We start from the raw sequence: 60948 nt of genomic DNA on the forward strand, positions 1-60948 counted from the left end.
AAAGGGCAATATCATAATTTTCACAATTTCACAGTATTCCAACCTCATAGTGTGGAAATATATATGAAACACAGGAAAATCACGTTTTTGACTGCACTGGGCCTTTAAGGAGTGCAGGTGAGGCTACCAAGGCTACCATTGTTATCTTCAGAGGTAGACTCGCTCTGGCAGCCAAAACAGCCAAAAACTCAATCTAAACGTGAATCGATTCTCAATTGGAATACGGTTCTAGAAACAGCGTCGGGGGCTCTTAACAAAAGTCCCCTGGGAAAAGATACCTTCATCAACAGGCGCTAAAGGCAGGTAGCTTCTATGAATGGGGTATAGGGCTGTGTGCAACCAGCTACAGTCTATTCCATCTATGCAATGATGAGGAATCCTGGAAAGTTACAGTAATGAAACTGAAGTATGTGTTTGGTTTTGTTACTAGTATTATGCACTTTTATTCTCCAGTAAGAACAGTGGTCCCACTCTTTCTTCTCTAGTTAGTATGGTTGAACACACAAGCTCTCAAAAGGATACAGAGAAAAATGAATTTGATGGCCATGTTACTGCAGATGATTCTCTCTGTGTGATGGAAGTGAATAAGACCAATCATTGAAATGATCGATAGCTCTAGAGGCTTAATTCCCCTCTCTCATTAAGAATTGATTGGCTATAGAGAGTCACTCATCAGCTGGAAAACACTCAGGGGGAGACATGTAGAGGCCTCACTGCTTAAGCACTGTTTCTGAGTGGGCAATTATCTGGCTGGTGGGGGGTGGGCAATGTTAGATACGTTTATGAAATAATATCCCACCTCTGTTCTCAGACAGGTGTCTTCTCAGTATGCTGTGAATCTCACTGCTGCTGCAAGTTCCACTCTCTCCCACAGGGAGGCAGCATAGGTCCAGATACAGAGCCATCCATTCATACTGCTGTGTCATGCAAAATAGGTTTGATTTTTTCCCCACATACTACCTACATAATACATTATCCCCCTATCTTGTAATTATAAAGGATTGTCCAACTGTCAAATAGGTCCCTGAAAGGGAAGTCTTAACAGGATCACTGTCTGCCACCGTGTGCCAACATTTTGTCAGGGCCAACTAATGTCCTTTTAATGTCCACTAACACAAATGCATGTGAGATAAAAGCTCCTTCTCACCCAAGGTGTAATTCCATTTCATCCCTGATCAATAGATATTGACTGTAAGACAGTGTATTAGGCTTCATTGCATCCCTCACCTCCCTAACATTAATCCTATCCTGTTGCAAAGCCATTTGGGCCTATCAGTAACAGAGACAGGACAGACACATATGACAGATAAGCACTTTAGCAGAGGATCATATTACAGGTGTGCTGGATGATGATGTTTGAATAGACATTCATATGTCCTCTCTGACTTTCAGCATGGAATTTGGGCCTGCCATTGTGTTTGTTTTATCAAAATATTGTGTATGTTCAACACCTCTGTTGGCAAAGGGCATCTTCAGTCATCTTATATTACTAATGCACTTGAGAAAATCGACTGGAGTCTTTTGAGGTGTCTGTCATAGGCTGCAAATTGCACAAACATCTATAAAAATCGTGTTGTGATCCCACTGAGTTACAACAAGAAGATACAAAGCAAATAGAGATAAAGCCGTTTGCTTTACACGTGAGCACACAATGCATTTCAACACCAGTAGATGCCTTAAGAGCATTTCTGATGGAAACACAAAGCATGCTCCAGAAACATTGCTCTGGCCCTCAATGTTATAATTCTTAACAATTTTGTGAGTGCAAAACTTGTTTCCATGTATGGCTGCCACTTGCTTTGTTCCACATTGTTTCCACTTCACCCACCAACAACATACTGTGTCCACAGTACCACAGTGGTTATTGCCTCTGCCATGTGATGTAATATATATGTTTTGTACTGAAGCTTTTGAAATTATATTTCCTTGATGGTTTTAAGTCTGTTTGTTCTCGATATGTCTTTAAATTATACACCCATAATCAGCTCACCTCCCATCCAGTAACTCAAAAGTGTTCTGTAGTCTCTCACTCAGTTGGTATCACTTCTCATGACAGTCACAATGTGTGGTTTTAGCAGGCTTCTGCTTTCTTTGCACTGGAATTCATTCACATTTTACAACTCAAACAAATACCCAATGTTACTGTTACTATTACTCCATAACCATACTCACAAAATAGGAGTCTTGGTGGATCTCTCTCTCTCTCTCTCTCTCTCTCTCTCTGAGGCTTAGATCTCAACAAGGTTAAAACCAGGTCCAGCTACAGGGTCATTAGGTCAGGGTTGAGATTGAGTAATCAGACACGGCTCTGACAGACACTGTCCTTTATTTTTACTCAGTCACATCGATCATTCCATGCAAGCTTAATTAATTAAGCAATAATGTATAGATTCTGCTATACATTCTACGTAAGGAGGAGGCTCTGTGGATGGCCAAACAGTGACCTGTGTAACCATTTGCAGTAGGAAGTGGTCATACAGGGTTTGCGCTCTAATTAGAGTGGAATGTGAGGCCATCCAAGTCGCCTCTGCCACCCTGTCAAGTCTCTGAGGCAACACAGTTCTCATCGCATAAATCAATTTACCAGTAATTGAATTGCCTACTCTAATTGTGTGTTCATTATGTGTCCCTCCCTGGTAGTGCAGCATGGTGGCCCAGAAAAGAACAGGCTCTTTTTATGGTTATTTAGGAGAGAAGAGAGAGAGATGGTTTAGGAACTGCATGTCCCACTCACAAATTGGAAAATACTTAATGGAGGGAAATAGTGGGAGCGAGGTATGAGATTAGAATTAGTGGCATAAGTACTTCATCAGCCGCAGTGTCTGGAATGATATGTGGAAACTTTTCTCATGTGAATCTGAAACATAGCAGCATGTATTTCCCTGCATACTCCCACCCTACCCATTACCATCACCCAAAAACACATTCTCTGCACAACCAGGATTTGCATAATTCATTTTATTTGTTATTGTTCTTTTTATAGTTCTTCTAAATTGGTTGTTTTTTGTTGAAGTGGACATCCTGTAAAGTCAAGCCTGAAGCCCTTAGCTGAGTTTGCATATCATCCTCTTCGCTGAAATGTTGAGGGTTGGAGGAGAGTAGAGCGGGGTTTTCCTCCCTCTCTCTCTCTTTCACATTCTCTCTCTCTCCCTCTCTCTCTGTATTCCAACTCAACCTTTTATTGATCGTTTGTTTTAACAGAGTGAACCTTACAGTATATTTACACATCAAACCCACTGTATAACAATGTCCACATAGATAATGCAAGGAGGATTAAACTGAAACGTTAGTTTTTTCTAATTAATATTTTTTGCAGTCTTCAATTATTTATTTTTTATCCTCCCCCCACCCACTTTATGTTCTCATGCTGGGTTTGTAATGAGCTTGTCATTGGTGTCATCATCACCATCATCATCATCATCTCAATTTATATAACTCTTTTCAATAAATTCCTCTTAGACAACAGCTGTACAATCTTACACAGTGTTTGACTTTTATATATATTTTTGGGGAATATATTAGTTAAATCTAAAATAACAGAACACAAATCCAAAAGAAAAATGTATCAATATCCCAAAGTAACAAAATCATGCATGTTTTAAAATGTATGCACACATGACTGTAAGTCGCTTTGGATAAAAGCGTCTGCTAAATGGCATATTATTATTATTATTAATGTTTCTGTCAATAAAAACCCAAAAGGTAATATTATTGATGGGATCTGTTTTTATTTACACTAAAATTGGCACTGTTTTTTTAAGTCTTTGTTGCTGGAAACTGGAATGATCTTAGAGAACACTCTACGACTCTATGGCGTGTAACACTCTCCTGGTAAGTCAGAGACCTGCTCTAAAAGGCAGGTTTGACAAAAAGAATGAAGAATTATAGAAAGACAAACAGAATAACCTTGAAGAGCCATTCAGCCCTCAAAAAATGAGATACAATGTGTGTAGATAAATACCCTTTACTTTACTTTACAGCTTTAGACTGTGGCAGTTTTCTCCTATGGACGGAAACCCTGTAAGTCATGTCATCCTATGATTTTCCCAGGACACCTGTGACTCATCATCTCCCCATACCTTGCCTGGTGAACCCAACTCGTAAAGCAGCATTCATTGACAACCTAAAAAGACAAAGGTTACTTTGAAACTGACAGTAAAGACCTCGGACTGCTCAATCCCAGGTTTGGCACGCAGAGGGCAGGGGAAGCGGTCTTCAGTTTCCAGTGTTTCCATGTCAAACAAGTGCTTGACAGTTGATCCCAAGTCCTTGTGTGTGAGAAAAAATAAGGATGTGTGTGTACATGTGTGTGTGTGTGTCTCTACATACTCATATATTCAGTGCAAACACATTTATGCTGAACTTGGGTAAATCCCATCTTGACCTTTGACCCTCAACTCTAACATTTCAAGCAGGTCGGTTGAACCTGTAGCCCGTCCCTGACAATCCCAACCCCCTTGCAGGTTCTTTCCTTCTTTCACTTCCTCAAAGAGATGGACAGACAGGCAGATCTTGTGTGTACCGTGCCTGGTAGCGAGTGGGCCTACTGCTGCCAAGCAGCCCGCTCTCCCCCCACCCTATCCCCAGTCCTAGCACAGCCCAATGTACTTGAGATTGTTCTGGATGATCACGTCCGTGACTGCGTCGAACACAAACTGGATGTTGCTGGTGTCTGTGGCACAGGTGAAGTGCGAGTAGATCTCCTTGGTCTCCTTGTTGCGGTTGAGGTCCTCAAACTGCCGCTGCACGTAGACCGCTGCTTCCTCGTAGGTGTTCTGACCTCTGTAGTCGGCGAAGCACACGGTCAGAGGGATGCGCTTGATCTTCTCGGCCAACAGGTCCTTCTTGTTGAGGAAGAGGATGAGCGAGGTGTTAGTGAACCAGTTGTTGTTGCAGATGGAGTCAAACAGACGCAGGCTCTCTGCCATACGACTCTGTAGAGAGGAGGGAGGGAGGGAGTAAGGGAGGGAGGGAGGGAGAAGAAGCAATAATGAAAAAATGTGTTTGTGTACTGACATGAGACACAGCCTATTGATATGTAAAAGAAAGAGGCTGCTGAACAAACAATGAACCAGCTATCTCACAGGATCCTTTGAATGCTATTTTACATACAGGCTGTATGTAGCTTTGATTGCATTAAATTAATTACAATGTATTTAATCTGTCATTTATATTGATTGTGAATATGATTTGCTTCAACTGTTAAATCTGCCAAAAAATAAAATACAATGTTGCCAATAACTCATTGAAAATGAGAACAGGTTTTGAGCCTGTAGTGTAGATAAATAAATATTTGTGGCTGTTGCTCTGCACGTCACATATTTCCACTCGAGCAGCCAAAGGTGTGGTTTCTATGTTGTGTAAACATGGACTGGAGACTCAGTCAGACAAAGACCTGCACTTAAAACTCTCATCCCCCAGGAAAACAGAGCACATGTCTTCTCTCTATCACTTCAACCTTAGCATGAGTAGAGAACTGTTACTGCCCACATCAGCACTAACTGAGTTACTGGAACTATGCACAGTAAAAGAACACATCAAAGACTTGTTTTTTAGGTCAGATGAGTATGAAATGTATCTCAAATCAAAGGTATTACGTTTCATGGAATCTCCACAGTGTGTTACGTTGAACTGAACCATGTACGGGAACAATTGCCAGTGTGTACAAGTGGACTATGCGACAGAATAGACTTGATAGGTTGAGTACATCTCTTAAGCCCAACATATACTCAGTGATGACATATTTACTCAACCCTTGCGCTTTAGCCATGGAAGCATAAGCATAGCCTGCCTGACATTGGCTTTGCCCAAAACACAACTTCACTGTCTCTTCTCGTTCTATGATTGCTAGATTGTATTTTTGGAGGCATATTAAATTACGCAATATGCAATCTTGTGGATCTTAGTTTTTTACCACCAGACTAAGACCCATTTGTTTTGTGCTGCCTCAGAGATGTCAGCTGTGCATTATCTAAACCCCTAGGATAAGTTGTATTTTCCTCCTAAAATGTTTTCCAAATTCCTGAAAGGGAGCCAGTTCTTTTAGCAAAAAATTCTATTTTTGGTGAATGTTTGTGTTTCAAACCTCTAAAACACATTACATGTAAAAACAAAAATGACTTTTACAGCTCCCTAAAATAATTATTCATCATTTAGCAGATGCTCTTATCCAGAGCAATTAGGGTTAAGTGCCTTGCTCAAGGGCACATAGACATATTTTTCACCTAGTTGGCTCGGGGATTAGAACCAGCAACCTTTCGGTTACTGGCACAACGCTCTTAACCACTAAACTACCTGGCGTACTGAAAACTATTTGCACATATTCCTGGGTAGAGTAGTTGTCATAGATGGAAGAACAACAAGGAAACAGTTGTTGATCATGCTGGGCAGTTGGTGCAGCCAAATGTGAAATGATTACAGTTTTTTACAATCACTTTGGCACTAATTTCAGAACCTTGATGTCATTTTTCAAAACTCTAGACACAAAACTCACACTAACACTTTTTTCAATTGCTTGGATACAATAAACATAAAACTAAGATCATTTGTTCATTTAACAAAAGTCACCTGTTCAATATGACACAACTTAACATCAAAGTACTACTATTTCAAAAGGCAATTCACACATTACATTTCAGATGAGTGTCTATTCATTTCATTACAATTATCCAACTATCAATTGATACAATTGCTCAAAATGGTAAGTAACTGTTGCATTGCTCTTAATGCATAGTTGTATGGAAACAGACAAACAATATTCCATGTTTAGATCATGAAAGTTTCAAAGTAATGAGATTCATTGTCACCAATTAGCGTGGAGCATGAACCAATTAGACTACATTATCTATGGATGTAATATTTCATCATCATTCTTTATCAGACACAGTTTCTATGGTCCCCTTGTAACCTTCCTTGATGAGCTCAATCAGGCCTGTAGAGCTGGTGGCGTGACCTATGTCATTGTGTGGGATAATGTCAGGTTCCACCATGCTCATATGGTGCAAGCATGGTTTCAGGCCCATGCACAATTTACCACCCTGTATTTACCCCCATACTCTCCTTTCCCTAACCCGATTGAGGAATTTTTCTCCACATGGAGATGGAAGGTTTATGATAGGCGCCCTCATGAACAAGTCACTCTTCTCCAGGCCATGGATGACGCATGCAATGACATCACGGCAGACCAGTGTCAGGCCTGAATTCGCCATGGCCAAAGGTTTTTTCCAAGATGTTTGGCTAATGAAAACATCCATTGTGATGTAGATGAGAACCTGTGGCCAAAACCACAAGACAGAGTTGATGAAAATGTAGAAGTACAGTAATCACTCCTATGTTTTGCTTTTTACAGTACAAGCAAGCAAGTTGAGGAACACTGCATTTGATGTTTTACAGTACTGTATTGTTTTAAATCAATATATTTCAGATTTTGTTCAATGATTCCACTGTGTCTGTAGTATTCTCTCTACTACTGCAGTACTTTTACAGGGATGTATTTACATGTAGTACCATAATGAAACATGTATCACCTATTTTGTACTACAATATTTAATGATCTTACGAACAATGACACAGTGAAACTATCGGTTGCTTGTGTGTGGGTGATCTAAATTAACGTTTCATTGGTATTTCACAATAAATTTGTTTTTTGAACCAATGATTGTGCAAGTGCAAGATTTCTTTAAAGATATGAATGCACAATGCAATGTTTTGAACATTGGACAGCCTGTGTTACAAGTGATGACCGTTTTGAGTTTTGTGTCTAGAGTTTTGAAAAATGACGTCAAGGTTCTGAAATTAGTGCCAAAGTGATTGTAAAAAACTGTAACAATCTGACTGACGTCATCAGTACAGATGCAGCAAGTAGAGCTCGGTCATGCATTATGCTTTTCCCAAGATGTACAATATCTATGTGATAAACAAAAACCTTAGGCCTGATAGATTTGATATTACAGTAAAGCCCCCCGGTGTTAAAATTATTAACAGTAGACGTACTGCAAAAATGTGCCTTTGTGTGTGTGTGTGTGTGTGTGTGTGTGTGTGTGTGTGTGTGTGTGTGTGTGAGAGAGAGAGAGAGAGAGAGAGAGAGAGAGAGAGAGAGAGAGAGAGAGAGAGAGAGAGAGAGAGAGAGAGAGAGAGAGAGAGAGAGAGAGAGAGAGAGAGAGAGAGAGAGAGAGAGAGAGAGAGAGAGAGAGAGAGAGAGAGAGAGAGAGAGAGAGAGAGAGAGAGAGAGAGAGAGAGAGAGAGAGAGAGAGAGAGAGAGAGAGAGAGAGAGAGAGAGAGAGAGAGAGAGATGTATGTATGGGGCTGGGGAGGCTGCAGGCATGTGGTGTGTATCCAGTAGCTTGTGACTGAGGGAGGAGCTCATTTCGAAGACTGGGCTGCTGTTTAAAAGGTTACACAAAACATCTTGGTGCTCTGAGCAAATCACAAGATCAAGAAAGAGAGAGAGAGAGAGAGAGAGAGAGATGTGCAATGTTAAACAAGGGACTAGGCAAATAAACTCAGATGCCTTTATACTATAAATTCTATGAACCAATCATCTGAATATACAGACTTGTTATGGATCTAAAGTAGCTCTTGGTGGAGCTTAGGGATTCTCCAAACAGGAACCGGTGCAGTGGCGTGAGACGCAGGCTCTTTTCTCTGGCATAAGTAGGCATCCTTGGTGTCCACATCACCAACAAACTATCATGGTCCAAATACACCAAGAAAGTCGTGAAGAGGGCACGCCATGCCTTTTCCCCCTCAGGAGACTGAAAAGATTTGGCATGGGTCCCCAGATCCTCAAAAAGTTATACAGCTGCACCATCGAGAGCATCCTGACCAGCTGCATCACCGCCTGGTATGGCAACTGCTCGGCATCCGACCGTAAGGCGCTTTCTGCCATCCAGGACCTATATACTAGGCGGTGTCAGAGGAAGGCCCAAAAAATGGTCAAAGACTCCAGTCACCCAAGTCATAGACTGTTCTCCCTGCTACCACATGTCAAGTGGTACCGGAGCGCCAAGTCTAGGTCCAAAAGGCTCCTTAACAGCTTCTACCCCCAAGCCATAAAACTGCTGAACAATTAATCAAATGGCCACCCAGACTATTTGCATTGACACTGCTGCTACTCGCTGTTTATTTTCTATTCATAGTCACTTTACCCCTACCTGTTCAAATTACCTCGACTAACCTGTACCCCGCACATTGATTCTGTACCAGTATCCCCTGTATATAGCCTCATTATTGTTATTTTATTGTGTTACTTGTTTATTATTTATATGTTTTATTTTAGTTTATTTAGTAAATATTTTCTTAACTCAATTCTCTTAAAACTACATTGTTGGTTAAGGGCTTCTAAGTAAGCATTTCACTATATTTTTGTATTTTTTATTTTTTTATTTAACCTTTATTTAACTAGGCAAGTCAGTTAATAACAAATCCTTATTTACAATGACGGCCTACACCTGTTGTATTCGGCGCATGTGACAAATAAAAAGTGATTTGATTTTAGGGACTGAGCTCAGGGCCCGGAGCAGTGTACACTAAATAAGGTCAGAGCCAGTGGCTCCTGCCCTCCACGTGTTCTCAGAGGTTATACGCCAGAGCCCTGCTGCGTGAAGAGGAAGGCAGCAGCCCACTCACTGTGCTTTGGGACCCTCTATACTCCGTACCTGCCCACTCCATCATAGTAAGAGTTACAGCTTCACTGAGGGAGAGGGAGAAAGGGGAGTGGATACCAGGGTAGCAGCACACAGCATGAAGCTCCCCCCTCCCATAGCCCCTACACACACCATCACCCTCCCTCTCCATGGCCTCCTGGAACTGCCCCTTCTCCCTGAGCACTCTAGACACACAAGCCTAAGCTTAAGTATTAATGAGGAGGTTCAACCCTGTGTTAATGCTTTGTTTCCAGTAAATATATATCGCTGGAGTGAGTGAACAGCCACCCCTCCATAATTCAATTAATGAAGGTTAGCTTCATATGGCACTACCATATAATTGCCAGAGCCTCAAAGAAAAGGGCTCTCTATACACATACACTATTATTCATCAAGGTAATATATCACTCTCTCTCACTCTCTTTGTTTTGTAATGCTACCTTCTCTCTCTCCTTTCACCCGATCCTCTTTAGCTGTCTCTAGCTCTCTTTCCTCCACCCCATCCCTCTCTCTTGTCGCTGAGTTCCCTCTCCTCTCGCTGGCTGTACACTGTGCTGCTGCTCTTTGCAACATCCAATCAAAAGCCTTGGGTTCTGCAAGATTCAACTAAATGTGCAGCCTATAAACAACATTTAATTAGAGGATGATTTGAATTCAAGAAGGTTCCACAAGTAATTTGTAAGTTTCAATGTTTCATTATCATTGATGTCCCCCATACATTCCCCATACCATAATTAATTGTGATTTACAATGTATACATTCATCAAGGACTCTAAAGAATAACTCACATGGCTACTACTGCTTGCTAGACACCCCTATTGTTTACAGGCAAAAGTGTTGGGTTACAACACAGTGCACTTTATTGTGTGTTGGTTTACGTCACGTGTCGAACTCATTCCACGGAGGGCCGAGTGTCTGCAGGTTTTCGCTCCTCCCTTGTACTTGATTGATTAATTAAGGTCACTGATTAGTAACATACTCCCCTCACCTGGTTGTCTAGGTCTTAATTGAAAGGGGAAAAAACAACAACCTGCAGACACTAGGCCCTCTGTGGAATGAGTTTGACGCTCCTGGTTTACAAGCATGGGTGGGAGAAAACAACACAGGTGGCTTTGTAGAAATGCTCTATGTGGATTATGAGAGGCAAGGACTGACTGAGTTTGAGATCATAAATTGTGTTTAAATCTTGACTACACTTTCTTGCATAGTTGGTGAGTGTTTCAAGAGCTAAGCCAAGAGTGGAATGACTCTATGTCTCTCAAACTCAACTCTGGACCTTGAAGCCTGTTCCACTTCATCCTTCCCCTCTAATCAGGGACTGATTTAGACCTGGGACACCAGGTGGGTGCAATTCATTATTAGGTAGAACTGAAAACCAGCAGGCTCCGGACCTCGTAGGGTAAGAGTTGAATACCCCTGCTCTATGTCATCCTATCTGCTGTGAAACCCAGTTTCCAATTAGACACAATTCCCCAATCATTAACATAAAATGGTATTACCTTAACTCGTTTAATTAGGACTTTTTATATTAACTTGTTAAATTGAAGCGTGAGAAAGTATGCCTACGCTCCTTAGGAGATTTTAAACCTGTTGATAAGTATGGTCCTATTCTGGATCCTCTCTGGAGTCACTGGACACTTTAATTTAACATCTCTACTATGTCTATGGGGCTTAGAGCGCAATCACAGGTCACTGTAACAGCTCTTTGAAATGTATGTCCACTGTACATCACTCCAACCAACAAGCCCTTGTACTTTGTTCTCACCTCACATACACACAGTATGCAACCCAGTTGTTGAGCCCTCCCTACCGCATACAAACATGAATTTACTTACAGTACACGCACCCATGCAGGCAGAACACGCGTACGTGCACACACCTCATATCTATTCACTCCAGTGCTGCTGTATGTTGTACGGTCCTCCTCCCCCCTAGTCACAGCTCACTGTCAACAGCCCAGGATTAGGAGCGTTTGACTGGTCTGTTGCTAGGCAACTGAAGCCATGGCAACCAATTCATTATGAAGACAGGGATGGGACAGGGAAAATGCATCAGGGAATATGGGTTGGTGGGAAAATAATTGCAAGACTGTCATTTTTTCTCATAAAGACAGACATCCTCTCTAAAATCCCTGTGTAGCGTGCCCTACCAGTGATCCAGTACTACACTACATGTGATGGAATAAGAGAGAGTCGAGATCTAATTCCTATTCCTATGGTTACAGTATTCATGATTCTGCCAATTCATTTCCTGCTGGTTTCTCAGCTGATGCTGCACTCCCCTCTTTGCTGTCATTCAGCCTTCTATTACATGTTAGCGTATCATAGTAAAAGGTCATCATGTGTTCCCCTAGCCTCCTGTATCCAAACTGTTCCCCAAATTACCTCTGGACCTGTCCTGTCCTTTCCCTGCAGATAAAATCTCCAGGCAGACACACACCCTACCCACTCTCTCTTATCTTCTCTCCTCTCCCCTTCTCACCTCTCCCCTAGATCAAGCACTAGGCAAGCACTATAAGTCATTACAGCTCACAGAAACCAATACTCCAAAGCTGAACAATTAGCTATGCTCTTGTTACATCATTTTGTTCATCATTTGGTCTTGTCTGTCAATGGCAGAGAAACATCACATGGGCTATCTAATCCAATCAGGTACCAGCGTGCCTTGGCAAAAAATTTAATATAATCCATGTTTTACATTCAACATCAGCCAATTGCGCAAAGGATGTTAAAACAGCTGTGAAATATGGCAGTTTAAGGTAACCATTGCAACTGGGTCCATTTTGTTATAGGGCATGGTTGAATGATGACTGTTGTTAGTGAATTGAGTAGGTTATACTATAGTGCCATACCCGCTCCATTACTCATGTAATTGTAGATCCAGCGCTTTTTCTTTGTGGAGAAACCTCAGCACTCAGTCACTCTTCTCCCAGTTCTGCTATGGCTCTCTAGGTAGCTTTATCTTGATCATTTGTTTCCCGCTCTCTCCCTATCTCTAACCTAAAGACTCCTCTATCCTTAGCAGTCCCATTCCCCCTCTGTTTCACAATGTCTTTCAACCTCAACCCATCCAACACCGTCCCTTTTGATTAATAACAGTTGAACGTAGACCATCAAACATACACATACAATGACAAAAACCAATGGCATCAGTAAACTGCCTAGAAATAATGCCAGGCGTTCCTTCTTGTCTCACAGTCCATCAAAGAAAGATTTCTGCACCCAAAAAAAAATTAATACCTCAAAATATATTCCTGTCTAAGACCGAGTCATTCCTTCTTGAGAGTGGGAAGAGAGAGAGATTGCTATTTGAGAATGAGCGGTGTCAACTCCCTCAGAGGAGGTATAGGGGGATCTTGGGGAGATAGGCTGCAGGCCAGCCACTGAGAATCTGGGCCAGCCCTAATGCTGTCTCTCTCCCTGACTCCCTCCATGTCTCCCTGCTAGTCTCCTTGCCAATCCCTGCCTGTCTTCAGACGCATTCTAATCTGGCTTCAAAGGTTTATGAGACACATTGAGACATAATGCTACCAGAGGATTTGTGTCCATTGTGTGTGAGGATTTGATGTTACGGTTTCAAGATACACTACATGACCAGAAGTATGTTGACACCTGTTCGTCGAACATCTCATTCCAAAATGATGGGGATTAATATGGAGTTGGTCCCTCCTTTGCTGCTATAACAGCCTCCACTCTTCTGGGAAAGCTTTCCACTAGACGTTATAACATTGCTGCGGGGACTTGCTTCGATTCAGCCACGAGCATTAGTGAGGTCGGGCACTGATGTTGGGCGATTAGGCCTGGCTCGCAGTCAGCGTTCCAATTCATCCCAAAGGTGCTCAATGGGGTTGAGGTCAGGGCTATGTGCAGGCCAGTCAAGTTCTTCCACACCGATCTCGACAAACCATTTCTGTATGGACCTCACTTTGTGCATGGGGGCATTGTGATGCTGAAACAGGAAAGGGCCTAGCCCGAACCATGAAAAACAGCCCCAGGCCATTATTCCTCCTCCACCAAACTTTACAGTTGGCACTATGGATTCGGGCAAGTAGCGTTCTCCTGGCATCCGCCAAACCCAGATTAGTCCGTCGGACTGCCAGATGGTGAAGCGTGACATCACTCCAGAGAACGCGTTTCCACTGCTCCAGAGTCCAACGGCGGCAAGCTTTACACCACTCCAGCCGACGCTTGCCATTCCGCATGGTGATCTTAGGCTTGTGTGCGGCTGTCGGCCATGGAAATCCATTTCATGAAGCTCCCAACGAACAGTTCTTGTGCTGACGTTGCTTCCAGGGGCAGTTTGGAACTTGGTAGTGAGTGTTGCAACCGAGGACAGACGATTTTTACGCGCTACACGCTTCAGCACTCGACAGTCCCGTTCTGTAAGCTCGTGTGGCCTACCACTTCGCGGCTGAGCCGTTGTTGCTCCTTGACATTTCCACTTCACAATAACAGCACTTACAGTTGACCGGGGTAGCTCTAGCAGGGCAGAAATTTGACCAACTGACTTGTTGGAAAGGTGGCATCCTATGACGGTGCCGCGTTGAAAGTCACTGAGCTCTTCACTAAGGCCATTCTACTGCCAATGTTTGTATATGGAGATTGCATGGCTGTGTGCTCGATTTCATACACCTGTCAGCAACGGGTGTGGCTGAAATAGCCGAATCCACTAATTTGAAGGGGTGTCCACCTACTTTTGGCCATGTTGTGTATTAACAGAAAAACATGCGTCAGAGTCAGACACCAATACTGCTGGAGCTGTTTTCGTCATTCCTAACATCATACATCATATGATGTGCTTGAAGGCTTGAAATTCACCAGAACTTAGTTTGCACCAGAACAAAATGTTTCTCTAAACACAACTCTTCATATGACGTTGATTGGAATACTAACCACTGTGTAGGTCTATCAACATTACACAGGATCTAATTAACAATTAAAATAGTATTCATATTATTCATGCCCATCTCTCAAACCTTCAAAACACATTGGGTTGAAAAAGCCTCTTGCAATAATGGGGAAAGCTGTGTAAACTGTTCCAACATACATTTGACTGATAAGGCCCCAAATCAGCTATGGCTGTCAACCACAACCAGAGTTCGTAAATAATGTCCACTGGCTGAGGTCTCAGAGACGGGGGAGGGGAGGGGAGGAGTGGGGCTCTGATTTCCTAACAATCCCTTTTTTCCTTCTCCATTCCTGACTTCCTCTCCTTCTCTCTCTTCATTTCCCCCCATCTCATCCAGGAAGTCAATTGTTCCTGCACCTGCAACGTCCCACAGCTGAACAGTGCCCTCGTGAGCTGCTAATTCTCACAGGTACACCCTCACACCTTACACTGTGAACTCAATTAACACCTAACTGCATTTTCCTCTGAATAATGTATTTATAACTCACTAAAACTAATTGATTTCATGTACTAACTCAGCCAGGACCTAGTACATCTTGTCTTATTTATGTTACACGTGAATTTCCAGGCCACAATTGCCACAGGAAGGTAGAGTATAGCTAAAGGTTACAAACAAGAACGCGATGCACTGTTGTTATCTGTCACAGCAGCAACTTTCCCTTCCTTTCTCTAACAGCTAAGATCCAAACCTCTCTGTAACTAACATGTTTTCCGGGAAATATATTGTAGATAAGGAAACTTCCTGTAGACCATGACGGAAGCATTCTATATTGTTTTATGAGAAGTAGGATTCAGGGAAATGCAGAAGGTTGTATAGAAGTAGCAATGCCGCAGCAGAGATAACATCAGACTCATGTGCTCTTGCGTTATCTGCTCTCAATGCTTCTCACAACAGTTAGCCCTCTATCTATGAATACAGTCTTCCCTTTTCATGCTTTCACTCGGTATAAATATCATATCTACACAGAATGTCAGATATATGTTCCTCTTTGAATGGTTAGATAGGGGTTGTTACTTGATAATTTACCTCCAACATTCTGAGGACACATGCCAGAGGTCAACTTGGGCCAGTATATTAAATTCTGCGGAAATAAGTAGTGTGGTAAGAAGTGACCTTGTAATCCACCCTGAGAAGTGTGAAGAGGAGAACACCACAGTGCCATAGATAACAACACGCCCCAAGGGTGTGATGACAGAGTGTGAACAGGAACTGACTGGTTGTGTAATGGCTAATGTTGCATGTGTTGCCCCATGGCTTCCCTTACCGTCTGGTTGTCTTCATAGAGCTTGAGGTCATAGCCACTTAGCTCCACACAGAAAATGATGGCGGTTACGCCCTCGAAGCAGTGGATCCACTTCTTCCTCTCTGAGCGCTGCCCCCCCACGTCCACCATCTTGAAGGTGAGCTCCTTGAAGGTGAACTTGTTTTCCACGATGCCCGTGGTCATGTCGCGGGAGCGCAGAATGTCCTCCACTGTGGGGATGAACTCGTTGGAGGAGATGCGGTCCAGGTCGTTCAGGTAGTAGGCAGTGTTATCCTCCAGGTGGTACTCGTTGGAGCGGCAGAAGCACTCCTGCACCCCTGAGTCGTCCCACAGGCGCTTCATTACCCCTTGCAGCTCCGCTGTGATCTCCCCTTTGCTCTCGGCCGGCCCGGTCAGGGCGAAGAGCTGCACGGCGTCGTAGGCGCGGTCAGGGTTGTGGAAGTCGATCTTGAGCGTGGCGAGGGCGCGGATGATCCGTGTGAGCGAGTCAATGGCATTGTAGAGGATGAGGGGCTTGTATTCCTTGCAGGCGTCCAGATTGAAGCCTCCACTGTGGATGATCTTCATCTGCTTGACAATAGTGCTCTTGCCAGAGTTGCTGGTGCCCAGCAGAAGGAGCTTGATCTCACGCCGCTGCCGCTGGCTCTCCGAGCGCAGGTGACGGTCGATCCGCCGGGAGCGCCGCGCCGCCTCCTTCTCCTCCGAACTCTGCCGGCAACCCATGGTCGTCTGCCACGCGGTGAACACTGAGGAAAACGTGGTGATCGCAGAGGAGAACGTGCCGGGTGGCAAAAGTGGCGTGACTGGGATCAAACCGAAATAATCAGAAATATCAAAAGGAGCAGAGGTGAGAGACTAGGCAAAGGAAGAAAGGAATGTATGTCAGAGCAGGGATAGGATTATGTTTGAATCCTTAATGCTGCAGGGGCTTGATGGGAAGACAGAGAGAGACACTTTCCTTCAAACCTGCCACTCAGAGCACACAGAGAGAAATGAGAACCACAGAGCAGGAATGACTCAGGAATATTTAATTATCCTCGTGGTCTAGGGGCTGTCCGTTGGCCTTCTGTGGGTTTATCCCAGGCTTTGGGACTAGAGTTGGCATAGAGCTCTACCAGGACATGGTGGGAGGACTACCTGATGCCACGGGGGCTGGGGGTCATATCAGGGGTTACCCCCCTTAGGAAGCTTGTGGAGCAGGAAGGGGGAGGGAGGTGTTAGTAGAAACAGTGTTCAGGGAATGATGTGTAGATGCAACAAAAACCCCTCGCTCTCCTCCCTCATGGCTCTCACGTCGCCATTCCCTATCTTTGTGAATGCAGTAATCCACGTCAGTCCTTCGTGCGTTGTCTGCCTCCTTCTCTCTGGGCGATATTCTGTTCTGTTTCCTCGACTCAGGCAACTGAAGGCCCCTGTTTCTGCCAACAAAAGAAGGAGAGGAGAGACATGAGCAATGAGCACAGAGTCATGATGAATTAGAGCATAAGAGCTGAGAGGTGGAGCTGAGCTGCTTCATAAACGTCTCAACACAAACACACAAAATACCCTTAGTCAAATACACACTCACAAACATGTAGATAGTGACACACACAAAGTACACAAAAGATCATACCCCCAAAGCTGTGTGTCCACTAAAAGGCATGTTGAGGACACAGCACACGTTCTCTTGGTCAAAGCCCTGACCTGTATCTCGGAACCCCAGCTGTGTTGCCATACTGTCCCTCTCTGTGCTCACTTCCTCTTTGCTGTTTCTAACAGGCCTTTCTCCCATCTATCTCCCCATGCAGCCCTGTGTTACAATAGACCCATTCAGAGCTGAGTCACACGCAAGCAATCACACACACAAACACATGCATACACACGCATGCACACACATACATACATGGATACACACACGTGCATACACACACACACATCCACACACACACGCATTCACACACACAAAAGCAAACACAAATGGTATCCAGGGTGTGAAACGGAAACAGATGCAAGATTAATGTCTCTCCCCCAAGCCACTCTCCTCTCCCCTCCCTTCTCCCCTGGCCTCTACCCTCCCTTCTCCCCTGGCCTCTTCCCTCCCATCTCCCCTGGCCTCTCCCCTCCCATCTCCCCTGGCCTCTACCCTCCCTTCTCTGTCTACCTAAGGCTTGGTAAACTGATATCAGGTGTACTGTTTATTTACTATCACAGTGGTAAATAACTGACTCAAGTCGACAGGTGCCCCTCACTCTTTCATTCCACTTCAAAGCCTGATCTCTGCCTCAACCTCCAGTTTGTGATCCTACAGGTGCACGGTTCATAAAAACAGTCAATTCTCTCAGCTTTGGACATCTAGCCTACAACAGAAAACAAACAGATTGCCTTCAAAAATACTGTCTACAAAAATGCTGAAAACATTTGCACCATTTTTATGGATTATTAACATTTGCTTACATCATGTAGTTATTGTGTGAATACACTGCATGTAATGTGTTGAAATACTGCACATATATTACAGTGAATGCGCTGTATTCAGCGCTCGGACAAGTTGAGAGTGCGCTAACGCCCGTGGGACTCTGTGATAAATAGATGCACATTGTGACAGGACAGGCTGTATGCTATTGGCTGTGTAACAAATGTGAAATCACGCTGTGGCCTAGTTTTGTTGGCCAGACTATACTCCTCGGACGTGTCACAGAGCGAGAGAGAAAGAGAGACCGCATTTCCCAAAGCTGTCAGTCAGTGAGGTCCACTCTTGGAAGACTGTCTGACACAGCAGAACAAAGACACAACAAAGCATCACACAACGCAAACAGAAAGGATAGTATTGTTCTTCTGCTTCAGGCACCTGATTGCCCCAGCTCTCAAAATGGCAGAGCCAGCCAAACCGGTTAGAAAGCTGCACATCACTGATTTTTCAGAGGCCATAAAAGGAGTTATTACAACAAATGGTGCAAGAGCTCATTTCAACGTGCAATTTCAGCGTTCTAGTTGCCGTACTGCATTGTCTGAGGTAATGCCTCTTTAGATAACTGGGCACAGGGTGGCAGGTAGCCTAGCGGTTAGAGTGTTGGGCCAGTAACTGAAAGTTTGCTGGTTCGAATCTCAGAGCTGACTATTTAAAAAATATGTCGATGTGCCCTTGAGCAAGGCACTTAACCCTAATTGCTCCTGTAAGTCGCTCTGGATAAGAGCATCTGCTAAATGACTAAAACATTTTTTTAAATAACTGCTGAGGAGGTGGTGTGATGTGTATTTCTTCATGATAATGCAACAATATCCCCACATTGTGAATGATATTACCCATGTCCCTCTCTGAATGTACTGACTGTCATACACTTGAAGGGTGGGTTTATTTGTTCAGTTCATTTCTAAACGGTAAAATAGATATGTATGAAAATACCCTCAAATAAAAGGTGACATTGTTCAGTTGACCATTTAATGGTACATGTAGGCCACTGACTTGATCGCATGACAAGGTATGCATTATGCTAATGTAAATGCATAAACCCCAGGGGAAAGATTAGGCACGATGTCGGTCGGCAGGCTTCCATTCTAAACATGCAGCTAGTCTGGTATAATGGGCACACTGGAGCGCCTCTTCTGCTTACGGAACTACAAAACTGCTTTCTGATAAACAGATACGCACTTTTGCTCGCAAGGCATGTGTTAAGTGTTAGTATGACTTCACAAACATGATTTCAGTCAAGTACAATAGCCTACCCTTTTGAGTCCATATGAACCGTACTATTTGAAACTGTATAACTGGATGCACTTCAAACCCTATTACCTAGAGCACACATCACCAGTTCACTGAATCAAGGACAATAGTTGTGATGTGGAAAATAATGGCGTTGTGTGCTGTAGTGAGGGTGTGTCCCTTTAAGAATAAGAGAGAGGAGGGAGAGGGCGTGCTGAAGGGGCCGTGGAGAGAGGCCAGGCCAGACTCATGTTTAATGGTGGGCACTGAGGTAATGTGATAGTCAGGGTGAGACCAGTTCTGTCACTCTCTCGCCTCTCCTTCACCACTCATTGCACATGGCACAATGGCTCCCTCTCCCTGAGCTCACCTCGTAGTTTGAATTCACTGTGCCGCAAATAATGACAATATCTAATCATTATTAGAAATGAGCACGTACTGTACTGTAGTCACAGTCTGTCACTGTTGTATAATGGGCAATTTCTGTCATGATAGCGGAAAGCACCAATTTGCCATCAGATATAGGTCAATCATATTAGATTGGGAGGTGATGTTAATCCTCGAACAATTGGGTAATCTAAGATTCCTGGTTAACAGACATAATGCATGCACATGACAATATTATCTCCTCGTAGGCATGCATGTACAATTTGTTCAAATGTACAGATACAGTGCCTTCGGAAAGTATTCAGACCCCTTGACTTTTTCCACATTTTGTTACGTTACAGGCTTATTCTAAAATGGATTTAAAAAGAAGAATCCTCAGCAATCTGCACACAATACCCCATAATGACAAAGCAAAAACTGTTTTTTTAGAAATTTTGCAAATTTATAAAAATACAGAAATACAGAAATACCTTATTTACATTAGTATTCAGACCCATTGCTATGAGACTCGAAATTGAGCTCAGGTGCATCCTGTTTCCATTGATCATCCTTGAGATGTTTCTACAACTTGATTGGAGTCCACCTGTGGTCAATTTAATTGATTGGACATTATTCTATATTAGGTCCCACAGTTGACAGTGCATGTCAGACCAAAAACCAAGCCATGAGGATTGTCCATAGAGCTCCGAGACAGGACTGTGTCAAGGCACAGATTTCCATTTCCATTTCCATTTCCGTCATTTAGCAGACGCTCTTATCCAGAGCGACTTACAGTTAGTGAGTGCATACATTTTTTTGTTTTTGGGGGAAGGGTACCAAAAAATGTCTGCAGCATTGAATGTCCCCAAGAACACAGTGGCCTCCATCATTCTTAAATAGAAGAAGTTTGGAACCACCAAGACTCTTCCTAGAGGTGGCCGCCCGGCCAAACTGAGCAATCGGGGGAGAAGGGCCTTGGTCAGGGAGGTGACCAAGAACCCGATGGTCACTCTAACAGAGCTCTAGAGTTCCTCTGTGTAGATGGGAGAACCTTCCAGAAGGACAACCATCTCTGCAGCACTCCACCAATCAGGCCTTTATGGTAGAGTGGCCAGCCAGAAGCCACTCCTCAGTAAAAGGCACATGACAACCCGCTTGAAGTTTGCCAAAAGGCATCTAAAGACTCTCAGACCATGAGAAACAAGATTCTCTGGTCTGATGAAACCAAGATTGAACTCTTTGGCCTGAATGCCAAGCGTCACGTCTGGAGGAAACCTGGCACCATCCCTACGGTGAAGCATGGTGGTGTAAGCATCATGCTGTGTGGGTGTTTTTCAGCGGCAGGTACTGGGAGACTAGTCAGGATCGAGGCAAAGATGAACAGAGCAAAGTACAGCGAGATCCTTGATGAAAACCTGCTCCAGGGCCCTCAGGACCTTTAACTGGGGTGAACGTTCACCTTCCAACAGGACAACAACCCTAAACACACAGCCAAGACAACGCAGGAGCGGCTTCGGGACAAGTCTCTGAATGTCCTTATGTGGCCCAGCCAGAGCCCGGACATCTCTGGAGAGACCTGAAAATAGCTGTGCAGCAACACTCCCCATCCAACCTGACAGTTTGAGAGGATCTGCAGAAAACTCCCCAAATACAGGTATGCCAAGCTTCATACCCAAGAAGATTGTAATCGATGCCAAAGGTGCTTCAATAAAGTACTGAGTAAAGTAATATTTTTTTTATAAAGTAGCAAAAATGTATAAAAACCTGTTTTTGCTTTGTCATTATGGGTTATTGTGTGTAGATTGATGAGGGGAAAAAACATTTAATCAATTTTAGAATAAGGCTGTAACCTAACAAAATGTGGAAAAAGTGAAGGGGTCTGAATACTTTCCGAAGGCACTGTTTACAGTGCTGTGAAAAAGTATTTGCCCCCTTTCTTAATTTGACCAGTTTCTCAGAACAGGAAAATAAACCTGCAGCAACAGGAAATGTGAATTATTAAGTAGATTATAATAAATATAAATGTTTGTAGGGGTTGATACATTTTTGGTTAGGATCAAGTCTGACATTTGAAAGTGGAATTAAATCAAACTTTAGGAGCCTTTTTAAACCTCTAATATACTACAAATGCAAATTCTCTGCGACAACAGAGTGATCAAATTAAAATAGTACATATGTACATATTGTGTAAAACCCATACATGCATGACATTGCATCAGCATGTGTACGTGTTCAAATCAACACTCGAGGCAAAATATGTCTGATTGGTGTGTTGCCAGTGTTTTTCGATTCATTTGGCATGTGAATTCTTAGTTTGTTTTAGTCTGTTTAATGCCTAATCTACGGCGCTTCGTTTTGGGTTAGCGATTGGATTTGTGTTTTCATCGTACCACTCACCCTTAGTTACAAGCTCGCATTGTGGTTAGCCCCTGTGGCTGGGACCACTCCAACCTGACCTGAGCTTGGATCCTACTGGCTAGCAGGCCAAATGCGATAGGTGCGAGATGATTTCCATGCAAGAGGAGAGAGAAAGGGTGAAACTGATCGATGGATGGGGGTTTGTCTGCCCTAAATGCATCACCATCAAGCAGCTTCGGAAAGAGATTCTCTGGTTGTTAGCTCAGCTGTGACAAAAGCAGGACCTGCTTTCAAACTTCACTGACCTAGCTGCATCCCAAGCAAATCGCATCTTGGTCTTGAGTGCCTCCTACAGCCAGGGTGCCAATGAGTCGTGCAGCGCTGATCTGTTCCACTCCACCGGGCAGATGGTAAACTCAACTCCGCTGCCCAGGGGAGAGACTGGTCACTACCCAGGCTTCGGAAGTCGGGAGGGAGGCAGTCTGGTCGGCCTCCATCTATCCTGGAAGATCTGATCCGGCTATCAAACAGATTTACCCCAGTGGAGGTGGACCTACCGGCCCTGGGAGTTGGCTCTGATCCTGGGAATTTACCAACAGCCGGCAGCCGGCCAGTGGCTACAACCCCTGTCCATAACACCAGCCTACCACGCCTCCCAATGCCATCCACTGCTGCAGGTGTGGGAAGTCAGGCTAGCCTACAGTGGCTTGCGAAAGTATTCACCCCCCTTGGCATTTTTCCTATTTTGTTGCCTTACAACCTGGAATTAAAATTGATTTTGGGGGGGTTTGTATAATTTCATTTACACAACATGCCTACCACTTTGAAGATGCAAAATATTTTTTGGTCGTTAAACAAACAAGAAATAAGACAAAAAAGCAGAACTTGAGCGTGCATAACTATTCACCCCGCCCAAAGTCAATACTTTGTAGAGCCACCTTTTGCAGCAATTACAGCTGCAAGTCTCTTGGGGTATGTCTCTATAAGCTTGGCACAAAACTGCTCCAGCTCCTTCAAATTGGATGGGTTCCACTGGTGTACAGCAATCTTTAAGTCATACCACAGATTCTCAATTGGATTGAGGTCTGGGCTTTGACTAGGCCATTCCAAGACATTTAAATGTTTCCCCTTAAACCACTCGAGTGTTGCTTTAGCAGTATGCTTAGAGTCATTGTCCTGCTGGAAGGTGAACCTCCGTCCCGGTCTCAAATCTCTGGAAGACTGAAACAGGTTTCCCTCAAGAATTTCCCTGTATTTAGCGCCATCCATCATTCCTTCAATCCTGACCAGTTTCCCAGTCCCTGCAGACAAAAAACATCACCACAGCATGATGCTGCCACCACCATGCTTCACAGTGGGTATGGTGTTCTCGAGGTGTTGGGTTTGCGCCAGACATAGCGTTTTCCTTGATGGACAATTTTTTTTTCTTCTCATCTGACCAGAGTACCTTCTTCCATATGTTTGGGGAGTCTCCCACATGCCTTTTGGCGAACACCAAACGTGTTTGCTTCTTTTTTTCTCTAAGCAATGGCTTTTTTCTGGCCATTCTTCAGTAAAGCCCAGCTCTGTGGAGTGTATGGCTTAAAGTGATCCTATGGACAGATACTCCAATCTCCGCTGTGGAGCTTTGCAGCTCCTTCAGGGTTATCTTTGGTCTCTTTGCTGCCTCTCTGATTAATGCCCTCCTTGCCTGGTCCATGAGATTTGGTGGAAGGCCCTCTCTTGGCAGGTTTGTTGTGGTGCCATATTCTTTCAATTTTTTTATGGTGCTCCTTGGGATGTTCAAAGTTTCTGATATTTTTTTATAACCCAACCCTGATCTATACTTCTCCACAACTTTGTCCCTGACCTGTTTGGAGAGCTCCTTGGTCTTCATGGTGCCGCTTGCTTGGTGGTGCCCCTTGCTTAGTGGTGTTGCAGACTCTGGGGCCTTTCAGAACAGGTGTGTATATATATACTGAGATCATGTGACACTTAGATTGCACACAGGTGGACTTTATTTAACTAATTATGTGACTTCTGAAGGTAATTGGTTGCACCAGATCTTATTTAGGGGCTTCATAGCAAAGGGGGTGAATACATATGCACATACCACTTTTCCGTAATTAATTTTTTTGAATTTCTTGAAACAAGTTATTTTTTTCATTTCACTTCAACAATTTGGACTATTTTGTGTATGTCCATTACATTTAAATGACAGGTTGTAATGCAACAAAATAGGAAAAACGCCAAGGGGGTTGAATACTTTTGCAAGGCACTGTAAATATCTGGACATCTGGATTGATGAAAAGCTATCTTTCAAAAAGCATGTTGATGAGTTAGTTAAGAAATTCAGAATAAAAATTGGCTTATTTTATAGGAATAGGTCATGCCTTTCATTAAACAGCAGAAAACAAATAATTCAATCAACATTCATTCCGGTTATAGACTATAGCGACATTGTCTATATGAATGCAGCTACTAATAGGGATCCTAATAAATCAAATAAAATCGAATACATTCTGTATCAGAAAGTAGGCTGGCCCTCTTTGAAGTCTATTTTTGTTTATAAAGCCCTCCTGCATAAACTTCCGCCGAACCTTACTTCATTGTTAACTTACAGACGTACGAGATACCAGACCCGAGCTGTGTTCGAATACCCATACTAACATACTGTATACTACATAGTTAATGAGTATATACTATTAGTTCATTTTTGTATACTGTAAACAAACAGTATCCTTTCAGTTGAGTGTACTAGCGCTACGCCTGTTTACCGGAAGTTGATGCTGTTGCTATGCAACCTCTTGCTAGCTTGTTAGTATAACAAATTACTAGCTAGACATCTTACGAAGGGTGTGTTCGTAAATTCAATCTGGAGTGCCAGAGTGCGCTCTGGGCATTCGTAAATTTAGAGCGTTGTCAGATTGTCAGTTCGTAAATTCAGAGCGTTTCGCTCTCGGAGCGTTCAGAGCGCACACTGGACGCTCTGGCCGAGGAGTAGGGTTGATCCGAGCGTTCTGACCTCACAAAGGCAGTCAAGCACCCAAGCTAACGGGCTAACGTTGGCTAGCTTGCTAGCTACTTCCAGACACAAATGAGAGAACACCTTACTCTGACCATTCTACTCACCCTAGCAGAGATCGTTAGGCTGTTTTAATCCAGAGCATTGGTGACTGTAACTGTGCTGCTGGCAACAATTTAATTATGATTTTTTGCCAACGTTTACTGACACCTGCCATATTCAACAGGTGTTGAGCGTTCGTAAATTCATCAGTTATTCTCACGAATTTACGAACGTACCGAATTAACAAAGTCCATTGAGAACACACAACGACTGTACCACTTCGCTAAGCTAAGAATGACGTGAATAATCAAGTCAATAAACGTTGGGTAGTTAGTTAGATAGCACATAGTTAATATACTGACAAGTTCGACATATTAGTAGCCAACTAACGTTAGGTAGCTAGCTAAAATACCGGTACATACTGCTGTAATGATATGCTATGCGGTTCGTAAGGATAGCGTAGCTAACAAATTGTCAGCCAATTGTCAACCCACTAAAAAAAAATACAAATTGTCAGCCAACTTATTTGAAAAGTCATTACTTTATTACATTGCTCAACATTTTCTTAGCATTTGTCATAATTATTTAAAGCAATGAATTTGTATCCACTCTCGTCGGACTTGGGCTGCATATTTTCCACCATTTTCTTCAAATCTGTAACAGTTGTAAAGCCACGCTCATTTCTGAAAGAATTGCATTATGGGCCCTAAAAGCACGGAAATAGTGTCCACTGATTGTATACTTCTTATTTTGGGTAATGTAGTACGACATCCGGGAACATTTCTGAACTCATTCAGAAATGGTCATGTGTGGATCGACTGTACATTAGGACATGGAACACAAATAATGCAATTGCTTCAAGAATATCGTATACAATATTTTCCCATTTCCATAAAAAAAAAAAGTGTCATGCTAAGCCCAAGGTCTCGTTTACAGATGGTCATTCAGAAATGGTCATGTGTGGATCGACTGTACATTAGGACATGGAACACAAATAATGCAATTGCTTCAAGAATATCGTATACAATATTTTCCCATTTCCATAAAAAAAAAAAGTGTCATGCTAAGCCCAAGGTCTCGTTTACAGATGAGCCCTGTATAAACATCAATACACATCAATACACATTATACACATCAATATTTTCACATGTAGTATGGACATTGTCTTTTTTTATTATACAATAACGAGGACTCTAAAAGAGGCTGCAAAGGGGTCAGTCTGCTAGCTTACCTTTATCCAATTGGCTGGGCCGAATTAAATAGAGGTTGTAGAGCAAGACAATGAAAACAAAAGCCAGACTTGAAGCACAAGCAGGTGCTATTTTTGTGCTAGTGTCATGTTTAGTGATTGCTAGACACAGGAGTAATGTTTTTGCTCAGGTCATTATGTTATAAAAATGAAGGAGGCACAGTGGAGAGTGTGATGAGTATTGAAAAAGGTGGGGTTTTTGTTAAGTACCAATAGTTTATAAATGAGTTGTACAGGTGTGTGTGTTTATGTTTTTAGGAGGACAGTTTTGTATTTCAAGAGAGATCATGTTAGGTGTTTAAGGTAGAGCAAACATACTGTACTGTCCATTATCCAATGGTTTCTGAGACAACAGCCAGGATCATATGTGTTGAAATATACTGTACATAGTAGTAGAAATAAGTAAGTAGAAATACTGGCATACAGGAGTGCCGTTTTAAAATTCAGAAATACATCTATAGATATGGTGTTTTAAATATGCTAAACTGTAGACAGCAGTCCTGGGCAGTTTTATCTCTATAGTCCTGAGTGCATGCAGCATGCAGCCTCAGGACCAGGGTTACCAGGCCTACCTAGTATGCCCCCACTTCATCTCTCCTGCCACTGAACAGGCCTGGCTTTGTGAAATAAATAGATTGTTATGGAAGTCCTGACAAAAAGCGCAATGGCATCTCTGTCTTATTAATGAATGCCGTTGTTACGTAAAGCAGCTCGCCAGCAGTTACGTTCTGCAATATGCCCCATTCCCCTTTCACTCATGTCTACACTTACGCATGCCCCCCTCTCCCCCTCAGACACGCATTCCCCCTCACGACGCATACCCTCCTCTTGCCCTCACAACACATACCCGCCTCTCCCCCTCACGACATATACCCCCCTCTCCCCCTCACACACGCATAACACATGCACAAACACTCACACCCCAGGCTTCTTCCCAACAATCAGTCACTGGTTACTTTACACTTTACATCGCGCTGAGGTTACCTCCCCTCCTCTCTTCCCTCTCCCTCTCATTTCTCTCTCTCTCGCCCATTTCTCGCTTTCTCTATCCCCCCGTCTCTCTTTCTCTCTCACTTACTCTCCCTTCTCTCTCTATCTCTCCCCCTCTTTCTCCCATCTCGCTCTCTCTCCGCCAACGGTCCTCCATGAACCCAACTCCACTCAGACTGTAAAACTCTGTGAAATAGCACATGGATCATTTTGCACAATGCTTTTAATGTTCCATTTACCAATTGGTCCATGGCAGTGCAAGGACAGTGGTTTGGGAGAGAGGGAGCATAGAGGGTTTACTCCCTGCCGGAGGCTGGGGTTCCTGTGGTGGCAGACTTGGGGTACTGAGGACACCAGACTCACTGATAGGTCAGTTACAGTTAGTTACCCTCCCTGACCTGGCTCCCCTGGTAGACATGGAGACAATTGAGCTGTGCGACACATTTGCCTATAGCGTATTCAACCATAATGAGAAAAGCAGTGCAACCTAAATAGGTTGTGAGTAGGCTTGCGTGTGGTGCCAGGCTTGGCTTGGTGAACAAGATTATGGTAAAGAAAGGTGGGAGTGAAAGAAGAGCTGACCTGATGGGACTCAAGATCACTTACACCGATCAATGGTGTGCATGAGGCTGTCCAAACTGTCTTCATCTGGCTTTGGCATTCATACAGCTGCATGTGGATCTGTTAGCCAATGACCCTGGTGCAGTTGTACTAAGAAATTAGATCCATGCAGCTTGACATGTAATTTTACCTCTTCATCTTTGTCGTTATCGCCAAACTAAAAGTAGGATGCCAATCAGATTGTTTTAATATTGAATTAAAGTGATTGAACTAGACCACCTTAAAAGCAATAAATGTTGAGAGTCAAAATCATAGAATCTTTCTTTCTCTTAGGCTACCAAGAAACCAGAGGAGCCTGGTGGGAGGAGCTAAGTGGAGGTCTCATTGTAATGGCTGGAATGGAATAATAGAACAGAGTCAAACAACAGGTGGTTTCCATATGTTTGATGTGTTTGATACCGTTCCATTTATTCCATTCCAATCATTACAATGAGCCCGTTCTCCTACAGCTCCTCCCACCAGCCTCCTCTGCAAGAAACTCAAGGATCTGTCTTTGAGTGGACTAAATCTGGACCTAATATTCCTGTGAATTCTAGCTGTTTGGATAGAAGGGTTGCAGGTGAACGTGTCAATAGACAGACAAGGACAAGGCTTGCCAGCCTTGTGACCAACCAACTGATCAGTGAAACCATTGTCAACAAACTAGTAATGCAATAAAAATTGTAAATCAAAACATTTACCATGAGATGGTTCTGGGCCTAAATCATTTATTTAGCCAACACAGGCCTTTTGTTCTAATAAATCAGTTAGTGAACAATGGGATGCCTTGCAATAATACTGATGCACATATGTGTTGTTCATTTCCTTTGAAAAAGCAGGGCTCTGGAATTTCCTGTTCTGTAGAAAATTACAAATGTGGATTGAAGACACGAGTTTTCAATCTTTCTCGCACCAAGCTAGGAATTCCGAGGTGCACTGTGACGTCTGACTGGTTGATGGGGTACACATGACTTAAATCAGCCATTTAATTGTTACTGAGAACTTAGGTCAAAGCAAAGTACTCTGGGACCGGGAGGCAGAGGAAGAGAAATATAAAGTTTAGAGAAGGACAGATGGCAAGAGAGACAGAGAGGGAGTGGCTGAGGAGGGGTAAAGTTAGTAGCACTTACTGTAGCACTTATCTTAATAGGAGTGTTTACTATAGTTATTTAGTGACGCATGTATGACATAGAATGGCAAATATTTACAATAATTTAACAATCCAAAAACTCACTCCTCCCACACCTATCTAAAGTACAGTCTCTGTTCACTCAACTAGCTAACTTGCTTGCCAAATTACCATTAAGAAGTTAACCTATTACTTACACAAATGCAATTGAAGAATCCCACTAACCTTGCCAGACAGTAAGCAGTGGTCTTAGTTATAGAGCCTGGGTGGGGGAAAACACATTTTCAGTGGACCAGTGGGTGGTCACTATTTGTGTTTAAAGGTCCAAAAGGTCTGGATTATTAACAGCATAATGCTGCTAAGAATCATATTTAACAGTTGAAGGGTTAACCTACAGTTTAATAACAGATAGGAACTGTAAATCAGTGGTTAATAGTAGAAGTGCTGGATCCCAGGAACTGAGAGTGAGCTAAACTGAAGTAGCTATAAGAAAACAATTCATAGTTACAAAACTGGCATTTTAGATAATGACTAACAAACTGATTCAGAGTAAAAAGTACTGAGATTGACATTGTGGGGGAAACTTTCGATGATAAACTGAGGCAGCGAGCGTGACATGGCTGATACTGGAACACTGAGAAATCACTGTAATTATTAATGCATCGCCTGCATTGTGCTGCAAAATGCATTAACTGGAGATAATTGATTTACAGTATTTGGTTAAGAACTAGTGGAGGAATGACCCATGACCAGCATAGACGTTCCGAGGCGTGAATCAATTTTAGGGTTTCATTAGTGTTGTATTGTGTTATAATTCAACGTGTATTGAATTTTAACCAATAGATAGGAAATGTTCACCCAAGAATGTGTTAAAATAGAGCTTTAAACTGAGGCAAAACATGCATATTAAAACACACATACCAGCAGGCTACGCTACGGTCTAAAAACTCAGACCACAACCAGAAAGTCGATATAATATCCCTCAGGCAGCAGAGAAACAGATCATTGTAAATCCACTACAGCCCTCCATCACAAACAGACAGCACAATGTCCTCCTGCCTCTGAAAATGATGACTGGCTTCATATGTTGAATAAACGTGGACATTTAGTGAGAATGCTTTGCATGCTGGAGACAATTGAAGTATACATTTTCCAACCTAGAAAATGGTCTGTCTCGCTGTAGTGAGTCACTGCCGGTGAGCTCGTACCATCCTATGTCAGACTGAGTGATCTTCAGTGTTGCATTATGCAAGATTGAGACTTTGGCCCAAATAGAGTTGTTGCTTCAATATGCTGGTTGGTTGGTGCTCTGACTGGACCTGGTTTTCCCATAATGACCCAGACATGATTCCAGTTCATAATCCTATCTTCCTCTATGTCATTTGTCCTTGAGGAATGGAATGCTGCTAAAATAGATCAAGCCTCTATATACAACGCATTATCAGACATTAGTGCAACTGTCAGATACCCAGTAGACTTGGAATTTTCACAGATAGTACACTTAATATAACTATACTGTACATTTACAGCACCAATGCCAAATTAGTCTTCAAAAGCCCTAAACATGAGTCCATCATCAAAACTGGGTCTGGGTTCTCTCTCCCACACGACAGAGAGAGGAGAGGGGGGAGGGGATAGAGAGAGGAGAGAGAAGAGAGGAGAGAGGGGAAGGGGAGAGAGAGAGAGAGGAGAGGGGGAAGGGCAGAGAGAGAGAGAGAGGGGGGAGAGAGAGAGGAGAGGGGGAGAGAGAGAGGAGAGGGGGGAGAGAGAGAGGAGAGGGGGCGAGAGAGAGGGGGCGAGAGAGAGGAGAGGCGGAGGGGAGAGAGAGAGAGGAGAGAGGAGAGAGAGGAAAGGGAGAAAGAGGGGGGAGGGGGGAAGGGGAGAAAGAGAGGAGAGGAGAGGGGGAGAGAGAGAGGAGAGAGGGGAGAGAGGGAGGAGAGGGGGGAGAGAGAGAGGAGAGGAGAGGAGAGGGGGGGGGAGAGAGAGAGGAGAGAGAGGAGAGGGGAAGGGGAGAGAGAAGAGAGGGGGAGGGGAGAGAGAAGAGAGGGGGAGGGGAGAGAGAGAGGAGAGGGGGTAGGGGAGAGAGAGAGAGGAGAGAGAAGGAACAGCATGTCAGAAATCAGCTCAATGTAATTGAAGAATCCATAGACTCTAACCACTTCTGGGAAAATTGGAAAACACTAAACAAACAACAACACAAAGAGCTATCTATCCAAAATGGAGATGTATGAGTAAACCACTTCTCCAATCTTTTTGGCCCTATAACAAAGAACAAACAGCAAAAAAATATACATGATCAAATGCAAATCTTAGAATCAACTCTTAAAGACTACCAGAACCCACTGGATTATCCAATTACATTGAATGAACTACAGGACAAAATACAAACCCTCCAACCCAAAAAGGCCTGTGGTGTTGATGGTATCCTCAATGAAATGATAAAATATACAGACCACAAATTCCAATTGGCTATACTTAAACTCTTTAACATCATCCTTAGCTCTGGCATCTTCCCCAATATTTGGAACCAAGGACTGATCACCCCAATCCACAAAAGTGGAGACAAATTTGACCCCAATTGTCACGCCCTGGCTCTGGGGACTCTAGTATGTTGAGCCAGGGTGTGAGTTTTTCAATTGTTTTCATTCTAGTTTAGTATTTCTATGTTGGCCAGTGTGGGGTATCAGCTGTTGCTTGTTGTCTCTGATTGGGAACCATACTTAAGCAGCCAGTTTTCCCACAGTGTTTGTGGGATCTTGTTCCTGTATAGGTTTGTGTTTTGCACCTTTGGACGTCACGTTATCGTTTGTTGTTTTGTTCGTGTAATCATTATTTAATAAATATGTTCACCTTCCACGCTGCGCATTGGTCCTCTGTATCCGACGATCGTGACACCAATAACTACCGTGGGATATGCGTCAACAGCAACCGTGGGAAAATCCTCTGCATTATCATTAACAGCAGACTTGTACATTTCCTCAGTGAAAACAATGTACTGAGCAAATGTCAAATTGGCTTTTTACCAAATTACCGTACGACAGACCACTTATTCACCCTGCACACCCTAATTGACAAACAAACAAACCAAGACAAAGGCAAAGTATTCTCATGCTTTGTTGATTTCAAAAAAGCATTTGACTCAATTTGGCATGAGGGTATGCTATACAAATTGATGGAAAGTGGGGTTGGGGGAAAAACATACAACATTATAAAATCCATGTACACAAACAACAAATGTGCGGTTAAAATTGGCAAAAAACACACACATTTCTTTCCACAGGGCCGTGGGGTGAGACAGGGATGCAGTTTAAGCCCCACCCTCTTCAACATATATATCAATGAATTGGCGAGGGCACTAGAACAGTCTGCAGCACCCGGCCTCACCCTACTAGAATCTGAAGTCAAATGTCTACTGTTTGCTGATGATCTGGTGCTTCTGTCACCTACCAAAGAGGGCCTAGAAGCAGCACCTAGATCTTCTGCACAGATTCTGTCAGACCTGGGCCCTGACAATAAATCTCAGTAAGACAAAAATAATGGTGTTCCAAAAAAGGTCCAGTTGCCAGGACTACAAATACAAATTCCATCTAGACACCGTTGCCCTAGAGCACACAAAAAACTATACATACCTCGGCCTAAACATCAACGCCACAGGTAACTTCCACAAAGCTGTGAACGATCTGAGAGACAAGGCAAGAAGGGCCTTCTATGCCATCAAAAGGAACATAAAATTTGACATACCAATTAGGATCTGGCTAAAAATACTTGAATCAGTTATAGAACCCATTGCCCTTTATGGTTGTGAGGTCTGGGGTCCGCTCACCAACCAAGAATTCACAAAATGGGACAAACACAAAATTGAGACTCTGCATGCAGAATTCTGCAAAAATATCCTCTGTGTACAACGAAAAACACAAAATAATGCATGCAGAGCAGAATCAGTCCGATACCCGCTAATGATCAAAATCCAGAAAAGAGACATTAAATTCTATAACCACTTAAAAGGAAGCGATTCCCAAACCTTCCATAACAAAGCCATCACCTACAGAGAGATTAACTTGGAGAAGAGTCCCCTAAGTAAGCTGGTCCTGGGGCTCTGTTCACAAACACAAACAGACCCCACAGAGCCCCAGGACAACAACAACAACACAATTAGACCTAACCAAATCATGAGAAAACAAAAAGATAATTACTTGACACATTGGAAAGAATTAACAAAAAAACAGAGCAAACTAGAATGCTATTTGGCTCTAAACAGAGAGTACACAGTGGCAGAATACCTGACCACTGTGACTGACCCAAACTTAAGGAAAGCTTTGACTATGTACCGACTCAGTGAGCATAGCCTTGCTATTGAGAAAGGCCGCCGTAGGCAGAACTGGCTCTCAAGAGAAGACAGGCTATGTGCACACTGCCCACAAAATGAGGTGGAAACTGAGCTGCACTTCCTAACCTCCTGCCAAATGTATGACCATATTAGAGACACATATTTCCCTCAGATTACAGAGATCCACAAAGAACAAAAAAACAAAAAACAAACCCAATTTTTATAAACTCCCATATCTACTGGGTGAAAAACCAGTGTGCCATCCCAGCAGCAATATTTGTGACCTGTTGCCACAAGAAAAGGGCAACCAGTGAAGAACAAACACCATTGTAAATACAACCCTTATTTATTTTCCCATTTGTACTTTAACTATTTGCACATTGTTACAACACTGTATATAGACATAATATGACATTTGAAATTTTGGAACTTCTGAGTGTAATGTTTACTGTTAATATGTATTGTTTATTTCACTTATGTTTACTTTGGCAATGTTAACATACGTTTCCCATGCCAATAAAGCCCTTAAATTGACAATTGAATTGAGAGAGGAGAGAGGGGAAGAGGAGAGAGAGAGAGAGAGAGAGGAGAGAGAGGGAGGGGAGAGATAGGAGAGGGGGAAGGGGAGAGAGAGAGGAGAGAGAGGAAGGGGAGAGAGAGAGGAGAGGGGGAAGGGGAGAGAGAGAGAGATATGAGAGGGGGGAGGGAGAGAGAGAGAGAGAGAGGAAGGGGAGAGAGAGAGGAGAGGGGGAAGGGGAGAGAGAGGGAGAGGAGAGAGGGGAGGAGAGAGAGGGAGAGGAGAGGGGGAGGGAGAGAGAGAGGAGAGAGGGGAAGGGGAGAGAGAGAGGGGGGAGGGGAGAGAGAGAGGAGAGGGGGAGGGGAGAGAGAGGAGAGAGGGGAAGGGGAAGAGAGAGAGGAGAGGGGGAAGGGGAGAGAGAGGAGAGGGGGGAGGGAGAGAGAGAGAGAGAGATGAGAGGGGGAGGGGAGAGAGAGAGAGAGGGGAAGGGGAGAGAGAGGGGGAAGGGGAGAGAGAGAGAGGAGGGGGGAGGGAGAGAGAGAGTGGAGAGGGGGAGGGAGAGAGAGAGGAGAGAGGGGAAGGAGAGAGGAGAGAGGGGAAGGGGGGAGAGAGGGAGAGGGGGGAAGGGGAAGGGGAGAGAGAGGGGAGGGGGGGGGAAGGGGAGAATGGAGGGGGGACAGAGAGAGGAGAGGGGGAGGGAGAGAGAGGAGAGGGGGGGGGGGAGAGAGAGAGGGGGAGAGAGAGAGAGAGAGAGAGAGAGAGAGAGAGAGAGAGAGAGAGAGAGAGAGAGAGAGAGAGAGAGAGGGAGAGGGGGAGAGAGAGAGAGAGGGGAGGGGAGAGAGAGGAGAGAGGGGGAGGGAGAGAGAGGAGAGGGGGAGGGGAGAGAGAGAGTGAGAGAGGGGAAGGGGAGAGAGAGAGGAGAGGGGGGGATGGGAAGGGGAGAGAGAGGGAGGGGGAGGGAAGGGGAGAATGGAGGGGGGACAGAGAGAGGAGAGGGGGAGGGAGAGAGAGGAGAGGGGGAGGGAGAGAGAGAGAGGGGGGAGAGAGGAGAGAGAGAGAGAGAGAGAGAGAGAGAGAGAGAGAGAGAGAGAGAGAGAGAGAGAGAGAGAGAGAGAGAGAGAGAGAGAGAGAGAGAGAGAGAGGGGGAAGGGAGAGAGAGGGGAGGGGGAGGGGAAGGGGAGAATGGAGGGGGACAGAGAGAGGAGAGGGGGAGGGAGAGAGAGGAGAGGGGGGAGGGAGAGAGAGAGAGGGGAGAGGGAGAGAGGGAGAGAGAGAGAGAGAGAGAGAGAGAGAGAGAGAGAGAGAGAGAGAGAGAGAGGGGGAAGGGGAGAGAGAGAGGAGAGAGGGGGAGGGGGAGAGAGAGGAGAGAGGGGGAGGGGAGAGAGAGGAGAGGGGGAGGGGAGAGAGAGAGTGGAGAGAGGGGAAGGGGAGAGAGAGAGGAGAGGGGGAGGGAAGGGAAGGGAGAGAGAAGAGAGAGGGGAGGGGAGAGATAGAGAGCGGAGAGAGGGGAAGGGGAGAGAGAGAGGAGAGGGGGGGAGAGAGAGAGGAGAGAGTGGGTTAGCAGATAATACCTTAACCACTCCAAGATGTGTCAGCTGACTGTCCCCCCAGGATTACCCAGGATTCCTGTCATATGAGGTGAAGCTCAGGGCCTCTGACAGTCTCATTTTATTCTATATGGATAAATGGATCAAAGCTGCAACCAGATCTGGGTCCTTGTGTTCAATCAAAAAGTTCAAGTCATTTATTATAATCATTAATTTCCTAAGCCTCCTGGAGTGCATCAGAGGACACCCAGAAGTTTCTTCCTTCTTGACTCGTGCCAGAACTTTTAATTGGCCTCAGGAAATCCCAGGCACCCTCCCCTGTTCTGGGAGCTGGGTGTGGGATGTGTGGGATTGGGTCATAGTGAGAGCATTTACTCCCCTATTGGGGCTGCTGGGATAGGACTCGGGCCAACTTCAGAATTACTCTTTCCTGCCAGGGATAACGTCATTGAGGGAATATGATCATGAGAATTCTTCCTCTTAACTCTTTAAAATATATATATTATTCACTGTAACACTTAATCTACATTTTCTGTCATAACATGTTTACAGCACAGACTGTTGTCATAAACTGTTGTTACACTTAGAATTACAATATAATTCATGTTTATGATTATCTCATTTAGGGATTAAAATGGAACATTCAAATAAAGTGTTACCAAACTCATGTCTTAAACTAAAAAAAAATTAAAAAAAATGGTATTGTCCTTGCCTCACCACACACATCCCAAATACGGACACACAGAAAGCACACCGTATTAAGTAATGCTTCCTCCGCCAGTACAATGACTAAGCTTCTTTCAAAAACCCACTGTATGCTGGGGTCATTTGCACAACACACACGTTACCAAGTGCCCTAATAATAGCTATTTAACTAAATGATTTGATAAATGTTTTGATTTTCAACCTCGACAATCATTCAGTTGTTTGAGAACATTTGTGCATGGGCCACTTACAGTGTAGACTGAAGATCTGGCCTTGACCATTGTGTTTGTTCTACATTTGGTACACTCACTTACTCTTTCTCTGGGCCTGGGTGTTTAGCTAAGAGGTCTATGCTTGGATACCCCTCGGTACACTGCTCTTATGTCATGGTAAACACTGAAAGGCAGTGTTAATTTTTCATCTGTCCAAAACAGTGAGCTGTAGAGAGGGTTGGGAGCAGGGTGGGGGTGGTGGCTCAGTGTAGTAGATCCTATTGTGTAATAAGGGTCTGTGTTTGGTTTGCCTCGCGTCTGTGCCTGCCTGCGCCCCTCTGCCTCCCCGTCCCGCCGATGGAGTGGGTCACACTGAATCACAAGGCCAGCAGGCGCTGACAATGGCACGTTTGTGCACAGGCAGAGCCGTGAGCCAGCTTACTCAAGGGAAAGGATGGTACAAGGTGGAGAGAGTCCAGCAAGCAGTGTGTGTGTGTGTGTGTGCGTGTGTGTGTGTGTGTGTGTGTGTGTGTGTGTGTGTGTGTGTGTGTGTGTGTGTGTGTGTGTGTGTGTGTGTGTCTGATTAATGGAAAGGTGCCTGACTCATGGAAGGGTGCTCCTATCCACAGAATACCCCAAAAAGACAACGTTCCAGATGATCCATCTACATGGAGAGACATCTCCCTCTTGCCCTCTGTTTATAAAGTGTTCATGAAACGCTTGCTCGCCCGCATACTACCATGGCTTGTAGATACAGGCATTCTCTCTCCCAAACAAAAGGCATTATATAGACAGACAGGGCAAGAATGTGCTTGTTTTCTGCCTAAAAACTGAATTGATGACTTCAAGCATGAATTCACAAAGTTTTACACAATGTATTTGGACCTTAGATATGCCTTTGGTACTTTATCACATAGTGTAATGATCAATGCACTTGAGGAAATACAACTACCTCCAAGGTACTTTTCTCCAAGTTATTTGTGTGTGTGAGTGTTTGTGCAAAGGCTTTGATTTCTTGTCAAACAGATGGAAAAGGGGTCTTAGAAAACATCTACTAGAAAAAGTCTTAAAAGGTATCAGAAATAAATAATAACACAATAATGTTGAAGTAAAGACCCCTGCCAACTAATAACACTTATATTGTATAAAACATTTTCATTCAGATTTCAATGTCTACAGACGTATGGACTTCATTTGGCCTAGACAAAGACGTCCATGATTTGGTCCGGACTGAAACAAATCTGAACCAATCATCGACGTCTATGTTTAACAAGTTTGGACAGTACAGTACATTACAGTACAGTAGAGCACAGTAGACTAGTACAGTAAAGAAAAATAGAGTATAGTTCAGTACAGTACACAGTTGTGTACACCAAGGTTATTACATTATACTAAAACTGAAACTAAAATGAAAACTAATAATGAAAAAACAATTCAGTAAACTGAAATAAAATAATTAACAAATCTGTTTCAAAAACAAAAACTATACTGAAACTATTATCCACCTAATTATTATTACTTTGATGTCCAAACTTGTGAAACATAGATGTCGATGATTGGTTCAGATTTGTTTCAGTCCGGACCAAATCATGGACGTCTTTGTCTAGGCCAAAAAATAAAACATCTATGATCGGTTCAGATTTGGTCTGGTCTGGACCAACCAAATTTGGTCTTGTTTGGTGTCGGATCTCATGAAAATAATAGCCAGTGTGTAGAATAATACCCAAATATCCAAAGGAGGATATTACATATTTCTACCTTTGTGTACCTATTTAGGATACATCCCCATGAAGAGAATGACTTTCATATCCATAATTATGCATTTCTGTGTAGTACAGATCAGGGACCCATGATGAAATTCCATTACTGCAATTTTGTTACCGGGTGTAAATCCCCTTCACTTACTGTAGTTCAATAACCAAAATATATTTTTTCAAACTCAAGGTGTCATGTCATACCTTTCACCCCATTCTTTCTGCAGACAGCTTTGAATCATAAGCAGCAGATACTTAACAGTTATTGGAAAATGTGGTCACATAAAAAACAGAGGGAGATTTTACTGAAATTTTGTTACCAAACTTTGCGTCTGCGCAGTTCTTCCAGTGTGTTTTTGTCAAATGTTCAGTGTAAATTGTAAAAGTAGTCATTGTGCATAGAGATGTATGGTTTGTTAAACCTTGAAATCAATGGTTTTTGTTTGGCATACATTTAAAGTGGAAAATCTAAGTTTCAGGGCAATTCTGTTACTGTGGAATTACCTTCTACTAACACATGCACAAACACAGTTTCATTTAGGTAATGTCAGATAAGATACAAAAAATGTTTTGCAACAGACTGGAAACTGTGGGGGAACTGTCATTTTGTGTCTGTTGTAAGCCACCGTCTGTTAGTTACATCCTGCAGTTGATTGTTTCATCATTGGGCCAGGATGAGGAAAATTCAGCTGAAATATAATGTAGTTTACGAAAGTTCATTCAGTCTGAATGCTTGTTTAACTTCATCATATATTTACATATTTTAGTCATTTAGCAGACGCTCTTATCCAGAGCGACTTACAGTTAGTGAGTGCATACATTTTCATACTGGCCCCCCGTGGGAAACGAACCCACAACCCTGGCGTTGCAAGCGCCATGCTCTACCAACTGAGCTACACAGGGCTCATTAAGCAGCATAACATAATTCACTCTGTTTCCTATTATATTGCATAGTTGGAATCCATGAAAAGTTGGAATGCATGAATACAAAGGTAACTCTTCCTACATCTACATTTTACCTCAATTACCTCGACTAACCGGTGCCCCCGCACATTGACTCGGTACCGGTACCCCCTGTATATAGCCTCGCTATTGTTATTTTTACTGCTGCTCTTTAATTATTTGTTACTTTTATTTCGTATTATTTTATGATTTTTTTTTGGAATTCATTCTTCAATGTTGGTTAAGGGCTTGTAAGTAAGCATTTCAATGTAAGGTCTACACCTGTTGTATTCGGCGTATGTGACAAATAACATTTGATTTGATTTGATTTGATTAGCATACCCAGCTTGCAAATTTGGTTCCTTGGAAGTTGTTTTTTAGGTTGCAGGGAGGTTCTGAGAATGTTTTTCTATGGTTCCCTGAAAGTTTTCCTGGGAGGTTCAATTAACGTTCTGAGAATGGAAATTATAGGTTATTTGAAGGTAATTAAATAATGTTCTGAAAACATATCGTTTCAATAATACTTTTAATAACACTGCTAGCTTAGTTTGGATTAACTGTTTTGAACTCCAAGCACAGATAGGACATATGGAAATTAATTTGCTTAGGCATTATTTATGCAAACACATCTCATTGTTACACTAACTTCCGCGATGCATACAAGGCCAATCTGCAAATCTGACCACGACTCCATTTTGCTCCTCCCTTCCTATAGGCAGAAACTCAAACAGGAAGCACCCGTGCTAAGGACTATTCAACGCTGGTCTGACTAATCGGAATCCACGCTTCAAGATTGTTTTGATCACGCGGACTGGGATTTGTTCCAGGTAGCCTCTGAGAATAATATATACGTATACGTTGATTCGGTGAGTGGGTTTATAAGGAAGTGTATAGGAGATGTTGTACCCACTGTGACTATTAAAACCTACCTTAACCAGAAACCGTGGATAGATGGCAGCATTCGCGAAAAACTGAAAGCACGAACCACCGCATTTAACCATGGCAAGGTGACGGGGAATATGGCAGAATATAAACAGAGTGGTCGTTCCCCCTGCAAGACAATCAAACAGGCAAAACGTCAATATCGAGACAAAGTGGAGTCGCAATTCAACGGCTCAGATACGGGACATATGTGGCAGGGTTTACAGACAATCATGGGCTACAATAGGAAAACCAGCCACGTCGCGGACACCGACATCTTGCTGCCAGACAAGCTAAACAAGTTCTTTGCCCGCTTTGAGGATAACACAGTGCCACCGCCGCGGCCAGCTACCAAGGACTGTGGGCTCTCCTTCTCCGTGGCCGACGTGAGTAAGACATTTAAACGTGTTAACCCTCGATGGATCCACAGATGATGCAATCGCCATCACACTGCACACTGCCCTATCCCATCTGGACAAGAGGAATACCTGTGTAAGAATGCTGTTAATTGACTATAGCTCAGCATTCAACACCATAGTACCCTCCAAGCTCATCATTAAGCTTGAGGCCCTGGGTCTCAACCTCGCCCTGTGCAATTGGGTCCTGGACTTCCTGACGGGCCGTCCCCAGGTGGGGAAGGTAGGAAACAACATCTCCACTTTGCTGATCCTCAACACTGGGGCCCCACAAGGGTGTGTGCTCAGCCCCCTCCTGTACTCCCTGTTCACCCATGACTGCATAGCCATACACACCTCCAATTCAATCATCAAGTTTGCAGACGACACAACAGTAGTAAGCTTGATTACCAACAACGACGAGAGGGCTCTCGGAGTGTGGTGAGGGCTCTTGGAGTGTGGTGTCAGGAAAATAACCTTTCACTCAACGTCAACAAAACAAAGGAGATGATCGTGGACTTCAGGAAACAGCAGAGGGAGTACCCCCCTATCCACATCGACGGGACAGCAGTGGAGAAGGTGGAACATTTTAAGTTCCTCTGCGTACATATCACTGACAAACTGAAATGGTCCACCCACACAGACAGTGTGGTGAAGAAGGCACATCAGCATCTCTTCAACCTCAGGAGGCTGAAGAAATTTGGCCTGTCACCTAAAACCCTCACAAACTTTTACAGATGCACAATTGAGAGCATCGGGCTGTATCACCGCCTGGTACGGCAACTGCACCGCCCCCAACCGCAGGGCTCTCCAGAGGGTGGTGCGGTCTGCACAACGCATCACCGGGGGCAAACTACCTGCCCTCCAGGACACCTACAGCACCCGATTTCACAGGAAGGCCAAAAAGATCATCAAGAACAACAACCACCCGAGCCACTGCCTGTTCACCCCATTATCATCCAGAAGGCGAGGTCAGTACACGTGCATCAAAGCTGGGACCGAGAGACTGAAAAACAGCTTCTATCTCAAGGCCATCAGACTGTTAAACAGCCATCACTAGCACAGAGAGGCTGCTGCCTAAATACAGACTTGAAAATCACTGGCCACTTTAATGAATGGAACACTAGTCACATTAATAATGCCACTTTAATCATGTTTACATGTCTTGCATTACCCATCTCATATGTATATACTGTATTCTATACTATCTTAATAATGTTTACATATTTTGCATTACCCATCTCATATGTATATACTGTATTCTATACTATCTATTGCATCTTAGCCTATGCCGCTCTGACAATGACATTGCTCATCCATATATTTATATATTCGTATTCCATTCCTTTACTTAGATTTGTGTGTATTAGGTATTTGTTGTGGAATTGTTAGTGAGGGAAAAAAGTATTTGATCCCCTGCTGATTTTGTACGTTTGCCCACTGACAAAGACATGATCAGTCTATAATTTTAATGGTAGGTTTATTTGAACATTGAGAGACAGAATAACAAACAAAAAATCCAGAAAATCGCATGTCAAAAATGTTATAAATTGATTTGCATTTTAATGAGGGAAATAAGTATTTGACCCTTCTGCAAAACATGACTTAGTACTTGGTGGCAAAATCCTTGTTGGCAATCACAGATGTCAGACGTTTCTTGTAGTTGGCCACCAGGTTTGCAGACATCTCAGGAGGGATTTTGTTCCACTCCTCTTTGCAGATCTTCTCCAAGTCATTAAGGTTTCGAGGCTGACGTTTGGCAACTCGAACCTTCAGCTCCCTGCACAGATTTTCTATGGGATTAAGGTCTGGAGACTGTCTAGGCCACTCCAGGACCTTAATGTGCTTCTTCTTGAGCCACTCCTTTGTTGCCTTGGCTGTGTGTTTTGGGTCATTGTCATGCTGGAATACCCATCCATGACCCATTTTCAATGCCCTGGCTGAGTGAAGGAGGTTCTCACCCAAGATTTGGCGGTACATGGCCCCGTCCATCGTCCCTTTGATGCGGTGAAGTTGTCCTGTCCCCTTAGCAGAAAAACACCCCCAAAGCATAATGTTTCCACCTCCATGTTTGACGGTGGGGATGGTGTTCTTGGGGTCATAGGCCGCATTCCTCCTCCTCCAAACACGGCGAGTTGAGTTGATGCCAAAGAGCTCGATTTTGGTCTCATCTGACCACAACACTTTCACCCAGTTCTCCTCTGAATCATTCAGATGTTCATTGGCAAACTTCAGACGGGCCTGTACAGTGGGGGAAAAAAGTATTTAGTCAGCCACCAATTGTGCAAGTTCTCCCACTTAAAAAGATGAGAGAGGCCTGTAATTTTCATCATAGGTACACGTCAACTATGACAGACAAAATGAGGAAAAAAAGTCCAGAAAATCACATTGTAGGATTTTTAATGAATATATTTGCAAATTATGGTGGAAAATAAGTATTTGGTCAATAACAAAAGTTTCTCAATACTTTGTTATATACCCTTTGTTGGCAATGACACAGGTCAAACGTTTTCTGTAAGTCTTCACAAGGTTTTCACACACTGTTGCTGGTATTTTGGCCCATTCCTCCATGCAGATCTCCTCTAGAGCAGTGATGTTTTGGGGCTGTCGCTGGGCAACACGGACTTTCAACTCCCTCCAAAGATTTTCTATGGGGTTGAGATCTGGAGACTGGCTAGGCCACTTCAGGACCTTGAAATGCTTCTTACGAAGCCAATCCTTCATTGCCCGGGCGGTGTGTTTGGGATCATTGTCATGCTGAAAGACCCAGCCACGTTTCATCTTCAATGCCCTTGCTGATGGAAGGAGGTTTTCACTCAAAATCTCACGATACATGGCCCCATTCATTCTTTCCTTTACACGGATCAGTCGTCCTGGTCCCTTTGCAGAAAAAACAGCCCCAAAGCATGATGTTTCCACCCCCCATGCTTCACAGTAGGTATGGTGTTCTTTGGATGCAACTCAGTATTCTTTGTCCTCCAAACACGACGAGTTGAGTTTTTACCAAAAAGTTCTATTTTGGTTTCATCTGACCATATGACATTCTCCCAATCCTCTTCTGGATCATCCAAATGCACTCTAGCAAACTTCAGACAGGCCTGGACATGTACTGGCTTAAGCAGGGGGACACGTCTGGCACTGCAGTATTTGAGTCCCTGGAGGCGTAGTGTGTTACTGATGGTAGGCTTTGTTACTTTGGTCCCAGCTCTCTGCAGGTCATTCACTAGGTCCCCCCGTGTGGTTCTGGGATTTTTGCTCACCGTTCTTGTGATCATTTTGACCCCACGGGGTGAGATCTTGCGTGGAGCCCCAGATCGAGGGAGATTATCAGTGGTCTTGTATGTCTTCCATTTCCTAATAATTGCTCCCACAGTTGATTTCTTCAAACCAAGCTGCTTACCTATTGCAGATTCAGTCTTCCCAGCCTGGTGCAGGTCTACAATTTTGTTTCTGGTGTCCTTTGACAGCTCTTTGGTCTTGGCCATAGTGGAGTTTGGAGTGTGACTGTTTGAGGTTGTGGACAGGTGTCTTTTATACTGATAACAAGTTCAAACAGGTGCCATTAATACAGGTAACGAGTGGAGGACAGAGGAGCCTCTTAAAGAAGAAGTTACAGGTCTGTGAGAGCCAGAAATCTTGCTTGTTTGTAGGTGACCAAATACTTATTTTCTACCATAATTTGCAAATAAATTCATAAAATATCCTACAATGTGATTTTCTTAATTTTTTTTCTCAATTTGTCTGTCATAGTTGACGTGTACCTATGATGAAAATTACAGGCCTCTCTCATCTTTTTAAGTGGGAGAACTTGCACAATTGGTGGCTGACTAAATACTTTTTTTCCCCACTGTATATGTGCTTTCTTGAGCAGGGGGACCTTGCGGGCGCTGGAGGATTTCAGTCCTTCACGGCGTAGTGTGTTACCAATTGTTTTCTTGGTGACTATGGTCCCAGCTGCCTTGAGATCATTGACAAGATCCTCCCGTGTAGTTCTGGGCTGATTCCTCACCGTTCTCATGATCATTGCAACTCCACGAGGTGAGATTCTGCATGGAGCCCCAGGCCGAGGGAGATTGACAGTTCTTTTGTGTTTCTTCCATTTGCGAATAATCGCACCAACTGTTGTCACCTTCTCACCAAGCTGCTTGGCGATGGTCTTGTAGCCCATTCCAGCCTTGTGTAGGTCTACAATCTTGTCCCTGACATCCTCGGAGAGCTCTTTGGTCTTGGCTATGGTGGAGAGTTTGGAATCTGATTGATTGATTGCTTCTGTGGACAGGTGTCTTTTATACACCTCCCTTTAAGAGTGTACTCCTAATCTCAGCTCGTTACCTGTATAAAAGACACCTGGGAGCCAGAAATCTTTCTGATTGAGAGGGGGTTAAATACTTATTTCCCTCATTAAAATGCAAATCAATTTATAACATTTTTGACATGCGTTTTTCTGGATTTTTGTTGTTGTTATTCTGTCCCTCACTGTTCAAATAAACCTACCATTAAAATTATAGACTGATCATTTATTTGTCAGTGGGCAAACATACAAAATCAGCAGGGGATCAAATACTTTTTTCCCTCACTGTATACTGTATTCTATACTATCTTAATAATGTTTACATGTCTTGCATTACCCATCTCATATGTATATACTGTATTCTATACTATCTATTGCATCTTAGCCTATGCCGCTCTGACAATGACATTGCTCATCCATATATTTATATATTTGTATTCCATTCCTTTACTTAGATTTGTGTGTATTAGGTATTTGTTGTGGAATTGTTAGATATTACTTGCTAGATATTGCTGCACTGTCGGAACTAGAATCACAAGCATTTTGCTACACTCGCAATAACATCTGCTAACCATGTGTATGTGACCAATACATTTGATTTGATTTGATTCAGTGAGATTCAGTGGCGGACGGTGCCGTTTTTTTGGGGGGGGGAGCATGGCCTTATTTCTATTACAGCATATTGGATGACTGTCTGTCATTCATATTACATTCACCCAGCTCAATGTAACGTCGATAGGTTTAGGCTACTACATGATACTCAAATTTGCACTATACCCATCATGAAGTTGCTACAACCTAGCCTACAAATTAAAGATTATAATGTAGGTCAGGGGTGTCAAACTCATTTTAGCTCAGGGGCCACATGGAGGAAAATCTATTCCCAAGTGGGCCGGACCGGAAAAATCATGGTATATATAACTTAAAAACAACAACTTCAGATTGTTTTCTTTGTTTTAATACGATCAACATACAACATAAAGCTGGAGCCTGAGGACAGTGTGTCCAAAATAGTACAAGCACAACATCACTATTAATCATAAAACACGTCAAGTTTATTTGAAAATTCTAAAGAAAAAGAACACACAAACACACAATGCCTCAGTGATTAACAGAACTGTTTCACAGATCACAGAACTATATCAGGGTGTCATTTCTCAGGCAGAAATGTAGATAAAAATAATGAAATCCTGTTCCCCAAACAAGTGCAAGAACCACAGAGTCAAGAATAGGTTAAATATACAAATAAAATAAAATCTATTAAAAACAATAGCACATCAACATAAAAACATATAAACATAAAGCTGGAGCCTGAGGACAGTGTCCAAAAGCACAACATCACTATTAATCATAAAACACCTCAAGTTATTTGAAAGTTCTGAGGACAACGAACACACAAACACACAATGCCTCAGTGATTCACAGAAGTATATCACAGATCACAGAACTATATCAGGGTGTCATTTCTCAGGCAGAAATGTAGATAAAAATAATGAAATCCTGTTCCCCAAACAAGTGCAAGAACCACAGAGTCAAGAATAGGTTAAATATACAAATAAAATAAAATCTATTAAAAACAATAGCACATCAACATAAAAACATATAAACATAAATCTGAAAGCGTTGCTCAAACTCCCGTAACAGTCCCGTTATTTTATCTTTGAACCGCTTCATGTCTGCCACATGTTGGGTCGCGCACACATTTTTCAGACAGGGGAAGTGAGCTGCATCACCACCGGCAAGTTGCGTCTCCCACAATGACAGCTTCAACTTGAAAGAACGTATGCTGTCATAATACTGCGTGACAACTTTGTTGCGCCCTTGCAGCTGTTTGTTCAAGTTATTCAGGTGCTCTGTAACATCCACCATAAATGCAAGGTCCTGCATCCATTCTGCGGAATGAAATTCTAACACTGGTTTGCCCTTTTCTTCCATGAACTGTTCAATTTCTTCTCGTAAATCAAAGAAACGCCTCAGCACAGCACCTCGGCTTAACCATCTTACCTCAGTGTGGTATGGCAGGCCATAGATGTGGTCTTTCTCTCTGAGAAGGCTGTCAAACTTACGGTGATTCAGGCTTCTGGATCGGATGAAATTAACAGTTTGGATGACCACCTTCATGACGTTATCCATCTTTAATGACTTGCAACACAAAGCCTCCTGGTGCAAAATACAGTGAAAAGTCAAAAAATTACGTCCTCCATTTGCAGATTGCACTTTCTCTCTGAACTTTGTCACAACGCCTGCTTTTTTCCCGATCATTGAGGGCGCACCATCTGTAGCCAGGCTGACAGCGCGGGACCAGTCCACTCCGACCCTGTCCAGCGCGCCGGCGAGTGCGGTAAAAATATCAGCTGCTGTCGTTGTATCTGTCATCGGCACCAACTCCACGAACTCCTCGGTGACGGTCAATGTGTCATCAACTCCGCGGATGAAAATGGCCAGTTGTGCAACATCTGTAATGTCCATGCTTTCATCAATTGCAACCGAAAACGCAATAAATGACTTTACTTTTTGCTTCAACTGGCTGTCCAAATCCACTGAAAGATCGGAAATCCTGTCTGCAACTGTGTTTCTTGTCAGGCTGATATTTGCAAAAGCCTGCCGCTTTTCAGGGCACACAATCTCCGCTGCCTTCATCATGCATGTTTTTACAAATTCACCCTCACTAAATGGTTTTGAAGCCACTGCGATTTCATTAGCAATGAGGTAGCTAGCTTTCACTGCAGCGTCACTGATGTCTCGGCTGTGAGTAAACACAGACTGCTGTTTCTTCAGACCCGCCAACAGTTCATTCACCTTCTCTCATCTCCGCTGTCCTTGAAAGTTGTCATATTTGTCGGCATGAAGACTCACATAGTGGCGGCGAAGGTTATATTCTTTCAGCACTGCAACATGCTCTGAACACACCAAACATACAGCTTTCCCATTCAATTCCGTGAATAAATAGGATGACCATTTTTCTTGGAACACTCTGCACTCTGCCCCCCACTTTTCTATTTTTGACAGAGACATATTGGGGCAATGAGGGTGCCAAAGCACATAATGTTAAAAGTAGAAGCCGTAATAAATATCGCGGGCAAAACAAAGTAGCTCATTGGCTGCACGTGCTTGACCTACTTGCTCTGCCCCGGTATAAACAGTTTGCTTGCTTAACACAATTGCTATTGCGCCATCCAGTGGACGCAATTGGAACAGCAGTTTATTTTATAGAAAAATTGCAGCGCATTTTTCTACTTTACAATTTTTTTTTAATCATCTCGCGGGCCGGATTAAACCCGTTTGCGGGCCTGATCCGGCCCGCGGGCCGGACGTTTGACACCCCTGATGTAGGTGCACAGGTCGAGAGACAAATTAGAGTAATCAAGGTGACAGACAGTAACACATTCAATACCGCCTTGCACATTCTTGCCTGCATCTAGCTGATCTAGGGTGTAATCATTAGTCCAAAAAGTTTTGCAACTAAAACGAGAGTTTCTATTGGACAAATTCAGGTAAGTCCATCCCCCTTTTCTTCTGTTTGCTTCCGATTAAGAAACGTTTTAGAACAGAATTGGCAGAATGAATACACCCCTGATCACCTGCACACACAGTTCACTTTCATAGCAGCCATACAAACAGCATGATCACATCTATGCGCTCTCACATTTTCCCCTTGCTTGAACTAACCCGTTAGTAAACCCACAATCCAATCCATGTGTACAATCACTCAGTAGTGTACAGCAGTTTTTAGCAGTTACACCTGCGGGCTCCGGTGGCAATACATTTATAAAACCGAGAGCTTACCTTGAATTGGAAGTGTTGGATAGCCTTAGTCAGCTAGTTAACATAAATATAATTCCTCTCTGTTTGAGTCCGGTTGTTGAGTAAGCTAAATTAGCTGCATTAGCTAGCGTAAGTGAAAGTGAAAGTGAAAAGAATACAACGAAATCTCTCTCTCTCTCTCTTTCTCTGCTGCTATCTTGGAGACAATTACTCTTCACATTTTATACACTGCAGTGCTATAGCTAGCTGTAGCTTATGCTTTCAGTACTAGATTAATTCTCTGATCCTTGTTTTGGATGGACAACATGTCAGTTCATGATGCAAGAGCTCTGATAGGTTGGAGCATGTCCTCCGGAAGTAGTCATAATTACTGTGTTAGTCTATGGAAGGGGGTGAGAAACATGAGCCTCCTATGTTTTGTATTGAACTCAATGTACACAGAGGAGGATGGAAAATAGCTGTCCTCCGGCTTCACCATGGTGCTACCCTACAGAGTGCTGTTGAGGCTACTGTATACTTTCATTGCAAAACAGTGTGTTTTAATCAGTTATTATGCTGACTTGAATATATTTAGTATAGTTTTCTCTAAAAAGGATAACTTTTTTAATGTTTCACTATTTTTATGAAATCCACTGGTGAACCTACACTACAAGACCAAAAGTATGTGGACACCTGCTCATCGAACATCTCATTCCAAAATCATGGGCATTAATATGGAGTTGGTCCCACCTTTGCTGCTATAACAGCCTCCACTCTTCTGGGAAGGCTTTACACTAGATGTTGGAACATTGCTGTGGGGACTTGCTTTCATTCAGCCACAAGAGCATTAGTGAGGTCGGGCATGGATGTTGGGCGATTAGGCCTGGCTCGTAGTCAGCTTTCCAATTCATCCCAAAGGTTTTCGATGGGTTGAGGTCAGGGCTCTGTGCAGGCCAGTCAAGTTCTTCCACACCAATCTCGACAAGCCATTTCTGTATGGACCTCGCTTTGTGCAAGGGGCATTGTCATACTGAAACAGGAAAGAGCCTTCCCCAAACTGTTGCCACAAAGTTGGAAGCAGAGAATCGTCTAGAATGTCATTGCATGCTGTAGCATTAAGATTTCCCTTCACTGGAACTAATGGGCCTAGCCCCGAACCGTGAAAAACAGCTCCAGACCATTATTTCTCCTCCACCTAACTTTACAGTTGGTACTATGCATTTGGGCCGGTAGCATTCTCATGGCATCCGCCAAACCCAGATTCGTCCGTCGGACTGCCAGATGGTGAAGTGTGATTCATCACTCCAGAGAATGCATTTCCACTGCTCCAGAGTTCAATGGTGGCGAGCTTTACACCACTCCAGCCGACGCTTGGCATTGCACATAGTGATCTTAGGCTTGTGTGCAGCTGCTCCGCCACGGAAACCCATTTCATGAAGCTCCCGACGAACAATTATTGTGCTGACGTTGCTTCCAGAGGCAGTTTGGAACTCGGTAGTGAGTGTTGCAACCGAGGACAGACGATTTTTACATGCTTCAGCACTTGGCGGTCCAGTTCTGTGAGCTCGTGTGGCCTACCACTTCGCGGCTGAGCCGTTGTTGCTCCTAGATGTTACAGTAGACCGGGGCAGCTCTAGCAGGGCAGAAATTTGACAAACTGACTTGTTGGAAAGGTGGCATCCTATGACGGTGCCACGTTGAAAGTCACAGAGCTCTTCAGTAATGCCATTCTAATGCCAATGTTCGCCTATGGAGATTGCATTCCTGTGTGCTCGATTGTATACACCTGTCAGCAATGGGTGTGGCTGAAATAACCCAATCCACTAATTTGAAGGGTTGTCCACATACTTTTGTATATATAGTGTATGATCTTGTGCTCTATCCATGGAATTAGTCCACTGCGCCACCAGGATGGACCTACCATGCCATTAACTCATACAAAGCTGTTCATTTTAGTCTATTCAAACAGACCCTATTTCAAAGGAATCAAGCGCTCATTAAGATCAGGTGTGGCCAATATTAGTGGGCGCGGCCAACACACCTGATGGAGGATGGAGGAGTTTTGTTGATGCTGAAAAAGTAATTGTATATGTTTTTAAGTAACATTCTTTGAACATTCTTTGAACGTTTCTAATATTTTCTTGCAGGTTTTTATATAACGTTTTCTTAATGTTCTGACAGCATGACTTTAAATAGTACCATGAGGAAATCTGCAGAAAACGTTATGCTGAAACATATGGTTCTCAGAACGTTATGTGCTAGCTGGGTAGCGTCTTGTGCTTCTCCTCTTCCTATTAGCCATGCGCGGAATGCCATTCACCTATTTACCTTTTTTTCCCAGAACGTTAATAAAACCTCCCAGGAAAATATTCAGGGAACCATAGTAAAATATTCTCAGAACCTCCCTGCAACCTAAATATGTATGTTCCTAGAACAGGCAGAATGTTCATTTCCGTTCTCAGAACTTTAAAAAAAAACGTTCTGTTTCACCAGTCAGGAAACGTATGGCTTCGTTCCCAGAATCAATGAGAAACCAAAAATGTATGTTCCCACAACTTCCAAGGAACCAAATGCGCTAGCTGGGTAGGCTTAATGTATTGCTGTGGGACACTTTGGTCGTGCTGTCCAGGTTCCTGACCTACAGCCAGCAGCAGCTATGGTCACAGCACACACAAACATAGTGTACACACACACACTCAAAAACTGTCACCCCTCAAACCCTCTTCAACACCCCCAATGGTCCTCCAGTCCAGAGCATCCCCCACCCCTCCCCTCTTCCACCACCCCAGAGCATCCTCCATCCCTCCCCTCCTCCATCCCTCCCCGCCACCACCCTTCCCCTCCTCCACCACCTCCTTGCTGTCTGTCATATGACTGCAGTTATGTGTGAGGAATGGAACACAAAGATGCTCTGTTAGTCCCTCTGCTCTGCCCTCAGTAAGGAGTGCTGGGAGGAGGGCACATCGTCCTCAGGCATACACACAGGGCCTGGTTCTGAGCGCCAACACAGATTAGAGAGGAAGAGAGGAGGGGACTAGAGAAAGATAAATTAATTTATGTAGATTTACATAAGACTCAATGATAATCTAATTGACTGTAAAGTTACTATGAACGGACAAAGCCGCACCCCAATTCGGTTCAGTCCAACTGACAGTCAGAAATCCTCTCTCTCGTATTTGATTGTATCCTCCACACGGCTGTCGGGGAGATGATAGTTTGGCCCAGTATACCTGGAGTGGATTAGAAACCCAAAACAAAGACAAACGCTGAGCCAGTTTAACTAGAGCCTAAGACCTATCCTGAGTCTGGGGAGAAAAGCAGAGAAACTGGTTGGTTTAGGTGCCACCAAAGATAGAACCAGTTAGCATGATGGGTCACAAGAGACATGACACAGTATTTGACCAAACAGAATAACAAAGAAAAAGGTGTATCCTGCTAAAAATGGTTAACATTAAGCATTATTTATGTGTTTACTGCATTCCAGAGTGGGTTTTCAGAGTTATTCAATTGCTGAAGGAATTAGCAGAACAATTTCATAGAGGCCGGTTTGGTGGCTTTTCCCACAGCCTGCAGGCCTAGAGTAATATGATATAACATGAAATGTGTCCACATAAATCATTGTACTTAAGTGCAAGAGAAGAGGGACATATTGTATAATTTTCCCCGTATTATAATATAATCAATTTAAGTGGTAAAGTCAGGCAGGTCTACTCATCTACAAGGGCATGTCCCTAGGACTGTCCTAAGCCATTGTCACACAATGGAGTAGCTGAGGCAATGTTACAGATGGGTTAGCAGGGGTCAAACTGAATTTAACTGTTGTTGTTCCTGTTTGATGTTCTTTGGGGAACTTTACTGGCAGGTTATTAAAAGCCCCATTCAAAATGGCAGAAACATGCTGTGCTATGCTAGTACTGCTGTGTCAGTATTTCAAGTAAGTAATATAGACCAATGTGGCAATTATATTACTTTGTGTCATGTATGGCACCACATGGGCAATGGCATGAGTGCTCAATGGAGACGTGTGATTTACTTTGATATGACAAGCTGATCCCTGTCATCCATCATTACATAATACACACAGGTGCAAAATCAAGGTGACTTACAAATATGAGGAGGACCAAGAGCAGGAGAGGGAGTGCGGTGATGTAGTGTCCACAACTAAAGAATCATTGTGGAATCTGAAAAGACACACTTACTATGTGCACATGCTAAAAGAAAGGAACGAGGTGAGTAGCTAATTACGTGTGTCATTGTACCAAAGTAAAAATCAGATCTCTTAAAAGTTTCCTTCATTTTTGTTCTATTATCAATACAATAGGCCATAATAGATTTTGGCCCAATAGGCCTGGCATATTCCAACTTTCAAGGAGATTTACGTTTTGATTGGGTTATCTTGCCTAAAAACCGTTAGGTCTACCTATAGAAAAAAAACTCTGCATCCCTGCCCAGCCTTTCAATACTTCAAAACCAAATGGTAGGTCCAGGTAGTCCCAAAAATTGATATGTGTTGGTTAAATTGGGATTTTAATGAATGGAGCGAATTTGGGCATTTTTTTGGGGGGGGGGAGCGAGGCATGGTTTTTACCGGAGCGGATGGAAAGAACATGGAGCGCCAGCCAGAGCAGTGCACAAGCACTGCTCCATGAGCGATGAGCGGGATTTCCCACCACTCAACTCTGCTCACATACTCTGCCCCTGACTGCTTTGGTTAAGCTACATTACTGCCCTTCCCACTTCCCTCTCCTCTCAGTCCAACTTCAGGCTTCAAACACACTCTCTTTGCATGGGTGATCAAGCCACATCATATTAGAGTGTCATCTAGGCTGCAAATAGAAGTGCGGAAATGTTCTAAGTGAATATTTTTAAGATCTCTGAACTGTGTTTCAGTAGTTATTTCCTGAGATCTACGTATTATTGTGTAATAGAAAATACAGACACAGAATGATGGATCCTAGGCTACTTGATGTTTTTGTTTGAGGATATATTTAAGCAATAAGGCCCGAGGGGTGTGTGGTACATGGCCAATATACCACGGTGTCACGCCCTGATCGAGAGAACTCTTGTTGGTTGGGTCAGGGTGTGAGTTTTCTGTTTAGATTCTATGTTTAGAGTCTAGTATTTGTAGTTCTATGTTTGGCCGGGTGTGATTCCCAATCAGAGGCAGCTGTCGCTCGTTGTCTCTGATTGGGGATCATACTTAGGCAGCCAGTTTTCCTGCCTGGGTTGTGGGATCTTGTTTGTGTTCCGTGTGTAGGCTTGTATTGTGTATAGCCTTGGACTTCAGGTTACGTTGGTTTATTGTTTTGTTGTATGTTTATTTGAGTTAAATAATGTATGTTCGCATACCACGCTGCACCTTGGTCTGACCCGTCTCTCAACGATCGTGACACACGGCTAAGGGCTGTTCTTATTCACGACACAGCACGGAGTGCCTGGATACAGCCCTTAGCCGTGGTATATTGGCCATATACCACAAACCCCCAAGGTGCCTTATTGCTATTATAAACTGGTTACCAACGTAATTAGAGCAGTAAAAATAAATGTTTTGTCATGCCCGTGGTATACGGTCTGATATACCAAGGCTGTCAGCCAATCAGCATTCAGGGCTTGAACCACCCATGATGCTAGCACCTTGTTGATTATCCCTTACTTGTAGGAGTGATGAGGCATGTGGTCAAAGACTACTGGTTCTATCTTTGGTGGACGTCTCCCATAGTGCAGAAGGAGCTGTGACTGACATGGCAGCTACTTGAGAGATTGCCAACCCTCCATGCAGTGACATCACTATGGGTCAAGTTTCTTCTCTCTAGGGTTACCAGTTTAAATCATTGCTATACCCCCATAACGTAAAGCACACCAATATTTTTAAGTATGTGAAATCTCTGACCTACACTACATGACCAAAAGTATGTGGACACCTGCTCATCGAAATCATGGGCATTAATATGGAGTTGGTCCCCCCTTTGTTGCTATAACAACCTCCACTCTTCTGGGAAGGAAACTAGATGTTAGAACATTGTTGTTGGGACTTGCTTCAATTCAGCCACAAGAGCATTAGTGAGATCGGGCACTGATGTTGGGCGATTAGGCCTGGCTCGCAGTCGGTGTTCCAATTCATCCCAAAGGTGTTCGATGGGTTTGAGGTCAGGGCTATGTGCAGGCCAGTCAAGTTCTTCCACACCGATCGACAAAACATTTCTGTATGGACCTCGCTTTGTGCACAGGGGCATTGTCATGCTGAAACAGGAAAGGGCCTTCCCCAAACTGTTGCCACAAAGTTGGAAGCACAGAATCGTCTAGAATGTCATTGTATGCTGTAGCATTAAGATTTCCCTTCACTGGAACTAAGGGGTCTAGACCGAAACATGAAAAACAGCCCCAGACCATTATTCCTCCTCCACCAAACTTTACAGTTGGCACTATGCATTCGGGCAGGTAGCGTTCTCCTGGCATCCGCCAAACCCAGATTTGTCTGTCGGACTGCCAGATGGTGAAGCGTGATTCATCACTCCAGAGAACGCGTTTCCACTGCTCCAGAGTCCAATGACGGCGAGTTTTACACCACTCCAATTGACGCTTAGGCTTGTGTGCAGCTGCTTGGCCATAGAAACCCATTTCATGCAGCTGCCAACGAACAGTTATTGTGCTGACGTTGCTTCCAGAGGCAGTTTGGAACTCGGTAGTGAGTGTTGCACGATTTTTACGTGCTACACGCTTCAGCACTCGGCAGTCCCGTTCTGTGAGCTTGTGTGGCCTACCACTTAGCGGCTGAGCCGTTGTTGCTCCTAGATGTTTCCACTTCACAATAAAAGCACTTACAGTTGACCGGGGCAGCTCTAGCAGGGCAGAAATTTGACGAACTGACTTGTTGGAAAGGTGGCATCCTATGACGGTGCCACGTTGAAAGTCACAGAGCTCTTCAGTACGGGCCATTCTACTGCCAATGTTTGTCTATGGAGATGCATTGGCGGTGTCCCCCATTCTTTACACCTGTCAGCAACGGATGTGGCTAAAATAGCAGAATCCACTCATTTGAAGGGGTGTCCACATACTTCTGTATATATAGTGTATTTAGGCTTGATTGTTGTTACGTTTACTCTACATGGTCCTTCTATGTGTTTTTGTCACGATCGCTGACAGATGATCCCACCCCCAGAGGACCAAGCAGTGTGCCCAGGAGGAGAAGTTGGCGATGTCCCAGGTGGGCGAATGGTGGTCTTGGGAGGACATATTCGCGGGCAGAGGGCCATGGGCAAAAGTAAATGCCCAGGCAGGAGAGGAGAAACGGCGCCAACCGTGCCGACGACGGACACGCGAGAGGCAACCCCAAGTCATTTTTTTGGGGGGGCACACGGCGTGGACGACGGGGCTGCTGGAGGCAGCTACAGGGCGAATCGGCGGACTAGGAGAGGAGGCCACCAGGTTTGGGGGGCTGGAAGGGTGGTTGGCGGAGCCTAGAGGTAGAGCAGAGCCAACTCCCCGTACTCAGGCTAGGCAGCGTGAGACTGGGCAGGTTCCGTGTTATGCGGAGCCACGTACTGTGCCGCGAGTGTTCCGGCACAGTCCTGTACTTCCTGTGCTAGCACCACGCACGTGTCGTGCTAAGGTGGGCATGCAGCCAGGACGGAGTGTGCCGGCTCAACGCTCGTGGCCTCCAGTACCCCTCCTCGGTCCCGGATATCCTGCGCCAGTGCCACGTGCTGTATTGCCAGTACGAGTGCACAGCCCTGTACGTCCTGTGCTGATGCCTCACACAGATTGTGTGGAAATAGGCATTCAGCCAGGACGGGTTGTGTCAGCTCTCCGCTCCAGACCTCCAGTCCATCTCCACAGTCCAGCCCGGCCTGTTCCTGTCCCTCGCACCAAGCCTGTGGTGCGCGTCGCCAGCCCGGTCCGGCCTGTTCCTGTCCCTCGCACCAAGCCTGTGGTGCGCGTCGTCAGCCCGGTCCGGCCTGTTCCTGTCCCTCGCACCAAACCAGTGGTGCGCGTCGCCAGCCCGGTCCGGCCTGTTCCTGCTCCCCGCACCAAGCAAGTGGTGCGCGTCGCCAGCCCGGTCCGGCCTGTTCCTGTCCCTCGCACCAAGCCTGTGGTGCGCGTCGCCAGCCCGGTCCGGCCTGTTCCTGTCCCTCACACCAAGCCTGTGGTGCGCGTCGTCAGCCCAGTCCGGCCCGTTCCTGCTCCCCGCACCAAGCCAGTGGTGCGCGTCGCCAGCCCGGTCCGGCCTGTTCCTGCTCCCCGCACCAAGCCTGTGGTGCGCGTCGTCAGCCCGGTCCGGCCTGTTCCTGCCCCTCGCACCAAGCCAGTGGTGCACGTCGCCAGCCCGGTCCGGCCTGTTCCTGCTCCCCGCACCAAGCCAATGGTGTGCGTCGTCAGCCCGGTCCGGCCCGTTCCTGCCCCTCGCACCAAGCCAGTGGTGCGCGTCACCAGCCCGGTCCGGCCCGTTCCTGCTCCCCGCACCAAGCCAGTGGTGCGCCGTCGTCAGCCCGTCCGGCCCGTTCCTGCTCCCCGCACCAAGCCAGTGGTGCGCGTCGTCAGTCCGGCACGGTCCGTGCCTGTTCCACCGGTGCCTGGTCCGGCACCGGTCAGCTGCTCCACACCGGAGCCAGAGCAATCCGCTCCACCGGTGTCCAGTCCAGCTCCGGCCAGCGGGGCCAGACCAGGGGCGCTACGGGGGGGAGAGAGAGTGGTGGTCACGCCCGGAGCCGGATCCGCCACCGAGGCGGAATGCCCACCCGGCCCCTACCCCGTTGTGTTGGTGTGGCGCGGTCGCAGTCCGCGCCTTTGGGGGGGGGGTACTGTCACGCCCTGGCTCGGGGGACTCTTAACTGTTGAGCCAGGGTGTGGAGTTTCTGTTACATTTTCTATGCTTTTGTTCTAGATCGTTTATATCTATTTTGGCCAGGGTGGTTCCCAATCAGAGACAGCTGTAGCTCGTTGTCTCTGATTGGAGACCATACTTAGGCAGCCTGTTTGGCACTAGTATTTTGTGGGATCTTGTTCCGTAGGGTTTTGTGTATAACCTAGGACTTCACGTATCGTTTGGTTTATTGTTTTGGTTCGTGTGTGTACACAAATAAAGAATGTACGCCTATCACGCTGCGCCTTGGTCCGCTTCATCTGTCGACGATCGTGACAGTTCTAGCACCTTCTACGTGTAAACTGAACCTTATGACACATTCTTACACCTTGAAGGTGAAACTGTTATAGCTTTTAATTCATCACATTTATTATAATATCACATCAAAAATATGATAGGTATTTAGATTGAACAATGATTTGATTTATTAGGATCTCCATTAGCAATGATCAATGATTGCAAGAGTGACACTAGACATGCTTTGCCTGTCTATCCTTTGTATGTAGAAGTTACACTGTAGTTACATAGCCAGGAAAATTATATATAAATTAACATTGCCAGACAATTTGTAAAAAGGTGAGAAAAACACTGATCTGTTAGTAGTCTGTGTATGTAATCTTACATTTAAATAGTGACAAGCTAATTCATTTGTGAAAGCAGATCCTGTATTCCTCCAATGTTTGCTCAATAGGCACTTCATGACACGAATACGGTATAATCACATTAAAGCCAGCCTGTATCATCAAGTGCTATAATAAATGCTGGTCATGATTTCAGTTTGCCGTCGTCGGTGCATTTATACTCTCTCCCCTTTTAGATTAATCTTGCAAAGAAATTCATGCAATGTGGTCTGCTTTTGTAGGTTGCGAGGAGCAGAGGAGAGGTTGGTATTCATCTCACATCCTCTGATCTATTTCACTATCTGTGTTCCTCCAGAGGTTCCCAAAGCATTGTGGGACTTTATTCAACAATTTCTTCCTCCATTTTTAGATGTCTGAGGGCCTGGATGTTGGCTGTTTCACTTCATTCTTTGGGCCTATCGCACGCAGCCAGTTCTCAAGTCAACATCATCCATCATCTCCAGCTGACACAGCTGACATGCTCTCCATCTCTCCTCCTCTTTTCCAATCTCTCGCTCTCTACGTTTCTATCTCTTTCTTCGTTTCGCTTTCTCTCCGCTGCATCAACCTCTTCCCCTCTGCCCAATCTGCCTTCACACTGTTAAACCCCCTAGCCCCTCGACCCCTCCCTGCACAGGTTCTCTTTCACACACACAGACACACACCCCTGCCGCTGCATTGCCGAATAACCCCCACTCCACAAGCCATGGTAATGCCCCATTAGCAATATGAGGGACTGTAGAGACACAAAATGTCACAAATGACCCTCAGTGCTGTGGTCGCTGGAGAGCAGGAAACACACACACTCTCTCACTTTCTCAGAATCACACTCGCACACACACACATCACAAATACACTTCTACACACACCCATCCTGGGTCAACACGGTTATCGATCGATGTGCTGATGTTATTGTTGATGTGGGATGGCAGGCGGAGCGCTGCAGGGGCAGATGCTAAAATGCCGATGTGAAGCCACTGCTCGTCTGTCCAGCCCAGTGCCTGCCTGCAGAGCAACACTCCATGGGGTGTGTGCACCTCCCACTGCACAGTCACATTCATTGTCTCGCTAAGCCAGTCATCATGAGAACCATACAGCAGATCCTACGTGACAGTACTTTTAGTGACTCTCTCCCCTCTCTTACCTCTCTTCCTCTCTCCTTCTCTTACCTCTCTCCTTCTCTTACCTCTCTCCTTCTCTTACCTCTCTCCCTCTCTTACCTCTCTCCCTCTCTTACCTCTCTCCCTCTCTCACCTCTCTCCTTCTCTTACCTCTCTCCTTCTCTTACCTCTCTTACCTCTCTCCCTCTCTTACCTCTCTCCCTCTCTTACCTCTCTCCCTCTCTTACCTCTCTCCTTCTCTTACCTCTCTTACCTCTCTCCCTCTCTTACCTCTCTCATTCTCTTACCTCTCTCCTTCTCTTACCTCTCTCCTTCTCTTACCTCTCTCCTTCTCTTACCTCTTACCTCTCTCCCTCTCTTACCTCTCTCCTTCTCTTACCTCTCTCCTTCTCTTACCTCTCCTTCTCTTACCTCTCTCCCTCTCTTACCTCTCTCCTTCTCTTACCTCTCTCCCTCTCTTACCTCTCTCCTTCTCTTACCTCTCTCCTTCTCTTTCTCCCTCTCTTACCTCTCTCCCTCCCTCTCTCCTTCTCTTACCTCTCTCCCTCCCTCTCTCCTACTCTTCCGCTCATGGTCGATGGGATGGACAGAGCACGCACACATCCCTATTTACCATTACAGACATAACCATATACTGTATGTATCAAGGATGTATCAAGGAGGATATGTACACAGACACTGGCTTTCCTAGTCCATCTATACAGAGAGCAGGGAGGGTGGAGGAGGGGACTGGAGAAGCAGCCTTGCCTTGGTGCCATCTCAGAACATCACCTTCATGAGCTCAGCTCCAATCACACAGCAACTCCCCACCCCAGCCAAACAAAGAGGGCCAATTTAGCAGTGATGAAAAAAGAAAGAGTGAGAAAATAAAGCAGGCAGGCTTACCGTTTCACCGTCCAGGGTCCGTTCACCAGGGATACTGCAGACAAACACTGGCAGGGAGAGATAGGCAGTGTGCAATCCACCCTTAGTCCAACATTCTCCTATGACACACTCTCTCTCACACGCATACTCTCTCTCTCTTTCTATTCCCCTCTTTCTCGGCTCTCTTATTATTGTCTGTTCTATTTCCTCTCTTGTTTGCTCCAAGGCAGTTGAGACACTGCAGCGATGGGGGAGGAGGGCGTGTGTGAATGTATGCGTGTTTGAGTGTGTCAGAGAGCGGAGGGAGAGAGAAATGAAGGGAGGAGTCAGCAGGGATAGAGAGAAGGGGGAAACTGACAGGATTAAATCATGAGAGAAACAGAGAGGGAAAAGGGCACCAAGCTAAACAGAACACAGAACGGTGACAAAAACAGGATACAATAGAATCTGTTTTGCATTGCAATGAGAAGGGAAAATGTAAGACATGGAAATAAAAACTGACAGAGACCCCTATGAGCAGCAATGGAAAGGACAGGTTATGTGTGTTTTTCATTCTCTTTCTCTGGTCTATGACAAGTCAACAGTAGGATTGGTTGTGATTTCATTCATGGCTGAAATAGCATGCATGATAGAGAGAGAGCGATAGAGTATGGAGGGGAGAGGAGAGGAAGGGACGGGAGAGGAGAGGAGGGATGACGCTAGGGGACTGGGAGGGGGATTGGATAATGGTGTAATGTGCTGTTTCCGTGCCAACTGTTTCTGTGACAGAGGGACCACTTCCTTTAATGCTATTGGCTCTAACCATGAACAGATAGATATGCTGACAAATTAAAAATACTACTATGCGATGTGAAGGGGTGGGTGGTGCTTGCTGTTCTCATCACCTCATCTATA

The 60948-nt window shown here is 44.4% G+C and overlaps 1 protein-coding gene across 3 annotated transcripts; it reads right to left on the reverse strand.

Moving 5' to 3' along the window:
• Positions 1-2943: 2943 nt before the first annotated feature.
• Positions 2944-60344, reverse strand: LOC121541749 (guanine nucleotide-binding protein G(z) subunit alpha). 3 transcript variants are annotated; one of them, XM_041851028.2, is made up of 3 exons: positions 60076-60344; positions 15818-17229; positions 2944-4934 (listed from the first exon to the last, which is right to left on the reverse strand). In XM_041851028.2, the coding sequence occupies exons 2-3, from the start codon at positions 16538-16540 to the stop codon at positions 4590-4592; spliced, it is 1068 nt and encodes a 355-aa protein (XP_041706962.2). In that variant the 5' UTR covers positions 16541-17229; positions 60076-60344; the 3' UTR covers positions 2944-4589. The 3 variants fall into 3 exon arrangements, with proteins under 3 accessions (XP_041706962.2, XP_041706961.2, XP_041706963.2); XM_041851027.2 differs by having other exon boundaries at positions 15818-17235; XM_041851029.2 differs by lacking the exon at positions 60076-60344 and adding an exon at positions 40168-40188 and having other exon boundaries at positions 15818-17235.
• Positions 60345-60948: the final 604 nt, after the last annotated feature.

Source organism: Coregonus clupeaformis, chromosome 27 (genome assembly GCF_020615455.1).
Source record: "Coregonus clupeaformis isolate EN_2021a chromosome 27, ASM2061545v1, whole genome shotgun sequence".
Taxonomy (NCBI): domain Eukaryota; kingdom Metazoa; phylum Chordata; class Actinopteri; order Salmoniformes; family Salmonidae; genus Coregonus; species Coregonus clupeaformis.

Coding starts and splice junctions, on each gene's coding strand:
- LOC121541749 (XM_041851028.2), bottom strand. CDS start 16,540: ATGGGTTGCCGGCAGAGTTCGGAGGAGAAGGAGGCGGCGCGGCGCTCC. Junction 4,935..15,817: donor TCTATGAAGACAACCAGACG/GTAAGGGAAGCC, acceptor TCCTCTCTACAG/AGTCGTATGGCAGAGAGCCT.